Source organism: Pelodiscus sinensis, chromosome 6 (genome assembly GCF_052426305.1).
Source record: "Pelodiscus sinensis isolate ZL-2025 chromosome 6, ASM5242630v1, whole genome shotgun sequence".
Classification (NCBI taxonomy): domain Eukaryota; kingdom Metazoa; phylum Chordata; order Testudines; family Trionychidae; genus Pelodiscus; species Pelodiscus sinensis.
In genome coordinates, this window is record NC_143057.1 from 131,452,926 (window position 1) to 131,522,549 (window position 69,624).

The following is a 69,624-nucleotide window of genomic DNA, read 5'->3' on the forward strand; positions in this document are numbered from 1 at the left end:
TAAACAAAAATAAATCTGAGACTAGGGTTTTTGATTTCAAAAGGGCTAACTTTAATAAATTAAGGAAATTAGTTAGGGAAGTTGATTGGACTAAAGAAATTATGGATCTTGAGGTGGAGGAGGCCTGGAATTATAAGTTAAAGTTGCAGAAGCTGTCAGAAGCCTGTATCCCAAGAAAAGGGAAAAAATGTATAGGCAGGAGTGTTAGACCAAGCTGGATGAGCAAGCATCTCAGAGAGGAGATTAAGAAAAAGCAGAAAGCATATAAAGAGTGGAAAATGGGAGGGATCAGTAAAGAAAGCTACCTTATTGAGGTTAGAGCATGTAGGGACAAAGTGAGAAAGGCTAAAAGTCAGGTAGAGTTGGACCTTGCAAAGGGAATTGAAACCAATAGTAAAAGGTTTTATAGCCATATAAATAGGAAAAAAACAAAAAAAGAAGAAGTAGGACCGCTAATTACTAAGGATGGAGTGGAGGTTAAGGATAATCTAGGAATGGCCCAATATTTGAACAAATACTTTGCTTCAGTCTTTAATGAGGCTAATGAAGAGCTTAGGGATAATGGTAAATTAACAAATGGGACTGAGGATAAGGAGGTAGATATTACCATATCCAAGGTAAAAGCCAAACTTGAACAGCTTAATGGGAGTAAATCCGGGGGCCCAGATAATCTTCATCCAAGAATATTAAAGGAACTGGCACATGAACTTGCAAGTTCATTAGCAAAATTTTTTAATAAATCTCTAAACTTAGGGGTTGTACCATTTGACTGGAGAATAGCTAATATAGTTCCGATTTTTAAGAAAGGGGAAAAAAGCGACCCGGGTAACTATAGGCCTGTGTGACGTAGTGGGGGTACCTGGCTGGTTTCTATGCTGCTGGCTCTGGGGTAACCCCGACTGGCTGCCGTGGGTACCACGACCCAGCAAAACAGGATGAGTCACTATGCAAACCAGTGGCCAGACACCCCCCATGGAGAGGAACAAAGGAAGGGGAATGCTGCCCTGGCTGGGGGGCAGGGCTGGAAGAGGGTTAGTGAGTTGTTGGCTGGAAGCATGGAGGAGACAGCCTAGGGAAAGGGGCTGGAGTTTAGGGGCCCAGTCTCCCCCATCTCAAGGGGGCCTGAGGCATCCTAGCCCAGCTCTGTGACCAGATTACATCTGTGCTGTGCTGTATCCTGGAGAGGCAATAAACTTCCTCTATTCCACCGGCTGGTGCAGTCTGTTTGTGCCATTTCGGGGTGCAGGAGACGGGGAACCCCCAACGCGCCGTCACACTGGTGTCAGGGGTGGGATGCACTGCACCCCGTGGATGGAGCTTCCAGCGGCGAGCGACAAGGCGCTTTAGAATCAAGAGCCCTGGAGCCAGGCGTGCTGGAGACAGAGCGAAGCGGTTCCTGGGAATCGTGGGGCGCTGCAGCACTAGACTGGTGAGTCTGCACCGAGGGGCCCAGCGGGCAGATGGCCTACGCCCGACTCTTGAAGGCAGAGCTGGTGGGGCTGTGCAGAGAGAGGGGCTTGCCTGTGCGGAAAGCAACCAAGGCCCAGCTGATTACCCAGCTGGAAGAGAATGACCAGCCACAGGGCCAGGATCTTGTCCCCAGGGGAAGCAGCCAGACCCCCCCTGAGAGTGTGTCAGGCTCAGAGAGGGGGAGGAGCGCTGGAACCCACCGGAGAGATGAGACAGCGTCTCCCGGGAGGCCTGCAAGCCGTAGCCCATCTAGGGCAGGGGCCAGCCCAGCGGAGCTACGGCGGCTGGAGATCCAGCTGCGGATCAAGGAATTGGAAGTAGAGGACCGAGAGAGGGACCGCCAGGACCGAGAGAAGGAGCGCCAAGATCGAGAAAGGGACCGCCGGGACTGAGAGAGGCAGCGGCAGCATGAGCTGGCCATGGCAGAGCGGAGAATTGGCGGGGCCCCGGCTGCGCCAAGTGCGGATGGGCCCCAGGGTCCCGGGACTGCCAGACGCTTGGAGAGGCTCGTGGTGGCCCAATTGGAGGACATGGGTGACATAGACGGGTTCCTCAGCTCCTTTGAGAGGGCCTGTGGACTGCTACGGGTTCCCCCAGCTGACTGGCTGCAGGAGCTCGTCCCCGCACTGAACCAGGAGGCGGCCGGAGTACTCAGTCAGCTGGAGGACCTACAGCCAGGGGATTACAACCGAGTCAAGGAGGCCCTGCTGCACAAGTTTGGGCTGACCCCCGAGATGTACAGGAAGAAGTTCCGGGGGGTACAGAAAGGGCCACGGGAGACCTACGTGGATCTGGTCTCCCGCCTGTCACAATACGGCCGCAAGTGGGTGTCTTGAGTCGGAGCCCAGACTGCAGAGGAGCTGCTCAAGCTGGTCATGATGGAGCAGTTCTATGAAGCGTGCCCACCCAAACTGAGGCTGTGGCTCAAGGACCGGAGACCAGAGAACCCCCAGGAGGCCGGGAGACTGGCAGATGAGTTCACGGAGAGCCGGTCCGGGTGTGAACGGGAGTCCTGGAGAGAAAGGGAACCGCGCAGAGACCGGATCTCAGCTGAGCGACGGAGGGAGTCAACTACGGGGCGAGACCAAGGAACAGGTCGTCTGCGCCCCAGAGAACCAGCCAGGGCCTGGACAGAGACACCCCAAAGCCCAACTTGCCATCGCTGTGGGCAAAAAGGCCACAAGAGGGCTCAGTGCACCAGGTCCCAGGACCGGGGACTTTCCAGGGTTAACTGGCTGAGGCGGGAGGAAGGGCAGGCTGCCCCAGAGGCAGGGGCTGGCCGGCAAACCTCAGCTCAGAGAGAAGGGAAGGATGCTCAGTGCACCTCCCCTGGGAGGTCTGATTCTCAGGAGGCGGATTTCTCTGTGTACCGGGTGGGGGCAGGACGGCCCCTGCGGAGCGAGTGCCTCATACCCCTGGAGGTGGATGGTAGGAAGGTGATGGGTTTCTGGGACACGGGGGCGGAGGTGACTCTGGCCCGATCCGACATAGTGGCCCCAGAGCGGATACTACCCCACACCCAGCTGACCCTGAAGGGCATAAACGGGTCCCCGTTTAAGGTGCCTGTAGCCAGGGTGCATCTGAAATGGGGGGCGAAGGAAGGCCTCAAGGAAGTGGGGGTGCACCCGCACTTGCCCACCGAGGTGCTGATGGGGAATGACCTAGAGGAGTGGCCCCAGGAATCCCAGCGGGCTCTAGTCACTACCCGGAGCCAGAGCCAGCGGGGGGCTGACAACGTGGGTCCAGGGAAGGACTCCTGGCAGCGTCCTCAGGGTCCCATCCCAGCGGACACGGGGTCCAGCCAGGCTGGGACTCCGGACCTAGGCAGAGGTGGGGGACAGGTCCCGATCCCTGCCTCAGCAGCTGAATTCCAGGCTGAGGTGCAGGCAGACCCCTCCTTGCAGAGGCTGAGGGACCAGGCTGGCCTCCGTGCAGCTCGGCCCCGGGGGAGAGGTGGCCAGGAGAGATTCCTGCGGGAGCGTGGACTCCTGTTCCGGGAATGGCTTCCCCCCAGGAAGGTGAGGGCATGGGAGGTCCAGCGGCAGCTGGTCGTCCCCCGAAAGTATCGCCTCAAGCTGCTGTATTTGGCCCACGATGTCCCCGTTGGGGGCCACCGGGGGATCCGGAGCACCCGGCTGAGGCTGCTCCAGCACTTCTACTGGCCGGGAATCTTTACAGCCGTACAGCGGTACTGCCGGTCCTGCGACTCCTGCCAGAGGGGCGGGAAGGCCCAAGACAGTAGGAAAGCAGCTTGGGGGTCTCTACCCCAGATAGAGGACCCTTTGGGCTCGCTGAGAGAGCTATGGGAGGGGAAGACCCCCCTGGATGGAGCATCGGGTGTGGAAGCCGCCCTGGCTGTCCAGAGAAGGCTCGCTGGGCTCATGGCCCCGGCCCGAGAGACCCTGGCCAGAGATCAAGGCCAGCGGAAGGGTGGGTGTGACCCCCGAGGACAGGCCTGTGCCAGTCGCCCTGGAGTGGGGCGGCGAGTGGACAGAGGGAAGCCAGCTCATGTGGGGCCTCGCCGCGGCCGGCCCGAGTCAAGGGGAGCACCCATGTCCCCAGGGCGGGTTCCCACGCAGAGGACCCGAACTTCCCTAGGTCACGAGTGGAGTGACCCTGCTCAGTTCGCTCTCGGAGGGGGGAGAACTGTGACGTAGTGGGGGTACCTGGCTGGTTTCTATGCTGCTGGCTCTGGGGTAACCCCCACTGGCTGCCGTGGGTACCACAACCCAGCAAAACAGGATGAGTCACTATGCAAACCAGTGGTCGGACACCCCCCATGGAGAGGAACAAAGGAAGGGGGATGCTGCCCTGACTGGGGGGCAGGGCTGATGGAGGGTTAGTTAGTTCCTGGCTGGAAAGCAGGGAAGAAGGAGCTGGGGAGGGGGCTGGGACTCCCCTATCTCAAAGGGGGGGCACTGAGGCCTCTTAGCCCCAGTTCCTGTAACCAGATTACATCTGTGCTGTGCTGTGTCCTGGAGGAGCAATAAACCACCCTCAATTCCACTGGCTGGTGGAGTCTATTTGTGCCATTTCGGGGTGCAGGAGACGGGGGACCCCCAACGCGCTGTCACAGTTTTACAAAAGGTGGATCGTGCCGAACCAGCCTGATCTCCTTCTTTGAGACAGTAACAGATTGTTTAGATAAAGGAAATGCCGTGGAACTGATCTACCTTGACTTCAGGTGCCAAAATGTCGTGGGCCAGTCCTGCCCCAACCCCCAGCACCCGGCTCAATCCCTTCGCTTCACGATTTCCAGCCCAGTCTGCCCCTTCTCCAGACCCCAGAGCACTCCTCCCCCCGGCAGCTCCCCCTCTGTCAGACCCCTCCCCCCGGCAGCCCCCCCTCTGTCAGACCCTCCCCCTGGCAGCCCCCCCTTCTGTCAGACCCCTCCCCCCGGCAGCGCCCCCTTTGTCAGACCCCTCCCCCCTTACCCACAAATCACGCTGGGCCAATCCTTTAGCATCTAACATCTAAAGGTTTATTATCACAAGAAAGAAAAGCATGAGAGTGAGGTTGTTAAAGGATAGTACGTTACATGCACCGAATCTCCCAGTTCTCGATGCAGGCTCTAGCAGAGATGTTACAGCTGCTGGCTTAAAAGTCCTTGTTGCGCATCTTAGGATCAGGATGGGTTCACAGGTCTTTCCGGCTCTTCGATCCCTGCACTGCTGCCTCTGGGATGAAGTGCTGAGCTGAGAACCAAGATGGAGTTGACCACATGGCCTCTTTATCCCTCCTTCCCGGCCTCTTCTTGGCTGCAGCAGGTCACCTGGCCATCGGCCTATCCCTGTGTTCCCTGCTGGCAGCCCTCAGGTGTCCGCCCTCATGCTTTAGGTGTGTCCTTGGCCCATTGAGAGCCATTGTCCCACAGGGCCTCGCTAAGTAGCATGTCCACAGGCCCGGCTCTGCCCAATGCTCAACCACATGCAGGGAAATATTCAGTATCCACACAGATTACAGATTCCTAACTCCACACACAGACATTATACAAACACATGACCAGCGTCCATAGGATTAGCAGACAGTGAGCTTCTATTCAACACCTCACATGGCCCCTTTTATACCATTTTTGGGGCCAACATTCCCCCACGGGTGCAGCAGTGATCTGGCTGCTCTCCTCAAAATCCAGTAACGTGACAACGCGCTAGTTCAAATTAGCAAAACGCTAATTCGAATTAGTTTTTGGGTCTAGATGCGTTAGTTCGAATTACCTTATTTCGAATTAACTAATTTGAAATAAGCTAGTTCGAATTAGCGCTGTAGTGTAGCCATACCCTCACTGGTGGCTGTGTGGGCTGTGGGTGACCCCTACTGGCCCGTGTCTGTAGCACTGCCCAGCGGGGGGTCGCCCCTGAGCACCAGCACTAGCCAATGGCCAGCGGCTTCTCACCTGACCAGGGGAAGGGGTTTAAACAAGTCAAACACTGGAATAAATTGCCCAAGGAGGTTGTGGAATCCCCGTCTCTGGAGATATTGAAGAGCAGGTTGGATAAATGTCTCTCAGGGATGGTCTAGACAGTATTTGGTCCTGCCATGAGGGCAGGGGACTGGACTCGATGGCTCTCGAGGTCCCTTCCAGTCCTAATGTTCCGTGATTCTATGAAAGGAGGGGCCGCCTGGGGGAGGAGTGTTCTGGGGTCTGGGGAAGGGGCAGGCTGGGGTGGGCAAACATGAAGAGAAAGGACTAAATCGGGCACTGTGGGCTCAGGGGCCTGTGGACCCCACCCCAAGGGGCTGAGGCTGCCTGTCCCTCACTCTGCCGCCCACACAGCCCAGGCTGGGCTGTCTCTCTCAGAAGCAATAACCCCTCCCCATTCTACTGGCTGGTGGAGTCACATCTTGCTGCAGAGGAGTGCAGGGTCGGGGGGTTCCCGACATGCTGTCCCAGTGGTGTCAGCGGTGGGATGTGCTGCACCCCGTGGATGGAGCTCTCAGCAGCAAGTGCCGGGGCGCAGGAGGAGGAAGGGGCTTGCAAGAGCCAGGCGCTGGAGGCAGAGGGAAGCGATTCCTGGGAGTCGTGGGGCACTGTAGCATCGGTCGGTGAGTCTGCCCCCCGGGGATCGGCGGGGCGATGGCCTGTGCCCGACTCCTCAAGGCAGCCTTGTGGGGCTCTGCAGAGAGAGCAACCAAGGCCCAGCTGATTGTCTGGCTGGAAGAGACTGACCAGTCCAGGGCCCTGGGTCATGTCCCTGCAGGAAGCAGCTAGACACCCCCTGGGAGCATCTCAGACTCTCAGGCAAGAAGGAGGGCTGGAGTCGCCCAGACAGATGTGGTGCCCACCAGGCCACGCTCTGCCAGCTGTGGTTCGTCTAGGGCTGGGTCCCCCTGGGAAGAGCTGCGACGGCTGGAGGCTAATTAGATCAATGGTTCTCAACTTGTTTCAGTCCACGGACCACCAGGCCAATCAAAAAATGTTCGTGGACCACCTCCTTTTTGAGACATGATAAAAAAGAGCAGAAAACGAACATTTTGGTTTGAAATTTATTTCTGACTAACAGATTTGTGGTGCCTGCCCACGTTGTGTGACTGGACAATGTACCTGTGGACCACCAAAAAAGTCACCACGGACCCCCAGTGGAGAACCACAGAATTAGGGGATTGAGAGAAGGAATGCCAGGCCCGAGAGAGACAGCAGCAGCATGAGCTGGCCATGGTGGAGGGGCGAAGCCAAGAGGCCTGGCTGCGGTGAGTGGGGAGGGTCCCTGTGACGGACCGGGCCGTGTCTGGGCACAGCTGAGGGCGTTCGCTCAGGGCGAATTGCTCAACTTCGGGGCTCCTTACAGCCCCAGACTGGTGACCTCTCCAAACAGGCCACAAACCAGTCCCACAGAGCGCTTCAGCTGCCTGCCTGAAGCCTCACGAGCAAAACCCCTCCGACACCCCAGCAATATCCGTGCCCCAGATGGCCCCGGGCCTCATACACAGGTGGGGGGTCCTAGCACCCAATCCCACCTACCCCGAACAAGTTCTGTCCAGTTCCAAGAAACCAGCCACAGATCCCTGGTCAATTTACCCTCTGGACCTTACCCACAAATCACGCTGGGCCAATCCTTTAGCATCTAACATCTAAGGGTCTGTCTACACTAGCCCCCTAGTTCGAACTAGGGTTGTAATTAGGCAACCGGAGTTGCAAATGAAGCCCGGGATTTGAATTTCCCGGGCTTCATTTGCATAAAGCCGGGTGCCGCCATTTTTAAATGTCCGCTAGTGCGGACTCCGTGCTGCACGGCTACACACGGCACGGACTAGGTAGTTCGGACTAGGCTTCATAATCCAAACTACCGTTACTCCTCGTGAAACTAGGAAGCCTAATCCGAACTACCTAGTCCATGCCGCGTGTAGCCGCGTGGCACGGAGTCCGCACTAGCAGACATTTAAAAATGGCGGCGCCCAGCTTTATGCAAATGAAGCCCAGGAAGTTCAAATCCTGGGCTTCATTTGCAACTCCGGTTGCCTGCATTCCCACCCTAGTGCGAACTACGGTGTTAGTGTAGACAGACCCTAAGGGTTTATTATCACAAGAAAGAAAAGCCTGAGAGTGAGGTTGTTAAAGGATAGTACATTACATGCATCGAATCTCCCAGTCCTCGGTGCAGGCTCTAGCAGAGATGTTACAGCTGCTGGTTTAAAAGTCCTTGGTGCACATCCTATGGCAGGATGGGTCCACAGTTCTTCCCGGCTCGTGAATCCCTGCGAGGCCGCATCTGGGGTCAGGAGCTAATCTGGAGACCACATGGAGTCAGCCACACGGCCCATTTATACCTCCGTCCTGGTTTCTTCCAAGCTGGCTAGAGTCACATGGCCAGTGGCCAGGTGTGTCTTTGGCCTCCAGAGATCCATTGGTCCCTGGAGACTTGATCATTAGTGTGTCCATAGGCCAACATTCCTGGCCCATTACTCAACCAGGGTATGTCTACACTACAGCACTAATTCGAACTAACTTAATTTGAACTAGTGCATCTAGACCTAAAAACTAGTTCGAATTAGCATTTTGCTAATTGAAACTAGCATGTCCACATTGAGTGGACCCTGAACCGAGGTTAAGGCTGGCCGGAAGCAGTGCCGGCAGGGCATCAGAGAAGAACTTAGAGCGTGGAGCTGCTCTCTCAGGCTAGCCGAGGGCTGTGCTTAAAGGGACCCGACCCCCACCCCGGACAGACAATTCTCAGGGTTCCCCGCTCACTTGTCTGACTTGGTGAGGGACAGCAAAGCAGTCCTGGCTTGGAGTGCCCTGAGTGCCCACACTCGGCACATCACAGCACTCGCCCATCAGACCGGCTGCACTTGCCGCAGGCTGCCATTCGGGGGGCTGCAGGAAAGCTTACACCCTGAGGAGCCCGCAGAGCCACCCCAGTCCGCTCCATCAGGAGCTCGTACCCCATTCCTCCCTCACCTCCTTCCACTTACCCCTTCCTAGCCCCCCTCCTAATGTACAAAATAAAGGACACGTGTGTTCAAAAATAGAAACTCTCTTTATTGGACAAAGCTCGGGGAGACTGGAAAAAGGAGGTGGGGGAGGGGAAGAGAGAGGCTGGGAGAGAGGAGGGCAACTAAAATGATCAGGGGTTTGGAACAAGTCCCATATGAAAAGAGGCTAAAGAGACTGGGACTTTTCAGCTTAGAAAAGAGGAGACTGAGGGGGGATATGATAGAGGTCTCTAAAAGCATGAGTGGTGTGGAGAGGGTGCATACAGAAAAGTTCTCCATTAGTTCCCTTAATAGAAGGACTAGAGGACACCAAAGGAAAGGAATGGGTAGCAGGCTTCAAACTAATAACAGAAATTTCTTCTTCACAAAGCAAATAGTCAACCTGTGGAACTCCTTGCTGCAGGAGGCTGTGAAGGCGAGAACTAGAACAGAGTTTAAAGAGAAGTTAGATAAATTCACAGAGGCTTGGGCAATGGAGTGCTATTAGCCAGGGGATAGAAATGGTGACCCTGGCCTCAGTGGAAGGCTGGAGATGGACGGCACAAAACAAATGGTTTGGTCATTGTCTTCCATCCATCCCCTCCAGGGTCCCTAGTGTTGGCCGCTGTCGGCAGACAGGCTACTGGGCTAGATGGACCTTTGGTCTGACCCAGTACGGCCATTGTAAGCTCAGGGCTCAGGGTCGGGGGTCTCAGTGGACCACCTTGATTTTCATGCAAACCTGCTCTTGGGTGGCCAGGCTGGCAGCTCTCCTGCCCTAGAAGGTGTGACGTAGTGGGGGTACTTGCTGGGCTGTGGTGACCCCTGCTGTCTGGAGCAAGACCCAGCAGGGAAAGCCTCACTAGGCCAAGGTAATGCCAAACTTGCTGAACCAGTGGCCAGACACCCCCCATGGAGAGGAACAAAGGGAGGTGGATGCTGCCCTGGCTGGGGGGCAGGGCTGGAAGAGTGTTAGTTAGTTCCTGGCTGGAAGGCAGGGAATAAGGAGCTGGGGAGAGGGCTGGGATTCCCCTATCTCAAGGGCGGGCACTGAGGCCTCTTAGCCCCAGTTCCTGTAACCAGATTACATCTGTGTTGCGCTGTGCTGGAGGAGCAATAAACAACCCCCATTCTACTGACTGGTGCAGTCTGTCTGTGCCATTTCGGGGTGCAGGAGACGGGGAACCTCCAACGCGCCATCACACTGGTGTCAGAAGTGGGATCCACTGCACCCCGTGGATGAAGCTCCCAGCGGCAAGCGACAAGGCGCCGTACAAGCAAGAGCCCTGGAGCCAGGCATGCTTGAGGCAGAGCGAAGCGGTTCCTGGGAATCGTGGGGCGCTGCAGCACTAGACTGGTGAGTCTGCACCGAGCGGCCCAGCGGGCAGATGGCCTACGCCCGACTCTTGAAGGCAGAGCTGGTGGGGCTGTGCAGAGAGAGGGGCTTGCCTGTGCAGAAAGCAACCAAGGCCCAGCTGATTTCCCGGCTGGAAGAGAATGACCAGCCACAGGGCCAGGATCTTGTCCCCAGGGGAAGCAGCCAGACCCCCCCTGAGAGTGTGTCAGGCTCAGAGAGGGGGAGGAGCGCTGGAACCCACCGGAGAGATGAGACAGCGTCTCCCGGGAGGCCTGCAAGCCGTAGCCCATCTAGGGCAGGGGCCAGCCCAGCGGAGCTGCGGCGGCTGGAGATCCAGCTGCGGATCAGGGAATTGGAAGTACAGGACCGAGAGAGGGAGCGCCAAGACCGAGAGAGGGACCACCAGGATCGAGAGAGGCAGCGACAGCATGAGCTGGCCATGGCAGAGCGGAGAACCTGCGGGGCCCCGGCTGCGCCAAGAGTGGATGGGCCCCAGGGTCCCGGGGCTGCCAGGCGCTTGGAGAGGCTCACGGTGGCCCAATTGAAGGACGTGGGTGACATAGACGGGTTCCTCAGCTCCTTTGAGAGGGCCTGTGGACTGCAACGGGTCCCCCCAGCTGACTGGCTGCAGGAGCTCGTCCCCGCACTGAGCCAGGAGGCGGCCGGAGTGCTCAGTCAGCTGGAGGACCTACAGCCAGGGGATTACAACCGAGTCAAGGAGGCCCTGCTGCACAAGTTCGGGCTGACCCCCGAGATGTACAGGAAGAAGTTCCGGGGGGTACAGAAAGGGCCACGGGAGACCTATGTGGATCTGGCCTCCCGCCTGGCGCAATACTGCCGCAAGTGGGTGTCTGGAGTCGGAGCCCAGACCGCAGAGGAGCTGCTCAAGCTGGTCATGATGGAGCAGTTCTATGAGGCGTGCCCACCCAAACTGAGGCTGTGGCTCAAGGACTGGAGACCAGAGAACCCCCAGGAGGCCGGGAGACTGGCGGATGAGTTCACAGAGAGCTGGTCCGGGTGTGAACGGGAGTCCCGGAGAGAAAGAGAATCGCGCAGAGACCGGATCTCGGCGGAGCAACGGAGAGAGACACCTCCGAGGCGAGCCCCAGGGACCAGGACCAGTCATTGATACCCCAGAAAACCAGCCAGGGCCCGGGCAGAGCCGATCCGAATGGGCCCACAGAACCTAACTTGCCATCGCTGTGGGCAACGAGGCCACAAGAGGGCTCAATGCACCAGGCGCAAGAACAGGTCCCATGACCTGGGACTTTCCAGGGTTAACTGGCTGGGGTGGGAGGAAGGGCAGGCTGCCCCAGTGGCAGGGGCTGGCCGGCAAACCTCAGCTCGGAGGGGGGGGGGGGGAGGATGCTCAGTGCACCTCCCCTGGGAGGTCTGACCCTCGGGAGACAGATTTATCCGTGCACCGGGTGGGGGCGGGGCGGCCCCTACGGAGGGACTGCCTCGTACCCCTGGAGGTGGATGGTAGGAAGGTGACGGGTTTCTGGGACACGGGGGTGGAGGTGACTCTGGCCCGGCCCGACATAGTGGCCCCAGACCGTATGCTACCCGACACCCAGCTGACACTGAGGGGCATAGGCGGCACCCCATTTAAGGTACCCGTAGCCAGAGTGCATCTGAAGTGGGAGGCCAAGGAAGGCCCCAAGGAAGTGGGGGTGCACCCGCACTTGCCCACCGACGTGCTAATGGGGAGTGACCTAGAGGAGTGGCCAGACGGACCCCACAGGACGCTGGTCACCACCCGTAGCCAGAGCAAGCGAGGGGCTGGCGGCCCGGAACTCAAGGAGGTTCCCCAACAGGGGGCCCAGGGCCCCGTCCCAGCAGACCTAGAGTTGGACCTAGGCAGTGGGGGGAACCACAGCCCTGTCCCTGCCGCTCAACCCCTAGGAGGAGATTGCCAGGAGAAGTTCCGGTGGGAGAGGGGATTTCTGTACCGGGAATGGCTTTCCCCCGGGACGGTAGGCAAGTGGGGGCTCCAGCGGCAGCTGGTGGTCCCCCAAAGGTATCGCCGCAAGCTGCTACACCTGGCCCATGACATCCCGTTCTCGGGACACCAGGGGATCCGGCGCACGCGGCTGAGGCTGCTCCAAAACTTCTACTGGCCGGGGATGTTTGCAGCTGTCCAGCGGTACTGCCGGTCCTGCGACTCCTGCCAACGAGTGGGGAAGGCCCAAGACAGGAAGAAAGCTGCATTGAGACCCCTGCCCATCATAGAGGAGCCTTTCCAGAAGGTGGCGATGGATATTGTGGGGCCCTTCAACAGAGCGACCCGGACAGGGAAGAAATACATCCTGGTGGTGGTGGACTTCGCCACCCGCTACCCCGAGGCCGTGGCCCTGCCCTCCATCGAGGCAGACACGGTGGCAGACGCACTGCTGACCATTTTCAGCAGGGTGGGGTTTCCCCAGGAGGTTCTCACGGACCAGGGATCCAACGTCATGTCATCCCTGCTCCGGTGCTTGTGGGAGAAGAGTGGGGTGCAACACACCTGGGCCTCGGCGTATCACCCCCAGACCAACGGGTTGGTGGAGAGGTTCAATGGGACTCTGAAGCAGATGCTACGGACCTTTATGCACAAACACCCGCAGGACTGGGACAAGTACCTACCCCACCTGCTGTTTGCGTACAGGGAAGTGCCCCAGGAGTCCACGGGGTTCTCGCCGTTCGAGCTGTTATATGGGAGGCGAGTGAGGGGCCCCCTAGACTTATTGAAAGACGAGTGGGAGGGGAAGGTCGCCCCAGAGGGTGAGCCGGTCGTGGAATACGTCCTGACATTCCGGGAAAGACTTGCCGAGCTCATGGGCCTGGCCAGAGAGAACCTGAGCAGGGCCCAGAGGAAGCAGAAGGTCTGGTACGACCGCAATGCACGGGCCCGCGCCTACGCTACCGGGGACCAGGTGATGGTCCTGATCCCCGTGCGGAAGAACAAGCTGCAAGCCGCCTGGGACGGCCCCTTCAAGGTGGTTAAGCAGCTGAACGAGGTGAACTACGTGGTGGAGCTGACGGGCCGGACGCGCGGCCAGCGGGTATATCATGTTAACATGATGAAGCCGTACTGGGACAGGGAGAACTTGGTGCTGGCCGTGTGTAAGCCCTGGGAGGAGCAGGGGGAGGATCCCCTGGTGGGCCTGTTCCCTGGGACCGGAGAGGACTCTTCGCTGGAGTCAATTTCCCTCTCGGACCAGCTCACCCCGGCCCAGCAGGCCGAGATCCGGGAGGTGCTGCGCTCCCACCAGCAGCTGTTCTCCAACAAGCCGGGTCTCACCAACCTGGCTGTCCACCGGGTGCAGACGGGCACTCACCCCCCGGTGCGCTGCTCCCCATTCAGGGTCACAGGGAAAACAGCCCAGGACCTGGAGAGAGAGGTCCAGGACATGTTGGCCCTGGGGGTGATCCAGCCATCCTCCAGCCCCTGGGCCTCTCCCGGGGTGCTGGTTCCCAAGAAGGACGGGTCGATCCGGTTCTGCGTGGGCTACCGGAAGCTCAACGCCATCACGGTGTCCGACACCTACCCAATGCCAAGGCCCGACGAGCTCCTGGACAAGCTGGGGGGAGCTCGCTATCTCACCACCCTGGACCTCACCAAGGGCTACTGGCAGGTGCCGCTAGACCAGGAGGCCAGACTGAAATCAGCTTTCATCACGCCACTGGGGCTCTATGAGTTCCTGGTCCTGCCCTTTGGCCTCAAAGGGGCGCCGGCCACGTTCCAGCGCCTGGTGGACCAGCTGCTGCGGGGAATGGAGAACTGTGCCCTAGCGTACATCGATGACATCTGCGTCTTCAGCCAGTCCTGGGAGGACCACGTGGCCCAGGTCAGCCAGGTACTGGATCGGCTGAGGGAGGCTGGGCTGACCGTAAAGGCTGGGAAGTGCAAGGTTGGAATGGCCGAAGTGTCCTACCTGGGCCATAAGGTGGGGAGCGGCTGCTTGAAGCCAGAGCCGGCCAAAGTGGAGGCCATCCGGGACTGGCCTGTGCCCCAGACCAAGAAGCAGGTCCAGGCTTTCATTGGGATGGCGGGGTACTACCGGAGGTTTGTGCCCAACTTCAGCTCCATCGCTGCCCCGATCACAGAGCTGTGCAGGAAGGGGAGGCCCGACAGGGTGGTCTGGACGGAGCAGTGCCAGAGGGCTCTCTGTGCACTGAAGGGAGCCCTGGCCAAGGCCCCAGTGTTGGTAAACCCAGACTTCGACAAGCCCTTTATCGTGTTTACTGACGCCTCGGACACTGGGCTGGGGGCGGTGCTGATGCAGGCGGACGAGAAAGGGGAACGTCACCCCATCGTGTACCTGAGCAGGAAGCTGCTGCCCCGGGAGCGGAGCTACGCGACCGTAGAGACGGACGCCTGGCCATGGTGTGGGCCCTGCAAAAGCTGCAGCCGTACCTGTTTGGCTGGCGTTTCACGGTGTTCACCGACCACTGCCCCCTGACCTGGCTGCACCAGATGAAAGGGACGAACGCCAAGCTGCTACGGTGGAGCCTGCTCCTGCAGGACTACGACATGGAAGTGATCCACGTCAAGGGGAGCGCCAACATCATCGCCGACGCGCTGTCCCGTAGCGAGGGGCCCGAACTTCCCCAGGTCACGAGCGGAGTGACCCTGCTCAGTTCGCTCTCGGAGGGGGGAGAACTGTGACGTAGTGGGGGTACTTGCTGGGCTGTGGTGACCCCTGCTGTCTGGAGCAAGACCCAGCAGGGAAAGCCTCACTAGGCCAAGGTAATGCCAAACTTGTTGAACCAGTGGCCAGACACCCCCCATGGAGAGGAACAAAGGAAGGTGGATGCTGCCCTGGCTGGGGGGCAGGGCTGGAGGAAGGTTAGTTAGTTCCTGGCTGGAAGGCAGGGAATAAGGAGCTGGGGAGGGGGCTGGGACTCCCCTATCTCAAGGAGGGGCACTGAGGCCTCTTAGCCCCAGTTCCTGTAACCAGATTACATCTGTGCTGCGCTGTGCTGGAGGAGCAATAAGCCACCCTCAATTCCACCGGCTGGTGCAGTCTGTTTGTGCCATTTCGGGGTGCAGGAGACGGGGAACCCCCAACGCGCCGTCACAGAAGGCCACTTTCCTGTGCCTAGTGCGGAGGTCATGGATAAGGTCCACGATGTCCGCACTAGACCAGGTGGGTGCCCGCCTCTTGTGGCCCCGGGCAGGCTCCTGGGAGCCGCCAGCCTGGTCCCGGGAAGAGGGGGAGGGCTGGGGGGCAGCGGGTGGGTGGCTCTAGCCGTGCCAGGTGCAGGGTCTGCTGGCTGGGTGCTGGCAGGCTTGCACCTGGCATGGCACCGTAGCCAGCCCGTTCCCCTTTAAGGGCTCCGGGGACAGGAGGGGGGCAATAGAGTTTCCCTGGTGGTGCCCAGACTGGCCACGAGGGCAAGCTGGGGAGGGCTAGCCTCCCACTAATTCGAACTAGGCGTTAGTCCTCGTGGAATGAGGGTTACCTAGTTCGAATTAAGCGCTCCGCTAGTTCCAATTAAGTTCGAACTAGCGGTTTGCATGTGTAGCGCTGTAAACAGGTCTCTCGTCGACCGCGGGGAGAGGGGGGGTCTGGGCCCGCCCCCTCTCACGGACCCCAGCCCAGAGCCCTAAGGACACGGACGCTTCTGCTGTCCGGTCCGGCTGGCGGGGCAATCCGCCGTAACTCGCCAGCCCACTGGCTCCCTTTGCCTGCCCTGGGCTACTTCCTCTCTCCGCGGTCAAATCCCCTTGCCTCCAGGCTCACCTCTTCGTCTTGGGTTCCATCTGCTATCAGGCCTCGGCGAGAGGTCACGTCCGCATCCCTCCTTCCCTCTGCGGCATCTCCGGGGGTTTAAATCCCCGCGCCGACTCCTGGACCGTGGGGTCCCGCCCCTTCCGGCGTGGTCCTGCTTCCGGTCTGGCGTTGCTCCTCCCCGCGTCGGCGCCCAGCCGGCCGGCGGTGCATGGGTGTTCGGCCGGTGCAGCCGCATGGGAACAGTTGTCGCATAGCCTGTAGGCCAGTCCCTGTGTCAGTCGGCCCGCGCCACGTGGTGCGCCCGACGCCGCTAGCAGCCGCCGGCGGGACTGGAGTGCGGGGCGCCTCCGCCCCGTCACAAGCGCCTATCAAAGTTAATTCAAACTAACGTCCGTTAGTTCGAACTAACTTTGTAGTGTAGACATACCCAGAGAAACTTCCAGTCTCCATACAGAGTCTATATTCCTAACTCCACCCCCAGACATTATACAGATCTATGAAGAGCAGATACAGAATCAGAAGACAGTAAGCTTTTGTTTGACACCCCACATGGCCCCTTTGTACCAACTTTTGGGGCGAACCCCCCCCATGGATGCAGCAGTGACCCGGCTGCTCCCCTCACAATCCAACAACGTGACATTGGGGCAATATTCTGCACATGGCTGGAAATGACGAAAGTCCCCAGCATCACCAGCCACACGCCCTTTCCCTTCCCTTTCTCTTTCCCTTTCAATTTCAATTTCCCCTCACGCTGCTGGTTTCTGAGAAATTGGCTCTGATGGGGAAGCAGCAGACGGGGGATGGAACGCCCTGTCCCATAGCTCAGCTTTGGCTCTGGTACAAAGCTCACGGAATTCCCCTCAGCTGTTGGGCTGGGAGCTATAAAAGCCGCTTGACGCAGACAGAGACTCGTCTGACACCTGGTGTTCCCTTCTGCCACGGAGATGATGAGGAAAATCAGCTTCCCGCTGGCTCTTGGGCTGGCATCCCTGGGGGCTTTCTCAGGGCAGAAGGTTTGTCTCAGGGGCCTGGGCCAAGGGGGCTGGGTGCTGACTCTGGGGCAGGCGAGGGCCTGAGGGGGCTGGGCGCTGGCTCTGGGGCAGGGCGAGGGACCGAGGGGGCTGGGCGCTGGCTCTGGGGCAGGGCGAGGAACCGAGGGGGCCGGGCACAGGCTCTGGGGCAGGCGAGGGATGAGGGGGCCGGGCGCCGGCTCTGGGGCAGGCGAGGGATGAGGGGGCCGGGCGCCGGCTCTGGGGCAGGCGAGGGATGAGGGGGCCGGGCGCCGGCTCTGGGGCAGGCAAAGGATGAGGGGGCCGGGTGCCGGCTCTGGAGCAGGGTGAGGGATGAGGGGGCCGGACGCCGGCTCTGGGGCAGAGTGAGGGATGAGGGGGCTGGGTGCCGGCTCTGGGGCAGGGCGAGGGACCGAGGGGGCTGGGCGCTGGCTCTGGGGCAGGCGAGGGATGAGGGGGCTGGGTGCTGGCTCTGGGGCAGGCGAGGGATGAGGGGGCTGGGTGCTGGCTCTGGGGCAGGCGAGGGATGAGGGGGCTGGGTGCTGGCTCTGGGGCAGGGAGGGATGAGGGGGCCGGGCGCTGGCTCTGGGGCAGGGAGGGAGGGGTAAGTCCCTCCTGGCCCTAGATTGCATGGGCTGAGCTGGGGGAGCGGCCGGGGTCCGGGCACAGCCGGCCGTGTTTGCAGCGGTTCCTCTCTGCTCCGGCAGCTGCTTTGCCAGAAAGGGGAGAACACCGCGGAGCAGCGAGCCGCGCAGGAAGCCGAGCCCCGGCCAGGCAAGAGCCCCCGGACACAGAGGCGAGTGGCAAGCAGCAAGGTAAGGCCCCTCCTCTGCACCCACGAGCCCAGCCCCGGCACGTCCCCGCCCGCCCCAGGATGCCCTGTTGGGGGGTCAGTCGGGGCGGTGAGGGGCTGTGACGGTGGGGAGCCTGGCTGGCCTTTCCCATGCAGCCAGGCCCAGCGAGGCTGCCTGTCCTGTGGGTCGCGAAGGCCGTTCTCTCTGGCAGCAGCTCTGCCGAGGGGCACAGCCCGGGCCCTGCCTGGGCCAGCAGTGACACCGAGGGAGGCCAGGGCTGGCAACGGGGCACCAGCCTGGGGCCAATAGACGAAGGAGCTTGATTTCCTCCTGGCGGGGAACGGGGCAGCCCTGGGCTGTGGGTACATGTTTGCAGGCATGTCACCCTGGTCAGTCTCTAGGGCTCCTCTCCGCCACCCAACACAGACCTGGCTCCAGCCCACCCTGGAACCTGGGAAATCCGCACGCTAGCCAGGCGGCTGTGATTCCGGCAGCGCGCTAGTTGGGCCGTCTGTGATTCCGGCAGAGCGCGCTAGTTGGGCAGGCCGTGATTCCGGCAGCGCGCTAGTTGGGCCAGCTGTGATTCCGGCAGAGCGCGCTAGTTGGGCAGGCCGTGATTCTGGCAGAGCGCGCTAGTTGGGCCGGCCGTGATTCCGGCAGAGCGCGCTAGTTGGGCCGGCTGTGATTCCGGCAGAGCGCGCTAGCCAGGCGGCCGTGATTCCGGCAGAGCGCGCGCTAGCCAGGCGGCCGTGATTCCGGCAGAGCGCGCTAGTTGGGCAGGCCGTGATTCCAGCAGTGCGCGCTAGTTGGGCCGGCCGTGATTCCGGCAGCGCGCGCTAGTTGGGCCGGCCGTGATTCCGGCAGAGCGCGCTAGTTGGGCCGGCCGTGATTCCGGCAGAGCGCGCTAGTTGGGCAGGCCGTGATTCCAGCAGTGCGCGCTAGCCAGGCGGCCGTGATTCCGGCAGCGCGCTAGTTGGGCCGGCTGTGATTCCGGCAGAGCGCGCTAGTTGGGCAGGCCGTGATTCTGGCAGAGCGCGCTAGTTGGGCCGGCCGTGATTCCGGCAGAGCGCGCTAGTTGGGCCGGCTGTGATTCCGGCAGAGCGCGCTAGCCAGGCGGCCGTGATTCCGGCAGAGCGCGCGCTAGCCAGGCGGCCGTGATTCCGGCAGAGCGCGCTAGTTGGGCAGGCCGTGATTCCAGCAGTGCGCGCTAGTTGGGCCGGCCGTGATTCCGGCAGCGCGCGCTAGTTGGGCCGGCCGTGATTCCGGCAGAGCGCGCTAGTTGGGCCGGCCGTGATTCCGGCAGAGCGCGCTAGTTGGGCCGGCCGTGATTCCGGCAGAGCGCGCTACTTGGGCCGGCCGTGATTCCGGCAGAGCGCGCTACTTGGGCCGGCCGTGATTCCGGCAGAGCGCGCTAGTTGGGCAGGCCGTGATTCCGGCAGCGCGCGCTAGTTGGGCCGGCTGTGATTCCGGCAGTGCGCGCTAGTTGGGCCGGCTCTGATTCCGGCAGTGCGCGCTAGTTGGGCCGGCTGTGATTCCGGCAGAGCGCGCTAGTTGGGCCGGCCGTGATTCCGGCAGAGCGCGCTATTTTGGCCGGCCGTGATTCCGGCAGAGCGCGCTAGTTGGGCCGGCCGTGATTCCGGCAGTGCGCGCTAGTTGGGCCGGCCGTGATTCCGGCAGAGCGCGCTAGTTGGGCCGGCCGTGATTCCGGCAGAGCGCGCTAGTTGGGCCGGCCGTGATTCCGGCAGCGCGCGCTAGTTGGGCCGGCCGTGATTCCGGCAGCACGCGCTCACCGGGCCGGCCGTGATTCCGGCAGCACGCGCTCACCGGGCCGGCCGTGATTCCGGCAGCACGCGCTCACAGGGCCGGCCGTGATTCCGGCAGAGCGCGCTAGTTGGGCTGGCCGTGATTCCTGCAGCGCGCCCTAGTTGGGCCGGCCGTGATTCCGGCAGAGCGCGCTAGTTGGGCCGGCCGTGATTCCGGCAGAGCGCGCTAGTTGGGCCGGCCGTGATTCCGGCAGCGCGCGCTAGTTGGGCCGGCCGTGATTCCAGCAGCACGCGCTCACCGGGCCGGCCGTGATTCCGGCAGCACGCGCTCACCGGGCCGGCCGTGATTCCGGCAGAGCGCGCTAGTTGGGCCGGCTGTGATTCCGGCAGAGCGCGCTAGTTGGGCTGGCCATGATTCCGGCAGAGCGCGCTAGTTGGGCCGGCCGTGATTCCGGCAGTGCGCGGTCGTTGGGCCGGCCGTGATTCCGGCAGCGCGCGCTAGTTGGGCCGGCCGTGATTCCGGCAGCACGCGCTCACCGGGCCGGCCGTGATTCTGGCAGAGCGTGCTAGTTGGGCCGGCCGTGATTCCGGCAGTGCACGCTAGTTGGGCCGGCCGTGATTCCGGCAGAGCGCGGTAGTTGGGCCGGCCGTGATTCCGGCAGAGCGCGGTAGTTGGGCCGGCCGTGATTCCGGCAGTGCGCGCTAGTTGGGCCGGCTGTGATTCCGGCAGCGCACGCTCACAGGGCCGGCTGTGATTCCGGCAGAGCGCGCTAGTTGGGCCGGCTGTGATTCCGGCAGAGCGCGCTAGCCAGGCGGCCGTGATTCCGGCAGAGCACGCTAGCCAGGTGGCCGTGATTCCGGCAGAGCGCGCTAGTTGGGCCGGCCGTAATTCCGGCAGAGCGCGCTCACTGGGCCGGCCGTGATTCCGGCAGTGCGCGCTAGTTGGGCCGGCTGTGATTCCGGCAGTGCGCGCTAGTTGGGCCGGCTGTGATTCCGGCAGTGCGCGCTAGTTGGGCCGGCCGTGATTCCGGCAGTGCGCGCTAGTTGGGCCGGCTGTGATTCCGGCAGCGCACGCTCAGCGGGCCGGCCGTGATTCCGGCAGCCCGCGCTAGTTGGGCCGGCCGTGATTCCGACAGAGCGCGGTAGTTGGGCCGGCCGTGATTCCGGCAGCGCGCGCTAGTTGGGCCGGCCGTGATTCCGGCAGCACGCGCTCACCGGGCCAGTCGTGATTCCGGCAGCACACGCTCACCGGGCCGGCCGTGATTCCGGCAGAGCGCGCTAGTTGGGCCGGCCGTGATTCCGGCAGAGCGCGCTAGCTGGGCCGGCCGCGATTCCGGCAGTGCGCGCTAGTTGGGCCGGCCGCGATTCCGGCAGTGCGCGCTAGTTGGGCCGGCTGTGATTCCGGCAGCGCACGCTCACCGGGCCGGCCGTGATTCCGGCAGTGCGCGCTAGTTGGGCCGGCTGTGATTCCGGCAGAGCGCGCTAGTTGGGCCGGCTGTGATTCCGGCAGTGCGCGCTAGTTGGGCTGGCCGTGATTCCGGCAGAGCGCGCTAGTTGGGCCGGCCGTGATTCCGGCAGTGCGCGCTAGTTGGGCCGGCTGTGATTCCGGCAGTGCGCGCTAGTTGGGCCGGCTGTGATTCCGGCAGAGCGCGCTAGTTGGGCCAGCTGTGATTCCGGCAGTGCGCGCTAGTTGGGCCGGCTGTGATTCCGGCAGTGCGCGCTAGTTGGGCCGGCCGTGATTCCGGCAGAGCGCGCTAGTTGGGCCGGCCGTGATTCCGGCAGTGCGCGCTAGTTGGGCCGGCTGTGATTCCGGCAGCGCACGCTCACCGGGCCGGCTGTGATTCCGGCAGCGCGCGCTCACCGGGCCGGCCGTGATTCCGGCAGCGCGCGCTCGTTGGGCCGGCCGTGATTCCGGCAGTGTGCGCTAGTTGGGCCGGCCGTGATTCCGGCAGTGCGCGCTAGTTGGGCCGGCTGAGATTCCAGCAGTGCGCGCTAGTTGGGCCGGCTGTGATTCCAGCAGTGCGCGCTAGTTGGGCCGGCTGTGATTCCAGCAGTGCGCGCTAGTTGGGCCGGCCGTGATTCCGGCAGAGCGCGCTAGTTGGGCCGGCTGTGATTCCGGCAGTGCGCGCTAGTTGGGCCGGCCGTGATTCCGGCAGCGCGCGCTAGTTGGGCCGGCCGTGATTCCGGCAGCGCGTGCTAGTTGGGCCGGCCGTGATTCCGGCAGCGCGCGCTAGTTGGGCCGGCCGTGATTCTGGCAGAGCGCGCGCTAGTTGGGCCGGCTGTGATTCCGGCAGAGCGCGCTCACCTGGCCGGCTGTGATTCCGGCAGCGCGCGCTAGTTGGGCCGGCCGTGATTCCGGCAGCGCGCGCTAGTTGGGCCGGCTGAGATTCCGGCAGTGCGCGCTAGTTGGGCCGGCTGTGATTCCAGCAGTGCGCGCTAGTTATGCCGGCTGTGATTCCAGCAGTGCGCGCTAGTTGGGCCGGCCGTGATTCCGGCAGAGCGCGCTAGTTGGGCCGGCTGTGATTCCGGCAGTGCGCGCTAGTTGGGCCGGCCGTGATTCCGGCAGCGCGCGCTAGTTGGGCCGGCCGTGATTCCGGCAGCGCGCGCTAGTTGGGCCGGCCGTGATTCCGGCAGAGCGCGCGCTAGTTGGGCCGGCTGTGATTCCGGCAGAGCGCGCTCACCTGGCCGGCTGTGATTCCGGCAGCGCGCGCTCACCGGGCTGGCCGTTATTCCGGCAGCGCGCTAGTTGGGCCGGCCGTGATTCCGGCAGCGCGCGCTCACCGGGCCGGCCGTGATTCCGGCAGCGCGCGCTCACCGGGCCGGCCGTGATTCCGGCAGCGCGCGCTCACCGGGCCGGCCGTGATTCCGGCAGCGCGCGCTCACCGGGCCGGCCGTGATTCCGGCAGCGCGCGCTCACCGGGCTGGCCGTTATTCCGGCAGCGCGCTAGTTGGGCCGGCCGTGATTCCGGCAGCGCGGGCTCACCGGGCCGGCCGTGATTCCGGCAGCGCGCGCTAGTTGGGCCGGCCGTGATTCCGGCAGCGCGCGCTCACCGGGCCGGCCGTTATTCCGGCAGCGCGCCAGTTGGGCCGGCCGTGATTCCGGCAGCGCGCGCTCACCGGGCCGGCCGTGATTCCGGCAGCGCGCGCTCACCGGGCCGGCCGTGATTCTGGCAGCGCGCGCTCACCGGGCCGGCCTTGATTCCGGCAGCGCGCGCTCACCGGGCCGGCCGTGATTCTGGCAGCGCGCGCGCTAGTTGGGCCGGCTGTGATTCCGGCAGAGCGCGCTCACCTGGCCGGCTGTGATTCCGGCAGCGCGCGCTCACCGGGCTGGCCGTTATTCCGGCAGCGCGCTAGTTGGGCCGGCCGTGATTCCGGCAGCGCGCGCTCACCGGGCTGGCCGTGATTCCGGCAGCGTGCGCTAGTTGGGCCGGCCGTGATTCCGGCAGCGCGCGCTCACCGGGCCGGCCGTGATTCCGGCAGCGCGCGCTCACCGGGCCGGCCGTGATTCCGGCAGCGCGCGCTCACCGGGCCGGCCGTGATTCTGGCAGCGCGCGCTCACCGTGCCGGCCGTGATTCCGGCAGCGCGCGCTCACCGGGCTGGCCGTTATTCCGGCAGCGCGCTAGTTGGGCCGGCCGTGATTCCGGCAGCGCGCGCTAGTTGGGCCGGCCGTGATTCCGGCAGCGCGCGCTCACCGGGCCGGCCGTTATTCCGGCAGCGCGCTAGTTGGGCCGGCCGTGATTCCGGCAGCGCGCGCTCACCGGGCCGGTCGTGATTCCGGCAGCGCGCGCTCACCGGGCCGGCCGTGATTCTGGCAGCGCGCGCTCACCGGGCCGGCCGTGATTCCGGCAGCGCGCGCTCACCGGGCCGGCCGTGATTCTGGCAGCGCGCGCTCACCGGGCCGGCCGTTATTCCGGCAGCGCGCTAGTTGGGCCGGCCGTGATTCCGGCAGTGCGTGCTAGTTGGGCCGGCCGTGATTCCGGCAGCGCGCTAGTTGGGCCGGCCGTGATTCCGGCAGCGCGCGCTAGTTGGGCCGGCCGTGATTCCGGCAGCGCGCTAGTTGGGCCGGCCGTGATTCCGGCAGAGCGCGCTAGTTGGGCCGGCCGTGATTCCGGCAGCGCGCGCTAGTTGGGCCGGCCGTGATTCCGGCAGTGCGCGCTCACCGGGCCGGCCGTGATTCCGGCAGCGCGTGCTCACCGGGCCGGCCGTGATTCCAGCAGCGCGCGCTAGTTGGGCCAGCCGTGATTCCGGCAGCGCGCGCTAGTTGGGCCGGCCGTGATTCCGGCAGCGCGTGCTCACCGGGCCGGCCGTGATTCCGGCAGCGCGCGCTAGTTGGGCCAGCCGTGATTCCGGCAGCGCGTGCTAGTTGGGCCGGCCGTGATTCCGGCAGCACGCGCTCACCGGGCCGGCCGTGATTCCGGCAGCGCGCGCTCACCGGGTGTGGAACAGCGAAGGCCGTGATTCAGATGACACTGGGTGAGCACGGCAGCGGGAGCAGGGAAGTCGGCAGCAATCACTTTACATTGGAATGTCTCAGAGGAGCCGCCCGGTTCGCCTGCACCGTTAAAGATAAGGAGCCTGCGGCACCTAGAGCCCCCATCCGTCTGGTGTCCTGAGCGGGGGGGCGCCTCCCCGCAGGGCTGTGCCCACAAGGCTCACGACTGTGTCTGCCGGTCGGTCTCCGGGGCACCAGGCCACCTGCTGTTTCCACGCTAGAGGTGCAGGAGGGCGTGAGCGGGGCTAGCGGCATTGGGGAATGGTCCGTGTCTGGCAGGACTGGCGCTAGCAGGGACTTAGTTGAGTCCAGACCAGATCTGGGGCCGGGGTTCGCGGCATCCCCCGTACCAGGTGTTCAGCCGTCACGAGGCCCGAACCCCTGAGGCTGAGTCCCTTGTGAGACTTGGAGCTACCCAGGAACCCCACCTCGGTCTGGCGCTCGCGGCTCTCAGGCGCGTGGCCGTGTGCTGCGGGGTGCCGCCTCCTCTCGTCCCACTGGGCACCTCCTCCCTTCCAGTGCTGCCTGACCGGGTGCTGGCTGAACGACCTGGGCTCCAAGATGTGGATCGGGAACGTGGAGGCGGACGGCAGCTTCTCTGGCGAGTACCAAACGGCCGTGTCCAGCACAGAGAAACCCATCGAACTTGCCCGGCTCAACGGCTCCCAGAACAAAGCCAGCGCAGAGCAGGCGACCTTCGGCTTCACCGTCAACTGGGACAGCTTCTCAGGTACGAAGCCTCATGGGCCCCAAAGCCAGGGAAGGGGGGGACTCGGCTTCCTCCTAGCTCCTCCTGGGGCCGGGTCTAGCCCTGCCGCTCACTGCTCCCCCAGCCTCTCCTGCCTCTACCCCTGTCTTGTGCTGCCCCTTTGCCGGGCACCATCTCCTGCTCCTACGTGCCCCACGGCCTCCCTCCCGACCCCTTCTCCTACGCGCCCGGCGGCAACCTCCTGGCCCCTGCTCCTATGCGCCCGGCGGCTCCCTCCCGGCCCCCTTCTCCTACGCACCCGGCGGCTCCCTCCCGGCCCCCTTCTCCTACGCACCCGGCGGCAACCTCCTGGCCCCTGCTCCTATGCGCCCGGCGGCTCCCTCCCAGCCCCCTGCTCCTACGCGCCCGGCGGCTCCCTCTTGGCCCCCTGCTCCTACGCGCCCGGCGGCTCCCTCTTGGCCCCTGCTCCTATGCGCCCGGCGGCTCCCTCCCAGCCCCCTGCTCCTACGCGCCCGGCGGCTCCCTCTCGGCCCCCTGCTCCTACGCGCCCGGCGGCTCCCTTCCGGCCCCTGCTCCTCCGCGCCCGGCGGCTCCCTTCCGGCCCCTGCTCCTACGCGCCCGGCGGCTCCCTCTTGGCCCCTGCTCCTACGCGCCCGGCGGCTCCCTCCCGGCCCCCTTCTCCTACGCGCCCGGCGGCTCCCTCTTGGCCCCTGCTCCTACACGCCCGGCGGCTCCCTCCCGGCCCCCTTCTCCTACACACCCGGCGGCTCCCTCCCGGCCCCCTTCTCCTACGCGCCCGGCGGCTCCCTCTTGGCCCCTGCTCCTACACGCCCGGCGGCTCCCTCCCGGCCCCTGCTCCTACGCGCCTGGCGGCTCCCTTCCAGCTCCTGCTCCTACGCGCCCAGCGGCTCCCTCCTGGCCCCTGCTCCTACGTGCCCGGTGGCTCCCTCCTGGACCCTGCTCCTACGCGCCCGGCGGCTCCCTTCCGGTCCCTGCTCCTACGTGCCCGGCGGCTCCCTCTTGGCCCCTGCTCCTACGCGCCCGGCGGCTCCCTCCCGGCCCCCTTCTCCTACACACCCAGCGGCTCCCTCCTGGCCCCCTTCTCCTACGCGCCCGGCGGCTCCCTCTTGGCCCCTGCTCCTACACGCCCGGCGGCTCCCTCCCGGCCCCTGCTCCTACGCGCCTGGTGGCTCCCTTCCAGCTCCTGCTCCTACGCGCCCGGCGGCTCCCTCCTGGCCCCTGCTCCTACGCGTCCGGCGGCTCCCTCCTGGACCCTGCTCCTACGCGCCCGGCGGCTCCCTCCTGGCCCCTGCTCCTACGTGCCCCACGGCCTCCCTCCCGGCCCCCTTCTCCTACGCACCCAGCGGCTCCCTCCCGGCCCCTGCTCCTATGCAGCCAGCGGCTCCCACCCGGCCCCTGCTCCTACGTGCCCCACGGCCTCCCTCCCGGCCCCCTTCTCCTACGCACCCGGCGGCTCCCTCCCGGCCCCTGCTCCTACGCAGCCGGCGGCTCCCTCCCAGCTCCTCCTCCTACGCGCCCCATGACCTCCTTCTGAGCCCCCTTCTCCTACGCGCCCAGCGGCTCCCTCCTGGCCCCTGCTCCTACGCGCCCAGCGGCTCCCTCCTGGCCCCTGCTCCTACGCGCCCAGCGGCTCCCTCCTGGCCCCTGCTCCTACGCGCCCAGCGGCTCCCTCCTGGCCCCTGCTCCTACGCGCCCAGCGGCTCCCTCCTGGCCCCTGCTCCTACGCGCCCAGCGGCTCCCTCCTGGCCCCTGCTCCTACGCGCCCAGCGGCTCCCTCCTGGCCCCTGCTCCTACGCGCCCGGCGGCTCCCTCCTGGCCCCTGCTCCTACGCGCCCAGCGGCTCCCTCCTGGCCCCTGCTCCTACGCGCCCGGCGGCTCCTTCCCGGCTCCCTGCTCCGACGCGCCCGGCGGCTCCTGGTCCTCTTGGGGCTCTTGGTGCCCCCCCCAGCCTGGGCTGAGCAGTGGCAGTGAGGCTGCTGGGAACTCATATCACCTGCCTGACCACAATGAGCCACCTGCCCCCCCAGCGCCCTGCACCAGGGCTGAGCTGCAGCTTGGTCGCTGTGCGGTGGGAGGGTGGGAATCTCCCCCCCAGCCTCTGGTGCTGGAGCCAGGCTGGCGAATCCCCCGGCCAGGGCAGCGGCCCCAGCCAGGTCCCTTTGCCAGCCCCGGGGGTGTTGCTGGGCCCAGGTGACTCGCTGTGTGCGGGACACGGCCCCTTCCCCGGGCCAGCCCAGGCTGTGGGAACGTTCCCGACACTAGGGACCAGCACTGAGCTTCCCGAGCGCTCCCAGGCCAGGCCCGTGCCTGGGACCCGCCGTCTCCAGCAGAAACACAGAGCGACAAGGAAGCTTTACGCCAAGCCCCTCCCCGAGAGCAGCAGAACAGCTGGGCTGCGTCGGGCCAAAGGTCCCTCTGGCCGGTCTCCTGCCCACAGCACGAGGGGCCCAGTGGGGGCAGCAGCCAGCCCTGCTCCCGGTGGGTCTGGGGCATGGGGAGGTGAAACCCTGGGGCCAGGGTGCCCCAGGGCGCGTCTCCGGAGACGCTCTGTGTAGCCCACATGGGTGAGGCCAGAGCTGGGGCCCATCCTGGCCTTGGCTGGTCACTTCCCTTCTGGGCGGGCCCCCTGGCCAGACCCCCCTCCCGGCCGGGCTGGTGAGAGGAGCAGCAGAGTGACGCTCGCGGCAGCGTCCGGACCCGGGGGTAGGAGAATTCACGCCGTGTCGCTGCCCTGGGCTTGACTCTGGCATGTTTCCGGCAGACTCCACGACCGTCTTCACGGGCCAGTGCTTCATGGATGAGGACAAGCAGGAATCCCTGCAGACCATGTGGCTGCTGCGCGAGAAGGCTGAGTTCGCAGCGGACAACTGGAAAGCGACCACGTGAGTGGCGGGGACCCGGGGGCAGTGTGGGCCGCAGGCCGGGCTCCCCACCCGCGCATGGAGAGACTCGGGCGCTGGGCGGGGAAGGGGCCGTGGCGAGGACACAGGCAGCAGCCCGGCGTCCCCTGCAGCGAGCGCGGCCTGCCCGGGAGACGCCAGCCAAGTCCCCCCAGTCCTGGGCTCCTGTGAGCGCTTGGAGCACGAGGCAGTGGGTCTGGCACAGGACGCGCTGACACGGGGCCAGGCCTCTGCCCGGGGCGGCTGCCGCTGCGACAGTCCCCGGGCCAGGCTGAGAGACTGGGGCTGGAAGGGACCTCGAGACGCCACCTGCTCCGTCCCGCCAGGCGGCCGGGGAGCCCCACACGAGCTGAGAGTGGCCAGCTGGGGAGCCCTGGCAGCACGGAGCTACCCAAGCCCTAGAGACCTGTTCCCGGCTCCTGGCAAACGCCCCTTGCTGCAGTTTGAGCCTCATGAGGCTTGTCCCAGCTCCAGTGGCCGTGGAGAATGGCCCCCTCACGGCCCCTGCCCCCTTCACGGCCCCCTCACAGCCCCTGCCCCCCTCACGGCCCCCTCACAGCCCCCTCACGGCCCCCTCACAGCCCCTGCCCCCCTTGCAGCTCCGGCCCCCTCACGGCCCCTGCCCCCCTCATGGCCCCCTCACAGCCCCTGCCCCCCTCGCAGCTCCAGCCCCCTCACGGCCCCTGCCCCCCTCACGGCCCCCTCACGGCCCCTGCCCCCTCACGGCCCCCTCACGGCCCCTGCCCCCCTCACGGCCCCTGCCCCCTCACGGCCCCCTCACGGCCCCCTCACAGCCCCTGCCCCCCTTGCAGCTCCGGCCCCCTCACGGCCCCTGCCCCCTCATGGCCCCCTCACAGCCCCTGCCCCCCTCACGGCCCCCTCACGGCCCCTGCCCCCTCACGGCCCCCTCACGGCCCCTGCCCCCCTCACGGCCCCTGCCCCCTCACGGCCCCCTCACGGCCCCTGCCCCCTCACGGCCCCCTCACAGCCCCTGCCCCCCTTGCAGCTCCGGCCCCCTCACGGCCCCTGCCCCCTCACAGCCCCTGCCCCCCTCGCAGCTCCAGCCCCCTCACGGCCCCTGCCCCCCTCACGGCCCCCTCACAGCCTCTGCCCCCCTCGCAGCTCCGGCCCCCGCACGGCCCTTCCCAGCCCTGCAAGTGCCCATCAGGCCCCCTCGCGCTTCTCGGCTCCAGGCAGAACAGGCCTGGCTCTTCCCCCTTCCTCCGGCTGGGCTCTCTGAGCCTCTGAGCGGCTTGGCTGCTCCCCTCTGCCCCCTCCAACGTCTCCACCATGTCCCCGAAAGGCAGCCCCACCACTGGCCCCAAGGCCCAGCCGAGGCCTTCCCAGCCTGAGGCGAGCGAGACCCCCCCCCGAGCCGCACACGGCCCCAGTTCACGCCGCCCTGCACCGTGCGGCCTTTCCCCGGCCGCCTCACACTGTGGGCACGTGCTCAGTGTGTGCCCCGTGCACCCAGCTGGCTCCAGCCCCCCCAGTGTGGCCCCGGCGTGGCCGGGCCTGGGACTTTCCGCTCCCAGCTGCAGGGCTTTGCGCTTGGCTCCGAATCCCGTGGCGGTGAACTCAGCCCGGGCGTCGTGTGGCCCGGTGGCTCTGGGTTCCCGCCCTGCCTCCCACGTGCTCCCGAACCAAACGCTCTGCGCCTCTGCCCCAGCCATCAATGGGGACGCCGACTCGCGCCAGCTGAGCCCAGGCTGGGCAGGGGCCTGCTGCAAGCCAGCTCCTCCCTGGGCAGCCAGCATGTGCCCAGCCCTCCTGCCACCCCGGCTGGCACCCAGTGTGTGAGCAGCCAGGACGGGTGCAGGGAGGCTGCCTGGTTTGCCCCCCGCACCCTCCTCTGGGCACCAAGGCAGCTGTGAGCGGGTGGCTGTGGGCAGCTCGGTGCCCCCCGCGCCCAGCTGAGCACCAGGGGATGTGCAGCCTGTGGAGCCCCTGCCTGGCCCCAGGCGCTGGTGGGTCTCTCACAGGGCCAATGCAGGTGCCCGGAGCCAGGCTGCCTCCCTGGGCTGTAGCTGGGCCCCCCGAGGCAGCGCCTGCCAGGCCCTGCCTGCCCTGCGTGGCCGTGCCAGGGCCCTGCGAGGTGGAGTCTGGGGGGGCGTTGCCCAGACAGTGGGGTCAGCAGCAGCCCGGGGGCCTGAGGGATGGGATGTTGCATCAGGCTTCAGGCTCATGCCCCTTGTACGCCCTCCCCCTCCCCCTCCCCTGTCAGGGCAGCCCCGGGCGCAGGCCCTGCACGCACTAACCCAGGCGCTGCGCTTCCCCGCAGGGTCGGCACCAACGTTTTCACCCGGGTCAAATGATGGAGCGGGGGCGAATCCGCGAGGAGCGACGGCGCCCGGTGACCCCGCAGCCCCAGGACCACGCTCTGCAGCCCCGGCTCCGGCCCCGCCCTGCCGGGATTGTCTGGGCCCCCAGGCAGCAGGGCCATTTGCCAGGGCTGCAGCCAGGGGAACCGGTTCCGATTTTACTCCTGGGGGGGACTTTAACCACCCGTCCAGGGCTAATCAGACACGTGAACACCCGCGTCTCCTGGCAGGCGATTCAGCAGGGAGCTGGCGGCGCCCCGCGTGCAAGAAAGACAAACGTTCGCCCCACTCGGCTCTGACACGGACGTGTTCTGACGTCTTGGGGCAAGTCCCCAAGGCCCGTCAGGGTTACACGGCAATGGACAGTCTTGCTTGGCTACGTCTGCGCTGCACAGTAACGCCAGAAGAAGCTAGTCCAGAATAGTTACTCCGAAATAGCACGTCTCCACTGCAGGGAAGCCTCCAAATTAGCCCGAGGCAGGTTACCCTAGTGTAGACGTGCTACCTCGCTTTACAGCCCAAGGAGGAATCACTTAGAATGGCCCCGGCGAGGGGCTATTTCGAAATCGCAGCAGTGGAGCGTCTGCTCACGCCTCAGTTGGAAATAGCTGTTTCGGAAGAGACGTTGTTCTTCGTAGAATGAGGGTTGCAGAAGCAGGACTAAGTCGAAAGAACGGAATTGCTGTAGGCGCTTGCATAGTTATTTCGCAATAACAGCCACGATTAACTTTACATGCACAAATTTAATTCAAAATAGCGGAGCCCTTATTTCGAATTTGGTGAACCTCATTCTACGAGGAGTAACACCAAATATGAAATAGCTATTTGGAATTAAGCGCTGTGTAGACACTTCATTCGAAATAGGGGGCCCCCAGCCCTTCCCAGGGAGCCCTGGTGGCCACTCTGGGCACAACCAGGAAAACTTCCTCTCCTCTCCCCAGCCCCAGAGCCATTAAAGGGGTAGACCCAGGCCACAGTGCCTGTGCCAGCTCCAAGCCTGCCAGCCCAGAGCCAGCAGTGGCCACCGGGGCCCCGACCCAGTGGCCCCAAAACATGAGCCAGCCAGCCACTGGCAGCCAGCCCTCCACCGCCCCCCAGGAGCAGTCTGCCAGCTCCCAGGAGCCACACAGGGGCTGGAAAAGGCGGGCGCCTGCCTGGTCCAGGGTGGAGATCATGGACCTTATTCAGGTTTGGGGGGGATTCCCCCAATGTCCACAATCTCCGCACTAGACGGAGGAACGCGGCCGTCTGTGGCAGGATAGCTGCCAGCCTGGCCACCAAAGGCCACATACGAACCCAGGAGCAGATTAGCATGAAAGTCAGGTTGGTCCGGTGAGACCCCCGACCCTGAGCTTCCCCTCCCCCTTCTTCCCCTGGCTTCCCCCTCCCAGCTCCCTCCTCCCAGGTTTCCCCCTCCCCTCTCCCACCTCCGTTTCCCAGTCTCCCCAGAGGTTCAACCCCCCAGTTTTGTTCAATAAACCCAGTTTCTATTTTTGAACATACGTGTCTTTTATTTGACATCAGGAAGGGGGGCGAGGGAGGGGTAAGTGGAAGGACGTGAGGGAGGAATGGGGCACGAGCCCCCAGTGGGGAGGACCGGGGAGGCTCTGAGGGCTCCCCAGGGTGGATGCTCTCCCGCAGGGCCTCCTGGATCCTGACAGCCCCCTGATAGACCCCCCCGGATGGCAGCCTGCAGCAAGTACAGCCGGGCTGATGGCAACGACCCCAGGAGACACTTGGGGAAAGGCTGCTGAGTTGTTTTACAAAGCGCCTTGCGAGAGTTAGCTCATGCTACCAGCCACATTGGGAAAGCTCTTTGAGCGGGCCCGAGACTCCCAGCAATTGCCAAGTGGTCTGTAAAAAGGACGTTAGACTCCCCAGCCAATCCAGGCACCTCACTTTGAAGAAACAAGAATGAAAACTTGGGGCAGGAGGGGGCGGGGAAGGGAGAATGTTCTTTGTCTTGTCCCAAGGTGGGACCCCAAACGAAACACCTCCTGATAGTCAAGCCCAGACCCTTTGGTGCGTGGTCCGGCGGTCGTGGTACCCAGGGCAGCACACCCATCTCTTAGGGCCGCTGCAGGCGGGCGGGCAGCAGAACAGGCTTGGCATGAGTGTGCCATGCCCCCGCTAGGCGCGTGAGAAGCGAAACAGACGGAGCAGGGACATTACACGAGGCCTTTGTGTGCACACGGTCTGTATTCGTTACTGCTCAGCGCTGCCCATCCGTGCTAGAGGCTACCCTCTCCTCTGGGCTACCCACAGGGCTCAGCTTTGGGGCAGGGACAGGAGCACCTGGCTTCTCTGTGCCGCTGGTTGCAGTGCTCTGTGACACGCCCAGAGCTGACCAAGAGCCTGGAGTCAACCTGAGGGTACCCGGGTACCAAGCCTCCTGGAGCCAGGACTTAGTGTCTGACCCAGGCACCCAGCCAGGCCTCAGCTGGGATGCAGTGTCGCCGGCCCACACTCTGCCTGGCCCCATTTGTGGTCACTAAGTCATTTCATTTCTTTCTCAGTTGCTTGGGGGGTTCACGCTGTTTGCTGATCTTCTCTCGGGCTGCAGAGGGCGGCTTTGGGCCTTCCAGTAAGGCTGCAGAACCCCCCTTGTCACACTCCCCTGCTTACTGAGGCCTTTGCTAAAGCCGTTAGGACTGTCCCAGGGGTGCAATACTCAGAGCTGCTGGGCTTGGCCTGCCCCCGGGTTGACTTTGCAGGCAGCTTCCTGTCCCCTGCCAATAGCTCTCTTCATCCAGCAACCAAAGTGACTAGACGCGCTGCTGCAGCCCGCTGGATTCCAGTGACCACGCAGTGACGTGGGCCTTTCCACACAGCACGCCTGTGGCAGAGGGCGACCGGCTGCGTGCCTTCCCGCCTCTGCGACAGGCGCTAGGACCGAGTGATGTCTGCAGCCTCATGTTGCACGCCAGCCAATCGGCTGTAAGGGTGAGTGTCACGTGGGACGGATTCGGTTTTCTTAGCCGCCTCATTGCTATGCCCAGGTTACGGGCGTCACCTTGGGATACAACCGGGGTTTAAACTCCAAGTCGTTCGCCCTCCATACAGGCCCGTAGTGCTCACATTCACAACCCTGCATCTTCGGTATCTTGCAACAACATCCATTCACGGGCTGAGTCATGAAATACAGGCTCTTATCTCCTCCTGCGGCCGGGCTAAGACTTCTCCCACAGCCACCGCCCCCTGCACACGCAGCAGTTGGCTTTTGCGCAGTGAATGGAGCAAACCTACATCTTTGGGGGTCCTTTGCCTTTCACATGGAAACGTCCGTCTCCTGCTGGGACATGGCGGTCCTCACTCACGCGGCTCCCCCACATTTGCATGGGCCTCCACTCAATAGTGGGAAGGGGGTAGTTTTTAGAAGGTAAAATAAAAAAGAACGAGTCAAAAATTACCTAGAAAAGTTAGATGCCTGCAAGTCACCAGGGCCTGATGAAATGTATCCTAGAATACTCAAGGAGCTGATAGAGGAGAGATCTGAGCCTCTAGCTAGCATCTTTGGAAAATCATGGGAGACTGGAGAGATTCCAGAGGACTGGAAAAGGGCAAATCTAGTGCCCATTTATAAAAAGGGAAATAAGAACAACCCAGGAAACCACAGACCAGTCAGTTTAACTTCTGTGCCAGGGAAGGTAATGGAGCAAGTAATTAAGGAAACCATCTGTAAACACTTGGAAAGTGGCAAGGTGATAGGGAACAGCCAGCATGGATTTGTAAAGAACAAATCATGTCAAACTAATCTGATAGCTTTCTTTGATAGGGTAACGAGCCTTGTGGCTAAGGGAGAAGCGGTGGATGTCATATACCTAGACTTTAGTAAGGCGTTTGATACGGTCTCGCATGATATTCTTATCAATAAACTAGATAAATACAACTCAGATGGGGCTACTATAAGGTGGGTGCATAACTGGCTGGATAACCGTACTCAGAGAGTAGTTATTAATGGTTCACAATCCTGCTGGAAAGGCAGAACAAGTGGGGTTCCGCAGGGGTCTGTTTTGGGTCCGGCTCTGTTCAATATCTTCATCAACAATTTAGATATTGGCATAGAGAGGACGCTTATTAAGTTTGCAGATGATCCCAAGCTGGGAGGGGTTGCAACTGCTCTGGAGGATGGGTCATAATTCAAAATGACCTGGACAAATTGGAGAAATGGTCTGAGATAAATAGGATGAAGTTTAATAAGGACAAATGCAAAGTGCTCCACTTAGGAAGGAACAATCAGTTTCACACATACAGATGGGAAGCGACTGTCTGGGAAGGGGTACGGCAGAAAGGGATCTAGGGGTCATAGTGGACCACAAGCTGAATATGAGTTAGCAGAGTGATGCTGTTGCAAAAAAAGCAAACATGATTCTGGGCTGCATTAGCAAGACACGAGAAGTCATTCTTCCGCTCTACTCTGCGCTGGTTAGGCCCCAATTGGAGTATTGTGTCCAGTTCTGGGCACTGCATTTCAAGAAAGATGTGGAGAAATTGGAGAGGGTCCAGAGAAGAGCAACAAGAATGATTAAAGGTCTAGAGAACGTGGCCTATGAAGGAAGGCTGAAGGAATTGGGTTTGTTTAGTTTAGAAAAGAGAAGATTAAGGGGGGACATGAGAGCCGTTTTCAGGTATCTAAAAGGGTGTCATACGGAGGAGGGAGAAAACTTGTTCATCTTGGCCTCTGTGATAGAACAAGAAGCAATGGGCTTAAACTGCAGCAGGGGAGGTTGGACATTAGGAAAAAGTTCCTAACAGTCAGGGTGGTTAAACACTGGAATAAATTGCCCAGGGAGGTTGTGGAATCCCCATCACTGGAGATATTTAAGAGCAGGTTAGATAAATGTCTCTCAGGGATGGTCTAGACAGTATTTGGTCCTGCCATGGGGCAGGGGACTGGACTCGTTGACTCTTGAGGTCCCTGCCAGTCCTAGTGTTCTGTGATTCAACCGGGTCAGTGCTTTTCCATTGCTGGTTTCCTTGGTCTGCCCAGGAATGACGGTCAGTGGAACACACTGCGCAGTCACTGCCCTGGGTTTCTTTCATCCCGTCGGGGGGGTCCAGTTCTCTGATGCCCTGGAGACCCCCTTGCTCTGGTGGATTAGTGCAGTTTCCTGATACTTGCAATTGTTGCCCAAGGGAGTAGTCAGTGTGCCAGGTCCCCTCCTGCTGCCAGGGAACCCCACAACCTGCAGCACCCCATGTTTGGGAGAGGATTCCGGGCCCCTAAGCAGACCGACGGCTTGTTTCAGTGGGCGCTGAAGGCAGGCACTGCTAGGTATGGGGGCTTTTGGTCCTCTACAATTTCCCATCCTAGGGTTGGAGTCTCCAGCCCCTAATGGCAGCTTAGTTGGGACGGGGTTCTGGGGACAACCCACCAGTGGTTATGTGACCGCAGCAGGCGAATCCCCTTTCCCAGTACAAGCAACAGCTGGTGTCATCTGCTCTTGCGTCGACCAGCTTGGGGCCATGGCCCGGAGACTCTCTTTCCACACACTGACTGCAGGGATGTCGACAGGCCAGAGATCAGAGCCAGCTATTAGATAAACAACATGTAACATAAAACACACAGACACACCCAGTTGTGACAGCAGCTTCTTCAGAATGGTGCCCGGGTCACTTGTGTTCTTCTGCCGGCACCAGCCTTTCCTTGGAACGCTGAAAGGCAAAACGGACACTTGCCTAAACCCCCCGCCACCCGGGTGGGGCCAGTTGGAGGTTCCTGCCTGAAACCCCCTTTCCACGGTCTGAGCTGTGAAGAACGGAACCTTTTTCTCCCCACTCTGCTCATTTGAGGAAGTGGGGTTTGCCAGTGTAGACTCTCTCTTGCGCAAGAAATTCATGTTTCCTGTCTACACTGGCCTCTTGCGCAAGAGGACTTATCCCTGAGAGGGAGCGTCAGAGTATTTGTGCAAGAAGCCCTGATTTTGTACATTACAACGTCAGTGTTCTTGCGCAAGTACTCGTGGCCAGTGTAGCCAGGCAGCCAGATTTTGCGCAAAAGCACCTGCTTTTGAGCAAAATCTTGGCAATGTAGATACAGCCTAGGAGTCTAGTTGCAAGCTGCTGAGCTGACTTCACTGTGGGCCAATGGAGCGCTAGCGCTGAGGCTCCTCTGTTGTGAGCTGAACTTGCTGAAGAGCTGAAATCACTGGTGCTGTGGGGAGCCAGGTGCTATACTACTGAGGTATTAGCAGAGCAGCTTGCGGGGACAACCGACAAGTGCAGGCGGCCAGCAGAGCAGCTTGCGGGGACAACCGACAAGTGCAGGCGGCCAGCAGAGCGGCTTGCGGGGACAACCGACAAGTGCAGGCAGACAGCAGAGCCATTTGCGGGGACAACCGACAAGTGCAGGCGGACAGCAGAGCGGTTTGCGGGGACAACCGGCAAGCGCAGGCGGACAGCAGAGCGGTTTGCGGGGACAACCGACAAGCGCAGGCGGACAGCAGAGCGGTTTGCGGGGACAACCGGCAAGCGCAGGCGGACAGCAGAGCGGTTTGCGGGGACAACCGACAAGTGCAGGCAGCCAGCAGAGCGGTTTGCGGGGACAACCGACAAGTGCAGGCAGCCAGCAGAGCGGTTTGCGGGGACAACCGGCAAGTGCAGGCGGCCAGCAGAGTGGTTTGCGGGGACAACCGGCAAGTGCAGGCAGACAGCAGAGCGGTTTGCGGGGACAACCGGCAAGTGCAGGCGGACAGCAGAGCAGCTTGTGGGGACAACCAGCAAGTGCAGGCGGCCAGCAGAGCGGTTTGCGGGGACAACCGGCAAGTGCAGGCGGACAGCAGAGCAGCTTGTGGGGACAACCGGCAAGTGCAGGCGGCCAGCAGAGTGGTTTGCGGGGACAACCGGAAAGCGCAGGCAGATAGCAGAGCGGTTTGCGGGGACAACCGACAAGTGCAGGCGGCCAGCAGAGTGGTTTGCGGGGACAACCGACAAGTGCAGGCGGCCAGCAGAGTGGTTTGCGGGGACAACCGACAAGTGCAGGCGGCCAGCAGAGCGGTTTGCGGGGACAACCGGCAAGCGCAGGCGGCCAGCAGAGCGGTTTGCGGGGACACCCGACAAGTGCATGCAGACAGCAGAGCGGTTTGCGGGGACAACCGACAAGTGCAGGCAGACAGCAGAGCGGTTTGCGGGGACAACCGGCGAGCGCAGGCAGACAGCAGAGCGGTTTGCGGGGACAACCGGCGAGCGCAGGCGGACAGCAGAGCGGTTTGCAGGGACACCCGACAAGTGCATGCAGACAGCAGAGCGGTTTGCGGGGACAACCGACAAGTTCAGGCAGACAGCAGAGCGGTTTGCGGGGACAACCGGCGAGCGCAGGCGGACAGCAGAGCGGTTTGCAGGGACAACCGGCAAGTGCAGGCAGACAGCAGAGCAGTTTGCGGGGACAACCGGCGAGCACAGGCGGACAGCAGAGCAGTTTGCAGGGACAACCGGCAAGTGCAGGCGGCCAGCAGAGTGGTTTGCGGGGACAACCGGCAAGTGCAGGCGGCCAGCAGAGCGGTTTACGGGGACAACCGACAAGTGCAGGCAGACAGCAGAGCGGTTTACGGGGACAACCGGCAAGTGCAGGCGGCCAGCAGAGCGGTTTGCGGGGACAACCGACAAGTGCATGCAGACAGCAGAGCGGTTTGCGGGGACAACCGGCGAGCGCAGGCAGACAGCAGAGCGGTTTGCAGGGACAACCGGCGAGCGCAGGCGGACAGCAGAGCAGTTTGCAGGGACAACCGGCAAGTGCAGGCAGACAGCAGAGCAGTTTGCGGGGACAACCGGCGAGCACAGGCGGACAGCAGAGCAGTTTGCAGGGACAACCGGCAAGTGCAGGCGGACAGCAGAGCGGTTTGCGGGGACAACCGGCAAGTGCAGGCAGACAGCAGAGCGGTTTGCGGGGACAACCGGCGAGTGCAGGCGGCCAGCAGAGCAGTTTGCAGGGACAACCGGCGAGCGCAGGTGGCCAGCAGAGCGGCTGGTGGGGACAACCGGCGAGCGCAGGCGGACAGCAGAGCGGCTGGTGGGGACAACCGGCGAGCGCAGGCGGACAGCAGAGCAGTTTGCAGGAACAACCGGCGAGCGCAGGTGGCCAGCAGAGCGGCTGGTGGGGACAAGCTGCGGGCGGCCGGTAGGAGCATCAGCAGGTAGCCAGTGGAACAGCTGCAGGAGCAACCAGCTGGCGGCCAGGAGCATGGACCAAGACGGCTGGCGGAGCAGGGCAGGTCGTGGGATGGCTGAGGCGGCTCACGGGACAGCAGGTGGAGTGCGGCGCAGTGACTCTCTTGACGGCAGCAGCAGAACCCTACGGAGAGGCGGAGCCATTGGCGGACCACATAAGGTGTATCAACCCCCGGTCCCCTTCAGGTTGGGATGGTAAAACCCTGCCGGGTGAACTTTTGAACCCTGGGGCGGCACTGACCCGGGGCAGAGACTTTTGGGGTGTCAGACTTTGGGACTTTGGGTGATTTTTGGGTTGCTGGACTCAAGAGACTCTTGGGGTGTTGGACTTTTGGGGATTCGCGGCTGGGGGGTGGGTCTTTGCTCACGTTTGGTCTATGAATCCAAGTTGTGGTGTTTTCCCAATGTAATGCTGAGGTCGGTTACCTCATGTTATTGAAGATTTGCTGCTATACTGAGGCTCTGTGCTTGCGAGAGGGGAAGAATTGTCTCTTTGAGGCACCCAGGGGTGTGTGTAAGATTTCCCAGGTCACTGGGTGGGGGCTCGAGCCGGTGTTGTATTACCTTGTTGGGAGGAGACCCCTAGATACTGAACCCAGCTCTTGCTGCTATTTACTCGGCCTGGCGGAAGGGTTACATAAGCCACCAGCTTTATTCAGAAATGCATTCCAGGGCAAAACTCTCCAGGATACTCAGGAAAAGTTTCACAACTTCTCAAACAAGGCAAGTCTCTTGTACCATCTTCCATGGTAATCACCCCTTTCCCACTGACCACTTACACGTGCATGCGTATACAGGTCATGCCCTTGCACCAAATCCCCTCCAGTCATTACCACACAGGCATGGCCCCCTCCAGTCATTGCCGACCCCCTCACATTCCCATCTCAGGCCTTACAACTGGTTCAAACCAGTAAAACAGGTCTAGACCAGTTTCACCGATCCCCTCCTGGTTGTATACCTGTGTCCAAGCACGTCCCTCTTTACAAAGACCAGACTGAACATCCAGGTCATACAGGGGTCATACTGACAACAGTTAAGTTTATCCTTCATTCCCCCCTTTGATCCACTTGTGGATCACAATTCATCTTAAGCATCCCTTCCCATTCATCCTCAAACTGCAAGTGTCTTTGTAGCCTTTCTCAGGAGGGTTCTGTACGTTTAGCAGAAGCATCTGTTGTACCGTGCTTTCTGCTACATTCTCTAGCTTTTGTAAGCACCTTTTAATCCAGCATCAGGCTAGCTGGATCGTTATGTACATAGAGCAGATTAAGACAAGGAACATCAATATTCCTCCCACCACCTTCTTCATGAGTTCTCTTAACTCTATTCCCAACCAATTCAAAGGATTCCAGTCTTGCAACTGCTCTAAATGTTTTTGTCTGGAAGTAGGAATAAGAGATCCTCCGGAAAAGGGCTTTATTCCGGAGGATCGCGCCAATCTAGACGCTTTTTTCCGGCTTTTCCCCAAACCGGGAAAAAAGCGGCAGCCATGTTTATTTAAATCCTGCAGGGGATATTTAAATTCCCCGCGGATTTCCCTATTCCCAAGTTCAAAATTAGCATGCCCCTTCTGAAGAAGGGGCCAGTGTAGACGTAGCCACAATGTTTGGATTTCCTTTATCCTTGCGGTTAGGTTTGAACTCACATCAGAAACTTTAACACAACAAACACTCTGGGCCTATTAATCCACATATCCCTCCTTGAGCTGCTAGTAGATAGTCAAGAGCCAGTCTGTTTTGCTGGGTAAAGATTCGCAATTCATTTAAATTTTCCTGTACCACACCTAATGCCCCCTCTGTGGTATTCATGAATTTCTCCATAAGCAGGGACATTGTTTTTAAATCATGATTGGTCTTTGCCTGCCCTACCCATGGAATGGTAGTTTCAGCTACTGCAAGGGCAGTTTGTTCTATCCAGTCCATGCTTTCTCCCAAGACCCATCCCGCTTGTTCCTGATACGCCCTGGTGGCAAAGTGTCAACAATCCTCATAGCTGGTGTCACGAGACCGAGGTAACAAAACCCTGAGGCATTCTGCGGAAGCCTTTTATAGGCAAATTTACCGCACATCCACCAATAATTATACATGTTCCACGAGTCAGACTGATATATCATCATGGCTCGGTTCCCAAAGGTGGTGTTACCTTCCTTGCAAAGGTCTGTACTAGTGGGCCCTCCCCACATGGTTGTTATTTCTGGTTTGAATAGGGTGCACCAGAGGTTTGTGGTAGACATAGTGGAACCATTATGCCATACATGTGTCCCATCCACCTTTGTTATAATGCGTGTGCAGCTTGATTTCCCACAAAGGTGGTACCTGTAAGGTTCCTACCTACGGGGCTTGTACCACTGAATGAGAATTGGATGCACCCAGTCTGGTTGAACCACACAGTTTGGTCATTTTGTTCTAGTAGTGCATCACTTACTAGTCCAGTTTTGTTTAACGGAAGGGCACCTATTGGGTATCCACTATGCGCTTTGTGGTGCCCAGGCACACACCCAACAGTTAGTTTTGTTTGCGGCTCGTGCCATACCTTCTGCCAGCTGCAGAAAGGTGTTAGTCCCAATACCATCCCCCTTGGAGCCAAATAAGGCCTATACAAAGGAGGAACAAGAGTTTAGCCATTGCGCAGGGATTGTAATCCTTTCAGCGCTTGCGCAGACGGAGGTTATAAGTAAATCTAGAGGAAGGAAAACAGCTTTCAGAAAACCCACCATCCTCTGACAAAATGCCAGTAGGGTCAATGGCAAGGTCGGGTGCAGATTGTTGTGGAATGTCAGCGTGACTAGTAGGACCAGCAGGGATCTGGCCTGTAGTGAGAGCGTAGTGAACGAGGTCCTGGTCTCTGATTTCCGATGATGTATATCCCTCGTTCTGGAGAAGTGATTCAATTTCTTTCTCAGAAAGTGGTAGAAAGTCGTTCTCTTCTGGCTCTGGGCTGACAGGTTCAGTAGGAGGCGATATGTCGGGAGAGGCAAATTCACACAACTTCTGAGGGTCAACGGTGCGGCGCACGTGGCTTGTGTGTATCCAAGAATCTCGCTCGGCTACCTTCACAGCCGTGTTGGTAGTCAGCAGGACCTGGAAGGGACCATTCCACCTTGAAGATAGGCAGTCTTTCCTCGAATTCTTTTATCAAGACCCAGTTTCCTGGTTGCACGTCATGGCAAGGCACATCAGTTGGGACAGGTAAGGCTTCTGCAACCTGAGAAGAGAGACTAAAAGTAATTTTAGACAGATGTATACAGTATTGAAGTAGTTCGTCATAACATTCAGACAAGTGGGAAGGGTTAATTTTTCCAGGCGGCTCAAATCCAAGTACAATCGGTCTCCCAAATACAGCTTCATGAGGGGTGAGACCATGTTTGCGGTTCGGGGTATTTCGGATATGCATGAGGGAAGAGGCAATGCCTGCGGCCAGTTGAGTCCAGTATCAGAGAGAATCTTGCTTAATTTCCGTTTCCTATTGAGGTTTTTTCTTTCAACATGCCCTGAACTTTGGGGATGATATGGGGGATGGAATCGTTGTTCTATGTGGAGGGCTCCACACAGATCTTGCAGGATTTTGGCCGTGAAATGGGTTCCTTTATCCGAGTCAATTTTTAAAGGGATTCCAAATCTGGGAACCACCTCAGTAGCTAATTTCTTCACCACAGTAGTGGCGTCCGCTCGGCGGCAAGGGAAAGCTTCCACCCAACCCCTGAACACACACACAATAACCAGACAATACTTGAACCCCCAGGAAAGGGTTAACTCTATAGAATCAATCTGCAAATATTGGAAGGGTCCCTAGGCCCAAGTATGAGCACTCAGAGTCGTCTTTTCTCCACCCTGGGTAGAGAACTTTTGGCAAGTAGCGCAATTGCTGGTGATTTTAGCAGCAGCTTGGTGAATCCCGGGCGCATACCAATGCTTCAGAATCTGGTTTGCTACCCCCCTTTTGTTCATATGTCCTAATCCCTGGGTAATGGGAGCCAAGTGGGACACCAACGTAGAAGGAGCCACAGGTCGTCCATGTGGTGAAAGCCAAATGTTAGTATCTTGAATACGACACCCAGCTTTGTACCAATTGTGTTGTTCCTTCTCAGGTGCCCTAGATTGCAACAGGGATAAATCATTTAGAGTCAGGGGAACAGAAACAGCGACCAGGATTTGAAAGGAGCTGGAGGTCCCCAGGCAGCTGAATTCCTGGCTGCAGAATCTGCCCGTCTGTTTCCTACTGATACAGTATGTCTGTGTCTACACTGGCAAGATTTTGCGCAACATCTTGCCACCTGTCTACACTGGCCGCGAATATTTGCGCAAGAACACTGATGTTCTAATGTAGGAAATCAGGGCTTCTTGCGCAAATACTCTGATGCGCCTGCTCAGGGATAAGCCCTCCTGCGCAAGTGTTCTTGCCCAAGAGGCCAGTGTAGACAGGCAATGTTAATTTCTTGCGCAAGAAAGCCCGATGGCTAAAATGGCCATTGGAGCTTTCTTGCACAAGAGGGCGTCTGCGCTGGCATGGGTGCTTTTGTACATAAGCACCATAGATGCTCTCTTGCGCAAATACTTTATCACAAAAACTTTTGCATTAAAAGTATTTTTCGCAAAATCATGCCAGTGTAGACATAGCCTATCAATCAGTTTTATCAGTATGAGCACTGCAATGCATAACAGAAATAGCAAAAGGTAATTGACTAGCAAGCAAGAGGTCATTAACAAGGGATCCATTAGAAACGGCACTTCCTGAGGACGTTAAGACTCCCCGATGTTTCCAAATGTGACCTACAGAATGACAGATATTAAAAGCAAACATTGAGTCAGTATAAATATTAATGGATTGATCAGTAGCTAAAATACAGGCACGAGTGAGAGCAATTAGTTCAGCGGCTTGTGCACTTTTTATCCCTGGAAGAGAATGAGCTTCAATTATTGCAGGATCAGAAACAACAGCATACCCGCTTAGAAGGTTTCCCCTATCATCCCTTTTACATGGCCCATCAGTGTAATACACTAAATCAGGGTTTGGCAGAGGAACGTCCCTTAGATCGGATCGCGGGGTACAAGTGCGGTCCACCAATGCCAAACAATCGTGGGGTTCCAGCTCATGGGGCTCTCCATCGGTAGGGGTAGGAAAAAGGGTGGCAGGATTTAAAGTAGAACAGCGTACTAGAGAGACATTCTGGGCTCCTAAAAGGGCTTTCTCATAGTTAGTCAGCCTTTGCATTGACAAAGCTTGCACTGCATGGGGCACAGCAAGTGTTGTGTTGTGACTTAATACCAGACATGGACTTTTTTCTAATAGCACAGCAGCTGCTGCAACAGCTCTAAGACACGGGGGGAAACCCTTTGCTACTGGGTCAAGCTGAGCGCTAGAATAAGCTACAGGACGAAGGCGATTTCCAAATGGCTGACATAATACTCCTGAAGAGACCTGGTCCTGTCCATGGCAAAAAAGAGTAAAGGGTTTAGCGTGATCAGGGAGCCCAAGAGAGGGTCTGTCTACACTAGCCCCCTAGTTCGAACTAGGGTGGTAATGTAGGCAACCGGAGTTGCAAATGAAGCCCGGGATTTGAATTTCCCAGGCTTCATTTGCATCTCGCCGGGTGCCGCCATTTTTAAATGTCCGCTAGTTCGGACTCTGTGCCACGCAGCTACACGCGGCACGAACTAGGTAGTTCGGACTAGGCTTCCTAGTCCGAGGTTTCCTAGTCCGAGGAAGCCTCCTCGTGAAACGAGGAGTCACGGTAGTTCGGAATAGGAAACCTAGTCCGAACTACCTAGTCCGTGCCGCGTGTAGCCACGGGCACGGAGTCTGCACTAGCGGACATTTAAAAATGGCGGCACCCGGCGAGATGCAAATGAAGCCCGGGAAATTCAAATCCCGGGCTTCATTTGCAACTCCGGTTGCCTACATTAACCACCCTAGTTCGAACTCGGCTGGTAGTATAGACAGACCCAGAGAGTGGAGAGGCCAAAGCAGCCTTCACTTTCTGATAGGATTCTTCTTCCTCCTTTGACTACGGGACGGGATCCTTCACCTTGTCACATGTTAGAGATACAAGGGGTTTTACAAGACCAGAGAAATTAGGAATCCATTGTCTGCAATAGCCAGCAGCACCTAAGAGAGACCGAACCTGTTTCTTAGTTACTGGGCGAGGGAGAGAAAGAACAGAGGTTATGCGTTTATCAGTAAGCTTTTGCCCTTCTTGGGATATGAGGTGACCCAAATATTCAACCTCTGCTTTACAGAACTGGAGCTTTGCCTTGGAGGCTTTGTGACGCCTCTTTGCTAATTCACAAGGCAAATGAACAGTATCTGTTTTACATGCTTCATGATTAGGTGAGGCTATCAATAAATTATCAACATACTGAACAAGGGTAGACTCTTTTGGCAGAGAAATTGAATCAAGGTCCCTTTTTAACAATTGTGAGAAAAGGGTGGGACTTTCAGTATACCCTTGAGGAAGTCTGATCCAGGTCTGCTGCTCCCCTTTATAGGAAAAAGCAAACAAAAACTGTGAATCCTTCTCAATGGGAATGGAGAAGAAGGCTGAACATAAATCTATGACAGAGAAACATTTAGCACCTGCAGGGATAGAGGACAATATTGTTGCTGGATTAGGAACCACAGGAAATGTGGGGATAACAAACTGATTTACAGCTCTTAGGTCCTGCACAAATCTATAGATCTGTCTCCCTTGATCATCAAATTTCTCCTCCTTTTTGACCGGAAGTATTGGGGTATTACACACAGACTGCGTTCTTATGAGCACTCCTTGTTCCAATAGGGAGGAGGTTACAGGCGCTATGCCCTCCTCCGCTTCCTGGGACAAGGGGTACTGAGACACTCGAGGGTAGGGCCGGCCGTGTTTATACCTGATCCGTACAGGCTCTGCTGTTAACAGTTTCCCAACTTCATTGGAGTGAGAAGCCCACAAAGATGTTGGTACCTGGTCCAGCTCAACACTCTCCAGTTTGGAGCCTGGGTCTATACCTTGTCCGTCTGTTGTAAATATCATGAGGAAATTTGGCGCCTGATTATGGGGTATATCAACAAAGACCCCTTAAGGGAAACATAAATTGTAGCATTCAATTTACACAGCAGATCTCTACCCATCGGCTGTGTCTAGACTGGCAAGGTTTTCCACTAAAGCAGCTGCTTTTGCGGAAAAACTTGCCAGCTGTCTACACTGGCCGCTTGAATTTCCGCAAGAACACTGGCTTCCTACTGTCTGAAATCGGTGCTTCTTGCGGAAATACTATGCTGCTCCGGTTCTGGCAAAAGTCCCTTTTGCACAAAGTTTTTGCGCAAAAGGGCCAGTGTAGACAGCTCAGATTTGTTTTGCGCAAAAAAGCCCCAATTGCAAAAATGGTGATCGGGGCTTTTTTGCGCAAAACCGCGTCTAGATTGGCACGGAAGCTTTTCCGCAAAAAGTGCGTTTGTGCAAAAGCGCCCTGCCAATCTAGACGCTCTTTTCCGCAAATGCTTTTAACGGAAAACTTTTTCGTTACAAGCATTTAGACGTAGACATAAAGTTTACAGGAGTACTGGGGGATAACAGAAAGGCATGTTCCTCTGTCAAAGGCCCAATGGTTAAGGAACATGGTTCACTCATTGCATGGGGGATAGTTACTGCCCCCACCCCCACAGCATTTACTATTTCTCCAGTTCTGGCCAGACTGGGAACTTCATCCTCTGTCCTCTTAAAACAAGGGATAAGGGATCTTTCGGAAAAGGCTTTATTTTCCAAAAGATCCCCGTCTAGACTGGCACTTTTTTCCGGCAAAGCTCCGAGCCGGAAAAAAGTGGCAGCCATGTTTATGCAAATGAAGTGGGGGGGATTTAAATCCCCACTTCATTTGCAATTGCGATGTGTCTAATTTGCATCCCTTTTCCGTAAAAGGGATGCGGTCATGCCAGGATATAAAATATATCGGAAGGACAGAACAGGTTGTGCGGGTGGGGGAGGGGCACTGTGTGTGAAAGATAACGTAGAATCAAATGAAGTAAATATCGTAAATGACTCAGCGTGTTCCACAGAAGCGCTCTGGACAGTAATTCCATGATGTAATAAGAATCTACAGCAGGGAGGGTACAGGGGAGTGTTGGGCTCTGGGAGGGGTCTGGGATGGTGGGAAGGATTCAGCCACAGTCGGCATTGCCCTGGGACACGCTCTTCCCTTCGGTTTTGCAGCCTAGAACAATTGGTGAGCCTGCAGCTGCGCTACCGTGCTGTGTCTTTGGCTTCTCCTCACTGGAGCCGTGTCAATATTTCAGGGTCACTTTCCTTGTCATCTCTGTAACCTGCTGAGCTGGGAAGTTTGTAGCACAGAAAAGCGATGATTTAATTAGCAATTCTGTAAATAGTCCTTAGGGGTGGGTAGAATGACACGCTTCACCTTAAAACCAGCCAATAGTCTAGTAGCACCTTAAAGACTAACAAAGCATGTTGATTGGGGTCACCAGCCAGTGGATCAGGCTCTACCGGTAGATCTTGGAGCCTCGGACAGGTGACCCTGACAAGTCTGGCCGGGAGGCTGTCAAATACTGGCACTTTCTCTGCCTGTCTCAGCACAGCTTTGCTGCTCCTGCCCTCTGCCTTAGAGAGACCCTTCGGCCCCTCCCTGGCACCGAAAGAAGAGGAGGGGGTGTTGATGTCAGGGTGCTCCTCCCCCCACACTCTAACCCATCCCCACGGAGCGGAGGTGGGGGATCAGGGAAGGAGAGAGTTTGCTGGCTGCTTTTGGGACTGGTGCAGGGCCAGAATAGGGGTGACCCTGCCTTAGCCCCCTGCACCACCACCCAGAAGCCACCTGTGCCCAGCTGGAGCCCACATTCCAAACCCCAGACCAGACCTGAACCCTCCAGCACCCCAAACCCCTGCCCTATCCCTGAGTCCTTCTGCACCCAAACACCCTCCCAGAGCCTGAACCTGCGCCTCGACTCCTGCCCCAGACTCAGCTCAGAACCCCTCCCAGTCCACATCCCTCACCTCCACACCCCAGCCTGATAAAAGTGAGTGAGGATGAGGGAAGGAGGATGGCATGAGCGGGGGCAGGGTCTCTGGGAAGGAGGCGGGGCCAAGGGTGTTTGAATTTGAGGTAGATCCTGGGTTGCACTTAAATTCAAAAAGTGATCTTGTGCTTGAAAAGGTTGGAGACCCCTGATGTCGATGGGATCGTGGGCTTTCGTGGGCACAACCCACTTCTTCAGAGGACCGGAGTGTAATGAGTCCGGATCCAACAATAAATGGCGTTGTTCAAGGTAAGCCATAAAGACGTTGGCAGATTGTGGTGCCATCTGGGTGCCCATGGCTGTGCCGCTGACTTGAAGATACAAATTGTTTCTGATTTGTATATTGGCCAAATTGGACACAATTAATGGGCACAAATCAGATCTCAGAAAAGGCAACCCACAAAAACCAGTTGGAGACACTTTAATCTTCCTGGACACTCATTAATGGGTGGTCGAGTCGCCATTTTGTTTCAGACCAATTCCACAAGCTAAATGCACAGAGAAGGGTTGGAACTTAACTTCATTGACAAGTTTCATTCTTATGCAAATGGTCTGAACCAGGATATCGGCTGGCTCCCACGCTATCTTCCACCTTTTAATGACTCAACCAACCAGCCAACCAATGGAGCAGCCTCTTGTAACTATTTGAACCATCTACTCACTGTCTATCTTTTTCTTCCTCCCCTTCCCTCCCCTTTTTCCTTCTCCGCCCGCCCCCGAAGAAGCGGGTTGTGCCCACGAAAGCTCATGCTATCATTTACAGGCAGTCCCCGACTTACGCGGATCCGACTTACGTCGGATCCGCACTTATGAACGGGGCTTTCTCGCCCCGGAGGTCGAGGTGGCGGATTGCTACCTGCGAGCTCCGGGGCGAGAAAGCCCCGTTCGTAAGCTGCTCCGGTGCCCCTGGTCTGCTGGAGACCGTCTCCAGCAGACCAGGGGCACCGGGCAGGTTCCCGCGCTTCTGAGGCTTTGCCAGAGGAAAGCCTCAGAAGCGCGGGAACCCGCCGCTGCTGCCGCTTCAGTCGCGGTGCCTGTGGTCTGCTGGGGATGGTCCCCAGCAGACCACAGGCACCGCAACTGAAGCAGCAGCAGCGGGCGGGTTCCCCCGCTTCTGAGGCTTTGCCAGAGCAAAGCCTCAGAGGCGCGGCACCCCGCTGCCGCTGCGGCTCTGCTCCCGTATCCCTGGTCTTCTGGTGTGCCCCCCCCCCCCCCAGCAGACCAGGCTTTTGTTTTGGACCCTGGAGCAGAGCAGCTGGGGCGCTGCAGATTGGTCCTGCAGCACCGCTCTGGGCACTACTGGACCAACCTGGCAGCACCCCAGCTGCTCTGCCCCAGGTCCTGATTCAGCCGCTGCTGGTCAGTTTCAGCAGCGGCTGAATCAGGACGTCTGGGGCAGAGCAGATGGGGTGCTGCTGGGTTGGTCCAGTAGCACCAAGGAGCGGTGCTACTGGAGCAACCCAGCAGCACCCCAGCTGCTCTGCCCCAGGCGTCCCCAAGTCAGCCACTGCTGAAACTGACCAGCGCTGACTACAGGAAGCCCCAGGCAGAGTTGCTCTGCCCCGGGCTTCCTGGAATCAGCTGCTGATCAGTTTCAGCAGCAGCTGACTTGGGGAAGCTTGGGGTTCTTAAATTGAATCTGTATGTAAGTCAGAACTGGCGGTCAGTTTCAGCAGCGGCTGAATCTGGACGCCAGTTCCGACTTACATACAGATTCAACTTAAGAACAAACCTACAGTCCCTATCTTGTACGTAACCCGGGGACTGCCTGTACTTGTTTGGTTAGTCTTTAAAGTGCTACTAGACTATTTGTTGTTTTTAAGTTTTTCCTCACCATTAAGGTAAAAGTAATATTAACAAAATGTTAATTTCTTGTTTTGATTTGTGTAAACTTGTTTATACTTTTAAATATAGTTATAAAATGGAATAGCAAAATGCATAAAAATGGCAATTTGTGGATAAAGCTAAAGAAACAATTTAAAAAGGTTTTGACCTTGGAGTCCCACATATAATGAAGCATCTATGGGCTTTTAGTAGCTTCAAAGGCATTGCATAGGCCTGTATTTAAAATGTAGTTTTGTTTCACTGTATACTTGGTTTAACTTTATACCCTTTGTTATGGTATGTTAAAGGAAAATAGTAGTTGCTAATGTTTGTGCTTCTTGACGATATGATGGAGGTCTATAAAATCATGAGTGGCGTGGAGAGGGCAAATAAAGAAAAGTTATTCATTAGTTCCCATAATAGAAGAACTAGAGGACACCAAATGAAGTTAATGGGGAGCAGGTTTAAAACTAATAAGCGAAAGTTCTTCTTCACACAGCGTGTAGTCAACCTGTGGAACTCCTTGCCAGAGGAGGCTGTGAAGGCTAGGACTAGAACAGAGTTTAAAGAGAAGCTAGATAAATTCTTGGAGGTTAGGTCCATAAAAGGCTATTAGCCAGGGGATAGAAATGGTGTCCTTGGCCTGTCTGTCAGAGGCTGGAGAGGGATGGCAGGAGACAAATCGCTTGATCATTGTCTTCGGTCCACCCTCTCTGGGGCACCTGGTGCTGGCCACTGTCGGCAGACAGGATACTGGGCTAGATGGACCTTTGGTCTGACCCAGTACGGCCGTTCTTGTGTTCTTATGTAGACAGTTAACAAAAGTGGAATTGGGATCACAAGCAAATTCCCTCTCAAAAGCTTGATAAAAATGATGGTCCTAACTCTTGCTCAAGCAGAGTGCTCAGCGTGGGAAAGCAGCACACCGCCTCCGGAAAGCAGTTTTACCATTTAAACATCACATTTCGTCTCCCAAATGAATAATGCACCACAAGTGAAAGTGAATGTTACACAGCAGCAGCAAAAGGCCAGCTTGTGTATAGAAGACTTGCTCCCTATTGTGTTGTAAACAAACTCAGTTAATCTGTATTGAATTTGGGTTGTGGAAAACAAGAGATGCAAAGCAAACCAACAAACCAGTTATTACGCTACCTAACACACTCTTGAAGGTTGCATCCCCCAGAGCCAAGACCCCAGAAGATAAGTGCACAGTGAAGAAATGCCCAAGCATGAAGTGCCGGATAAATAGGAGACTGCTCAGCCAGACCTCGACGACAGTCCGTGAAGCTGGCAGTCACTGTCAGGCCATTTCAACGTGGCCACTCCGTAGCGCCGCGGTAGCCCTGCTGCGTTGCTGTCTGGTTGCTGTATGCCACTTGCAATGGGCACGACACTGCTAACCTGTCATAGAATCATAGAATAATAGGACTGGAAGGGACCTCAAGAGGTCATCGAGTCCAGCCCCCCACCCTCAAGACAGGACCAACCTCCGTCTACACCATCCCTGACAGATGTCTATCTAACCTGTTCTTAAATATCTCCAGAGAGGGAGATTCCACCACCTCCCTTGGCAATTTATTCCAATATTTGACCACCCTGACAGTTAGGAATTTTTTCCTAATGTCCAATCTAAACCTCCCCTGCTGCACTTTAAGCCCATTACTCCTTGTCCTGTCCTCAGAAACCAAGAGGAGCAAATTTTCTCCTTCCTCCTTGTGACACCCTCTTAGATATTTGAAAACCGCTCTCATGTCCCCCCTTAATCTTCTTTTTTCCAAACTAAACAAGCCCAGTTCATGAAGCCTGGCTTCATAGGTCATGTTCCCTAGACCTTTAATCATTCTTGTCGCTCTTCTCTGTACCCTTTCCAATTTCTCCACATCTTTCTTGAAATGTGGCGCCCAGAACTGGACACAGTACTCCAGCTGAGGCCTAACTAGTGCAGAGTAGAGCGGCAGAATGACTTCACGAGTTTTGCTTACAACACACCTGTTGATACAACCTAGAATCATATTTGCTTTTTTTGCAACAGCATCACACCGTTGACTCATATTCAACTTGTGGTCCACTATGACCCCTAGATCCCTTTCTGCCATGCTCCTTCCTAGACAGTCGCTTCCCATCTTGTATGTATGGAACTGATTGGTCCTTCCTAAGTGGAGCACTTTGCATTTCTCTTTATTAAACCTCATCCTGTTTACCTCTGACCATTTCTCTAACTTGCTAAGGTCATTTTGAATTATGTCCCTATCCTCCAAAGAAGTTGCAACCACACCCAGTTTGGTATCATCTGCAAACTTAATAAGCGTACTCTCTATCCCAATATCTACATCATTGATGAAGATATTGAACAGTACGGGTCCCAAAACAGACCCTTGCGGAACTCCACTTGTTATCCCTTTCCAGCAGGATTTCGCACCGTTAACAACAACTCTCTGAGCTGTCGAACCCACTCCTGAGCAGTGAAGCTTGGAGTCACAGTCCGTCCCAGGCAGCGAGGGTGTCGCGCCAGGCTGCCCCGAAGGCGTCTCCATCCGAGCGGGGCCCGGTGTCACCCGGCAAAGGGACAGATCCCGAGATGGGCTCAGAGACTCAGCCTGACAGCTAGGAGCCTGGCAAGGTCCCGCTCCCCTTCTCTTTCTCTGCACTGCCTCTGTCTCCTGGGTCACTCCTGTTCCTGGGTGTGACCCGGCGGAGGCGGGGCTAGAATTGCTTAGCTGACCTTGTTACAATATGTCGGGGGTGGCTAGTTGAATGTCAGTAGGACGATCGGTTAAGGTGCCGGAAAACACCAGTATGGACACTGGGGACACACGCGGGGGCGGGGGAATAACCCAAGGAAAACAAGACCAGGAAAAGGATGAAAGGAACAGAAAGGAGGGAAGACCTGGGGGCAGATCTCACCTCCACGACCCAGGACTCGTCTGCGCGGCCGTGAGAGCAGCCCCGCGGGATCCAGACCACACTGACCTTGCCTGGCCAAAGGGGAAGTTCACCTGCCTGATCGGGAGGGGTGAGCAGGGCCCTGTGTGCTTAGCGTGTGTTTTCCGTGTGCCTGGCGACTGTTAAGAAACAGAGCAGGGTCGGCAGCGTAGGGCACATGTGCCATAAGTGGCACGTAAGCCAATTCTGAGTGGCATGAGGCAGGAGCTCAGCCCTCCCCCCATGCAGCGGGGCCGCCCAGGACCGTGTGGTTGCAGCGGCAACTCCTCCTGTGGCTGGACCCACCACGCAGGACAGCTGGGAAGTCACCACATGGTCGTGGCCTCACTGCTCCTGGGGCAGGCTGCGGGCCGGCTGCTGCGGCTGGGGCTGGGGCTGCGGCGTGGCCTGGGCGTGCCAGGCAGCTGCTGCGGGGAGGTGGATCAGGCTGCCGTTCTGCCACCATCACTGGCGGAGGGCGCTGGAGACGGGGGCTTGGGTGCTGCCGCGAGTATCAAGCGCCGAGCTCGAGACAGGAGAGCCCAGCCAGGGAGAGCCAGGCCTAGGAGCACCCTGCACGGTGAGATCCACGTCCTAGCGCATTTCTTAACGAGGCTGCTAAGCGTAAGTGTGACGGTTCCCCCGACACTGCACCAAGAAACGCTCCGCCGGCCGGTAGAACAGGGGGGTTATTGCTGCTCCAGGGTACCGCCCAGCACAGACATGGGGTGATTACAGGGTTCGAGGCCAGGCTGGTTCAGACCCCTTGGGTTAGGGCCCTCCGCCCCAGCAACCTCAGTCTGTCTCCCTCATGGTTCCAGCCCCAGACTGCCCCTCCCCTGAACACTCACTCCCCGAGGTCCCTCGCTGCCCCCACTCCTCTGACTGGTCGGGTCTTTGTCTACCTGACTTAGGCAGCCCCCCGCTGGGCCGTGCTCACAGGCAGAGGCCAGTAGGGGTCAGTCACAGCCCAAGTGACCAGCAAGGTGCTGACACCGCATCACACCGTGTGGGGGAGTCAGTGGGAATGGCCCCTCGCCGCGCAGGGGACCCCGGTCACAGAGCAGACAGCCCCCCCCCCACGGCACAGTAAGTAGGGCTGTTATTGACTTAAAAAGTATCGCCGGCCCGCAGCCCCGCCAGTGGGTCCTCTGAAGACGTGGCTGTGCCCACGAAAGCTCACGGCCCTATCGACACGTTTTGTGAGTCTACACTGTGCTACCAGGCCATTGGCTGGGTTTTTAAATCTCCGCACGCCACTCCCGAGAGGTCGCCGACCCTGAACTAGAGAGTGAGGGAATTGCTGCGCGAGGCTCCTTCATGGGAAAAGATCTTTAAACCCACAGGAAGTTACACCCTGACCACTAAGCACCAGGAAAAGGGGGATTTAAATTCCCAGGGTTCCCCCTTGAGCCCACGGCTCTCGTGCAGGTGCATGTCCCTAGCGTGTGGCAGGGGCAGGGAATCTGGGCAGGTAACAACATCGTGTGTTAAGCGGAGGCAAAACCAGCATGCACCTGCCTGGGACCTTTCACCCAGACAGCAAGGGGGTGGGGGCGGACTCCCTGTATAGACAGGGGACCCAATGTGGACAAGTTCGACCTGAGCTCCGGGCGTCGAGCAGGCCCTGGACACTGTGGCTATGTCCTGTAACCTCTTAGTGGACTTGGCCGTCAACTGCTGGGGGGCCCAGGCCGGTGATGGGAGGACAAGTAAAGAGCAGGTGGTAACTCAGCGCGACAGAGTCCAGCCTGCGACGGGTAACAGCTGAGCCTCTGAAACTGATGAACCCATCAGAGTCTGTGCTGATGCACATTACCCGCCTGCGGGTGGAAGGGCTTGCTTGGGCTTGTGAGCAGAGAGCACCCAGCCAGCCCGTCAGCCCATGGAGTCAGTTCAGCGAGAGGTCAGGCATTGAGCCCCTAGGACACGGAGGACAGGAAGAGCTGGGTTTTGTGAAGGGAAGTGCCAGGTTAGCCCTGAAGTGCAGGATTCCGGTGCAGGTGTCACCTTACTGGATTGTGAGGGGACAGCCAGATCACAGCTGTGCCCATGGGAGGGGGGTTGCCCCTAAAGTGGGCACAAAGGGGGCCATGTGAGGTGTCAAACAAAAGCTTACTGTCTACTGAGTCTGAATCTGCTCTTCATATCGCTGTGTAATGTCTGTGTGTGGAGTTATGAATATGGACTCTGTATGGAGACTGGAAGTTTCTCTGTATATGGTTGAGCAATGGGATCAGCCTAGGACAATAGGTCTCTTAAGTACCAGAGACCCATCTATGAAGGAATCTAGGTGCCTGGCCACTGGCCATGTGACTGTCTCCAGCTTGGAAGAAGCCAGGAGGGATATAAATATGCCATGTGGCCAACTCCATCTTGGTGCTCAGCCCAGCCCTTCATCCCAAATGTGGCCTTGCAGGGATTCACGAGCCGGGAAGAACTGAGGACCCATCCGGACATAGGATGTGCACCAGAGACTTTTAAGCCAGCAGCTGTAACATCTCTGCTAGAGCCTGCATCGAGAACTGGGAGATTCGGTGCATGTAACGTACTGTACTTTAATAACCTCACTCTCAGGCTTTTCTTTCCTTTAGTAATAGACCTTTAGATTGTAGATTCTAGAGGATTGGCTCCAGAGTGTAAATTGACCAGGGATCTGTGGCTGGTTTCTTGGGACTGGAAGAACCCGTTTGGGGTAGGTGAGATTGTGTTCTAAAACCCCTCACCTGTGTCTTAGGCCCGGGACTGATAGTGGCAAGGAGGGAGCTGGGATGTCCGAGGGGTTTTGCTCGTGAGGCTTCTGGCTGGCCAGGCTGTCAGCTGGAGCGCTCGGTGTGACTGGTGTGTGGCCTGTTTGGGAAGGTCTCCAGTCTGGGGCTGTACGGAGCCCTGAGTTTGAGCAATTTGCCCTGAGCGGACGCTCTCAGCTGTGCCCAGACCCGGCCCGGTCCCTCACAGGGGGGAGCCAAAGGCGGGGCCTGTCAGTGTGCACGTGTCATGGATTTGTGGTTAAAGCCAAGGCTGCCTTTGTAACCAGTGAGTGGCTGCTGCCACACACCGTGAAATGTCCAACGTGCAGGCTCTTTGGGAACAACCCTTGAACACGGAGACAGTGATATGTAAGAGCACACTGTGGGGTAACAGACCTGTGGTACTGACAGTTCCCAGTTAGTGCCTGCAACTAGCCTTGGACCTTCTCACAGGAGAAAGGAAATTCCAGTCTAATGTGCTGTAAGGGGAAAAGGGAAACTGAGGCAGGCCTCCATATTGCTTTCATGGCTAAATGCCAAGATACCTACACAATGGAGAACATGAACGTTGTTAGAAAAGCACAGGAGCACCCGGAGGAGGGTGGAGGAGACGGGCTCCTCTACTGCAGATGCTTGTTCCGCCTCGGACCCCCACGCCCTGTCTGAGCAAGCAACCAATTTACCACAGGCACCCTCTTTCATTGCGTTAGTGTGTAAATACACTTACCTAGGACAACTCCCTTTAGCAGCCATGTACTGCATAGCAATAGCCCTGTGACTCTGGCTTTATCTCTGCCCTGCAGACTGTTTACAGCTCTTGGAGCTGAAGCATGCAGCTCTCACATCGCACACCCCTGATCAGCAGCTCCGCGGGGGCTGTGAGCCTGACTGTATTGCAAAGCGAATGCGCACGGGAGATAAGAGCGGCTCACACGCCGGGCTCTGGACGGGAATTTACATTCCGGTGAAGCCGGGCGCTTATCTCTGCCAGGCAAGCAGGAAGGGGGCGAGGGCAATAAACTGCCTGTGACTCAATAGGGACTGTGACTAGGTGTGCCGTGCCCCTGTGGCCCCGTAGCGATCACCCTGGCCCCTTACTTAACCCTGCGTCCCCCAGCAGATGTTGGCATTGACTTGGGGATCGCTGGGCTGCAGACTGAGGGCGCGTTGGGGACCCCCGACCCTGCACCCCCGTCCGCAGCCAGATGTGACTCTGCCGGCCAGTAGAGCAGAAGGTTTTACTGCTTCTCGGAGACACAGCGCAGCGCAGGAGCGATGTGGGCGCAGAGCCTAGTCCTCTTGGGGGGAGGGGCTTCACCCCCTTCCTTAGTCTAAAAACATCCCCCCTTCCCCCAGCCCAGCCGAGACCGACCCAGCTCCCAGCAACTGGTCCCTCAGCCACACCCCTGGTTTTGTTCAGGCACCTCCACCTAGCCCAGGTGTCAGGCGGCTGGGCCAGGCCTACGTGCCCCCCCTCAGGGCCCATGCCCCGCTGGGCACCGCACACACACACACACACACACACACAGAGTCTCTGCAGACCAGCACAAGCCAGTAGGGGTCACCCACAGCCCAACACAGCAACAAAACGGGAGTGGGTCCATGATCACAGGAGTGGACAGCCCCCCCCCCCCCACATCCCATCTCTCCCCCCGTCGAGAGCGGCAGGGCTGGGAGTGAGGAGGGGCTGTGGACCAGCGGAAGGATGGGTCCAGTGGGGGGGAGGGGTTGGGGGGACGTGGCCCAGGGAAAGGCTGGAGCTCTGGGGGTGGAGGGATCAGCCCTGCTGCCGCTGCCATGAGGATCCCTGGGCTGGGGCCTGGGTCCCCCCCCAGCTCCCTGCACCACCCCTGGAGCGGGAGCTTGGGAGCGGAGAGGGGCTCAGCCCGTCCCGTCTGGCCTGTGAGGAGGCTGGCTCCGCAGGCTGTGAGCCTGGCCCATAGGGAAGGGCGAGGGGCTGTGTGGAGCGTCACAGCGTGTCTCAGGCAAACTCCCTCCGCCTAGAAGCGCAGGCCCCGGGGGCAAGGCCAGGTGTTCCCACAGGTGTGATGTGACTGAAACGTGGCAACCACCATCCTAGGTGTGCACCCGGCTGGGCCCAGTGAGGCGCTTGCGGCAGGCGGGTGGGTGCGGTTCCGTCTGGACCACTCGTAGCCAGGGCGCGTGTGAGTGCGACATTGCGGGGCTGGCTCCGTGCTGGCGTTTCAAGTGTCTGCGCCTGGGCCCTGACCGGAGGCCTGGCCAGTCCGTTGGGAAGAGACCACAAGGTCGAGTAGAGCTCCTGGGCTGGCAACGGGCCGTGGCAGGTGCCGACCCACATCAGAGGAGCTTCGCTGTGAGCGTTCAGACCAGGGCTGTGATGGCACAGGACCGAGTCCTGCGTGGACAGGGGACCCCTCCATCGTGGGTGGGGCTGTGCTTTCCCTCAGCAAGAGCAAGGAGATTCTGTCCACAGGCGGGAAGATGCGTCAGGCCCTGGGAACGCCTCCACGTTCCTTGAGCCTGTCTCAGGGCTCCCCAGCAAACCGCCCCGATTGGCTCCCTGCGAGCCTCTCTGCCGGGAAGAGAGTGAGCGGGGTCCCTCCGGCCGGCCTTTAACCCCTCCCTCGCCGGAGAGGGGCAGCCACCCCGCCCCAGCGTCAGCCCTGTCCCCGCCCGGCTCTGCCTGCCTGGGTCTCCGGCCAGCTTGGCCTGACCCTACCAAAGCCTTGGCCACGTTCATCCAGGCCTCGCACCGGCCTGGGGCACGTTGGGCCTTGTTCTTCCCGCAGCTGTGGGGCAGGGATCCCATGCGGCTCGTCCGGGCTTGGGATGGTCCGAGAGCCATGGGAGGACCAGGATGTGCAGAGCGGGTGCTGCGGGAGCAGGGCTGCAGCTGGCTGGAAGGCCCCAGCAGGGACAGGACCAGGGGCGGGGCCCTTAGGGTGCGGCTGAGACGTGACGCTGCCGGACTCGGGGTAACTGATCAACTCCCAGCCGGGAAGCCGGGTGACGGACTCTCTCCTCTCGCTGGGGACTTTCTGCAGGTGAGTCAGGGTCTCGGAGCGGGGGCGGGGCCCTTTGATACCAGGGTTAGAGACCGGATTGATAAACAATGGAGCAATCTCACTGCATCAGAGCAAAGGTCCATCTAAATAAATAAATGACTGGAGATGCCTATCTCCTAGAACTGGAAGGGACCTTGAAAGGTCATCGACTCCAGTCCCCCGCCTTCCCAGCAGGACCAAGCACCACCCCCGACAAATTTTTGCCCCAAATCCCTAAATGACCTCTGCAAGGATTGAACTCACAACCCTGAGTTTAGCAGGCCAACAGTGGCCCCGGGGCCCCTGACCCAGTGGCCCCAAAACATGAGCCAGCAAGCCCCTGGCACCCAGCCCTCCACCGCTCCCCAGGAGCAGTCTGCCAGCTCCCAGGAGCCTGACGGGGCTGGAGAAGGCAGGTGCCTTCCTGGTCCAGGGTGGAGATCATGGACTTTATTCAGGTTTGGGGGGATGCCCCCAACGTCCATGATCCCCGCACTAGACGGAGGAACGCAGCCGTCTGTGGCAGGATAGCTGCCAGCCTGGCCATCAAAGGCCACATGAGAAACCCAGGAGCAGGTTAGCATGAAAGTCAGGTTTGTCCAGCGAGACCCCCAATCCTGAGCCCTGAGCTTAGAACTTAAGAACATAAGAACGTCCGCACTGGGTCAGACCAAATGTCCATCTAGCCCAGTAGCCTGACTGCTGACAGTGGCCAGCGCCAGGTGCCCAGAAGGTGGTGGACCCAAGACAATGACCAAGCGATTTGTCTCCTGCCATCCTTATTCAGCCTCTGACAAACAGAGGCCAGGGACACCATTTTATCCCCTGGCTAATGGCACTCCATGGCCCCAAACTCCATGAATTTATCTAACTTCTCTTTAAACTCCTCAAAAAATGAGGAGTAATGTTAATTTGGACTAAGGGCTTTAGTCCAAACTAACGCGTCCCGGTGCACACTTCCTGGTTTGAATCATCTGTGATTCGAACTAGCGTACTGGCGAGATCATGTTAATGAAGCGCGGGATATTTAAATCCCCGCTTCATTAACTACTTCGGTCATCTCTATTTGCATCCCTAGTCTGAACTAGGGATGCAGTGTAGACGTACCTTTATAGTTCTAGCCTTCACAGCCTCCTCTGGCAAGGAGTTCCACAGGTTGACTATGCCCTGTGTGAAGAACTTTCGCTTATTAGTTTTAAACCTGCTACCCATTAATTTCATTTGGTGTCCTCTAGTCCTTCTATTATGGGAACTAATGAATAACTTTTCTTTATCGGCCCTCTCCACACCACTCATGATTTTATATACCTCTATCATATCCCCCCTCAGTCTCCTCTTTTCTAAACTGAAAAGTCCCAGTCGCTTTAACCTCTCCTCATATGGGACCCGTTCCAAACCCCTAATCATTTTAGTTGCCCTTTTCTGAACCCTTTTCAAAACCAAAATATCTTTTTTGAGGTGAGGAGACCACATCTGTACACAGTATTCAAGATGTGGGCGTACCATAGTTTTATACAGGGGCAGTAAGATATTCTGGGTCTTATTTTCTATCCCTTTCTTAATAATTCCTAGCATCCTATTTGCCTTTTTGACCGCCGCTGCACTCTGTGTGGAAGTTTTCAGAGAACTGTCCACGATAACTCCAAGATCTCTTTCCTGATTTGTCGTAGCCAAATTAGCCCCCATCATACTGTACGTATAGTTGGGGTTACTTTTCCTGATGTGAATTACTTTACACTTATCTACATTAAATTTCATTTGCCATTTTGTTGCCCAATCACTGAGTTTGATGAGATCATCTTGGAGTCCCTCACAGTCTGCTTCTCTCTTGACTATCCTAAACAGTTTGGTATCATCCGCAAACTTTACCACCTCACTGCTTACCCCTTTCTCCAGATCATTTATGAATAAGTTGAAAAGGATTGGTCCTAGGACTGACCCCTGGGGGACACCACTAGTTACCCCTCTCCAATCTGAAAATTTACCATTTATTCCTACCCTTTGTTTCCTGTCTTTTAGCCAGTTCGCAATCCAAGAAAGGACCTTCCCTTTTATCCCATGGCCATGTAATTTACACAAGAGCCTTTGGTGAGGGACCTTGTCAAAGGCTTTCTGAAAATCCAAGTATACTATATCTACTGGATCCCCCTTGTCTGCATGTTTGTTAACCCCTTCAAAGAACTCTAAGGGTATGTCTACACTACCCCGCTAGTTCGAACTAGGAGGGTAATGTAGGCATACCGCACTTGCAAATGAAGCCCGGGATTTGAATTTCCCGGGCTTCATTTGCATAAGCGGGGTGCCGCCATTTTTAAAACCCCGCTCGTTCAAACCCCGTGAAGCCTAGTTCGTGCCCCGTGTAGCCGCGCTGCACGGGGTTCGAATGAGCGGGGTTTTAAAAATGGCGGCGCCCCGCTTATGCAAATGAAGCCCGGGAAATTCAAATCCCGGGCTTCATTTGCAAGTGCGGTATGCCTACATTACCCTCCTAGTTCGAACTAGGAGGATAGTGTAGACATACCCTAATAGATTAGTAAGACGTAATTTCCCTTTACAGAACCATGTTGACTTTTGTCCAACAAATGATGTTCTTTTACATGCATGACAATTTTATTCTTTACTATTGTTTTGACTAATTTGCCCGGTACTGAAGTTAGACTTACTGGTCTGTAATTGCCAGGATCGCCTCTAGAGCCCTTTTTAAATATTGGTGTCATGTTGGCTACCTTCCAGTCATTAGGTACGGAAGCCGATTTAAAGGATAGGTTCCAAACCACAGATAATAGCTCAGCAATTTCCCATTTGAGTTCTTTTAGAACCCTTGGATGAATGCCATCCGGTCCCGGAGATTTGTTAACATTAAGTTTTTCTATTTGTTCCAAAACCTCCTCTAATGACACTTCAATCCGGGACAGTTCCTCAGATTCCTCACCCACAAAGGACGGTGCAGATTTGGGAATCTCCCTAATGTCCTCAGCCATTTTAAACCAACTGAGAAAAGAATAAATTAAAACACAGAGAATTTCATCCCTGGGATGTGGCTAAAAATTACCACAAATGGGTTGGGGCCCATGGACTTAGAACAGGGACATTTAACCAAACAACAAAACAAAGAAAATAAGCTGATTGCATCTAACTAGACTTTCCCTCTCTACTCACAGATCTGTGCATCGTGTTCCCGTCCATTCCCTTACCCAGCATTCCTTGCAGCCAGGGGAGTTCTGCCTGGTTCAATTCATCTTGTGCCCCCAGCTCCTGGCTTAAGCTCAGCCAAAGGAAAAAGGCAGGCAGGGTTCCTTTCAATTCAGACCTCATCATCTTCCCCCATTGGCTCTCCTGGCTCCCTGCCGACATCCCCAGCAGCCTGAGTTTAACCCTTCGGTCACTGAATGCTGGGAGGTTCGGAAAAGGCCAGCACCCCTCGTTGCCATGGCAGCGGCAGGGCTGTCGGGGAAAGGCCGGATGGGAGTTTGATCGGTGTGGTCAATGCACCTCTCTGAGCCACGGGATGCTGGGAGTGCAGCAGCCATGGCCTACGAGAGAGACACTTCCACGGCCAGCGGGGTTCAGCGCCAGGGCTTGTCCATCTAGACACTTAGCCAGTGCTCCCAGCTGTGGCTCTGCTGCCCCCCACAAAATGACCCCAGTGCGTGCTAATCTGCTCCCATCTGTGTGTGTGTGGGGGGCTCATAGCGCACTGGGACATGTCAGGGTGTCACAGCTGGGCCACGCGGACAGTGAACGGCTGGCGCCCCAGTGCAGGGACACCCCCGAAGGGCTGCTGGCAGCAGGCCGTGTGACGTAGTGGGGGGGCCTTGCTAGGGCTGTGACGACCTCTGCTGTCTGTAGCAGGACCCAGCAGGGAAGGGGGGAGTCATTATGCAAAGGGGGCTCCAAACCGGTCTGACCCGCCACCCCCCATGGGCAGAAACAAAGGAAGGTGGATGCTGCCCTGGCTGGGGGGCAGGGCTGGAAGAGAGAGAGTTAGTTCTTGTCTGGAAAGCAGGGGAGAAGGAGCTGGGGAGGGGGCTGAGACTCCCCCATCTCAAGGGGGGCACTGAGGCCTCTTAGCCCCAGTTCCTGTAACCAGATTACATCTGTGCTGTGCTATATCCCGGAGAAGCAATAAACCACCCTCAATTCCACTGGCTGGTGCAGTCGGTTTGTGCCATTTCGGGGTGCAGGAGACGGGGAACCCCCAACGCGCCGTCACACTGGTGTCAGGGGTGGGATGCACTGCACCCCGTGGTTGGAGCTTCCAGCGGCAAGCGACAAGGCGCCGTAGAAGCAAGAGCCCTGGAGCCAGGCGTGCTGGAGACAGAGCGAAGCGGTTCCTGGGAATCGTGGGGCGCTGCAGCACTAGACTGGTGAGTCTGCACCGAGGGGCCCAGCGGGCAGATGGCCTACGCCCGACTCTTGAAGGCAGAGCTGGTGGGGCTGTGCAGAGAGAGGGGCTTGCCTGTGCGGAAAGCAGCCAAGGCCCAGCTGATTTCCCGGCTGGAAGATAATGACCAGCCACAGGGCCAGGATCTTGTCCCCAGGGGAAGCAGCCAGACCCCCCCTGAGAGTGTGTCAGGCTCAGAGAGGGGGAGGAGCGCTGGAACCCAACGGAGAGATGACACAGTGTCTCCCGGGAGGCCTGCAAGCCGTAGCCCATCTAGGGCAGAGACCAGCCCAGCAGAACCAAAAGGGCCTGCAGAACCTAACTTGCCATCTCTGTGGGCAACGAGGCCACAAGAGGGCTCAATGCACCAGGCGCAAGAACAGGTCCTGTGACGTGGGACTTTCCAGGGTTAACTGGCTGGGGCAGGAGGAAGGGCAGGCTGCCCCAGAGGCAGGGGCTGGCAGGCAAACCTCAGCTCAGGGGGGGGGGAAGGATGCTCAGTGCACCTCCCCTAGGAGGTCTGACCCTCGGGAGGCGGATTTCTCCATGTACCGGGTGGGGGCAGGACGGCCCCTGCAGAGCGAGTGCCTCATACCCCTGGAGGTGGATGGTAGGAAGGTGACGGGCTTCTGGGACACGGGGGTGGAGGTGACTCTGGCCCGACCCGACATAGTGGCCCCAGAGCGGATACTACCCGACACTCAGCTGACACTGAGGGGCATAGATGGCACCCCATTTAAGGTACCCGTATCCAGGGTGCATCTGAAGTGGGAGGCCAAGGAAGGCCCCAAGGAAGTGGGGGTGCACCCGCACTTGCCCACCGAGGTGCTGATGGGGAGTGACCTAGAGGAGTGGCCAGATGGACCCCACAGGATGCTGGTCACCACCCGTAGCCAGAGCAAGCGAGGGGCTGGCGGCCCGGAACTCGAGGAGGTTCCCCAACAGGGGGCCCAGGGCCCCGTCCCAGCAGACCTAGAGTTGGACCTAGGCAGTGGGGGGAACCACGGCCCTGTCCCAGCCCCAGCCGCTGAATTCCAGGCGGAGGTGCGAGCGGATCCCTCCTTGCAGGCCCTGAGGGACCGGGCTGACCTGGGTGCCGCTCAACCCCTAGGAGGAGATTGCCAGGAGAAGTTCCGGTGGGAGAGGGGATTTCTGTACCGGGAATGGCTTTCCCCCGGGACGGTAGGCAAGTGGGGGCTCCAGCGGCAGCTGGTGGTTCCCCAAAGGTATCGCCGCAAGCTGCTACACCTGGCCCATGACATCCCGTTCTCGGGACACCAGGGGATCCGGCGCACGCGGCTGAGGCTGCTCCAAAACTTCTACTGGCCAGGGATGTTTGCAGCTGTCCAGCGGTACTGCCGGTCCTGCGACTCCTGCCAACGAGTGGGGAAGGCCCAAGACAGGAAGAAAGCTGCATTGAGACCCCTGCCCATCATAGAGGAGCCTTTCCAGAAGGTGGCGATGGATATTGTGGGGCCCTTCAGCAGAGCGACCCGGACAGGGAAGAAATACATCCTGGTGGTGGTGGACTTCGCCACCCGCTACCCCGAGGCCGTGGCCCTGCCCTCTATCAAGGCAGACACGGTGGCAGACGCACTGCTGACCATTTTCAGCAGGGTGGGGTTTCCCCAGGAGGTTCTCACGGACCAGGGATCCAACTTCATGTCGGCCCTGCTCCGGTGCTTGTGGGAGAAGAGTGGGGTGCAACACACCTGGGCCTCGGCGTATCACCCCCAGACCAACGGGTTGGTGGAGAGGTTCAATGGGACTCTGAAGCAGATGCTACGGACCTTTATGCACAAACACCCGCAGGACTGGGACAAGTACCTACCCCACCTGCTGTTTGCGTACAGGGAAGTGCCCCAGGAGTCCACGGGATTCTCGCCATTCGAGCTGTTATATGGGAGGTGAGTGAGGGGCCCCCTGGACTTACTGAAAGACGAGTGGGAGGGGAAGGTCTCCCCGGAGGGTGAGCCGGTCGTGGAATACGTCCTGACGTTCCGGGAAAGACTTGCCAAGCTCATGGGCCTGGCCAGAGAGAACCTGAGCAGGGCCCAGAGGAAGCAGAAGGTCTGGTATGACCGCAATGCACGGGCCCGCGCCTACGCTACCGGGGACCAGGTGATGGTCCTGATCCCTGTGCGGAAGAACAAGCTGCAAGCCGCCTGGGACGGCCCCTTCAAGGTGGTTAAGCAGCTGAACGAGGTGAACTACGTGGTGGAGCTGACGGGCCGGACGCGCGGCCAGCGGGTATATCATGTTAACACGATGAAGCCGTACTGGGACAGGGAGAACTTGGTGCTGGCCGTGTGTAAGCCCTGGGAGGAGCAGGGGGAGGATCCCCTGGTGGGCCTGTACCCTGGGACTGGAGAGGACTCCTTGCTGGAGTCAATTTCCCTCTCGGACCAGCTCACCCCGGCCCAGCAGGCCGAGATCCGAGAGGTGCTGCGCTCCCACCAGCAGCTGTTCTCCGACAAGCTTCGTCTCACCAACCTGGCTGCCCACCGGGTGCAGACGGGCACTCACCCCCCGGTGCGCTGCTCCCCATTCAGAGTCACGGGGAAGACAGCCCAGGACCTGGAGAGAGAGGTCCAGGACATGTTGGCCCTGGGGGTGATCCAGCCGTCCTCCAGCCCCTGGGCCTCTCCCGTGGTGCTGGTCCCCAAGAAGGACGGGTCGATCCGGTTCTGCGTGGACTACCGGAAGCTCAACGCCGTCACGGTGTCCGACGCCTACCCGATGCCAAGGCCCGACGAGCTCCTGGACAAGCTGGGGGGAGCTCGCTACCTCACCACCCTGGACCTCACCAAGGGCTACTGGCAGGTGCCGCTAGACCAGGAAGCCAGACTGAAGTCGGCTTTCATCACGCCACTGGGGCTCTATGAGTTCCTGGTCCTGCCCTTTGGCCTCAAAGGGGCGCCGGCCACCTTCCAGCGCCTGGTGGACCAGCTGCTGAGGGGAATGGAGAACTGTGCCCTAGCGTACATCGATGACATCTGCGTCTTCAGCCAGTCCTGGGAGGACCACGTGGCCCAGGTCAGCCAGGTACTGGATCGGCTGAGGGAGGCCGGGCTGACCGTAAAGGCTGGGAAGTGCAAGGTTGGAATGGCCGAAGTGTCCTACCTGGGCCATAAGGTGGGGAGCGGCTGCTTGAAGCCAGAGCCGGCCAAAGTGGAGGCCATCCGGGACTGGCCTGTGCCCCAGACCAAGAAGCAGGTCCAGGCTTTCATTGGGATGGCGGGGTACTACCGGAGGTTTGTGCCCAACTTCAGCTCCATCGCTGCCCCGATCACAGAGCTGTGCAGGAAGGGGAGGCCCGACAGGGTGGTCTGGACGGAGCAGTGCCAGAGGGCTCTCTGTGCACTGAAGGGAGCCCTGGCCAAGGCCCCAGTGCTGGTAAACCCAGACTTCGACAAGCCCTTTATCGTGTTTACGGACGCCTCGGACACTGGGCTGGGGGCGGTGCTGATGCAGGCGGACGAGAAAGGGGAACGTCACCCCATCGTGTACCTGAGCAGGAAGCTGCTGCCCCGGGAGCGGAGCTACGCGACCGTAGAGAGGGAATGCCTGGCCATGGTGTGGGCCCTGCACAAGCTGCAGCCGTACCTGTTTGGCCGGCGTTTCACGGTGTTCACCGACCACTGCCCCCTGACCTGGCTGCACCAGATGAAAGGGACGAACGCCAAGCTGCTGCGGTGGAGCCTGCTCCTGCAGGACTACGACATGGAAGTGATCCACGTCAAGGGGAGCGCCAACATCATCGCCGACGCGCTGTCCCGTAGCGAGGGGCCCGAACTTCCCCAGGTCACGAGCGGAGTGACCCTGCTCAGTTCGCTCTCGGAGGGGGGAGAACTGTGACGTAGTGGGGGTACTTGCTGGGCTGTGGCGACCTCTGCTGTCTGTAGCAGGACCCAGCAGGGAAGGGGGAGTCATTATGAAAAGGTGGCTCCAAACCGGTCTGACCAGCCACCCCCCATGGAGAGGAACAAAGGAAGGTGGATGCTGCCCTGGCTGGGGGGCAGGGCTGGAAGAGGGGGAGTTAGTTCCTGTCTGGAAGGCAGGGGAGAAGGAGCTGGGGAGGGGGCTGGGACTCCCCTATCTCAAGGGGGGCACTGAGGCCGCTTAGCCCCAGTTCCTGTAACCAGATTACATCTGTGCTGTGCTGTATCCTGGAGAAGCAATAAACAACCTCAATTCTACTGGCTGGTGGAGTCTGTTCGTGCCATTTCGGGGTGCAGGAGACGGGGGACCCCAACGCGCCGTCACAGGCCGTGTGGAAGGAGCCCACAAGATTCCGTGACTACCCAGAGAGCCAGGAGCAGGGATTCTCCGTTTGCCCCTGTATGGGCTGGTCCACACTACAGATAGTTCAGCCGCACAGAGGCCCATGGAAGCTTTAGGATTACCCAGCGAGCCACAGCCTGGTCTTCCATTCCGCAGGCAATTGGCCATCACTGCTCGGGTCACGGGGCCCTTCTCTCTTTCTGAGAAATTAAACATAAAGAAACAAACAAAAACACCCGGTTACTTACCATTGGTAACTGCTGTTCTTAGAATTCTAGACCCCTGGAACTGGAGGGGACCTCGAGGCACAGTCCCCTGACCTCATGGCAGGGCCAAGCACCATCTAGACCATTCCTGACAGGTGTGTCTGACCTGCTCTTCAATATCTCCAGGGATGGAGATTTCACAACCTTCCTAGGCAACTTATTCTGGTGTTTCACCTCCCTGACAGTGAGGAAGTTTTTCCTAATGTCCAACCTAAACCTCCCTTGCTGTAGTTTAAGCCCATTGCTACTTGTTCTATCCTCAGAGGCCTAGGAGAACTATTTTTCTCCCTCCTCCTTGTGACACCCTTTTAGATACTTGAAAACTGCTATTGTGTCCTCTCTCTGGGTACGTCTACACTACAACGTTAATTCGAACTAACTTAGTTCGAATTAGTTAATTCAAACTAAGCTAATTCGAACTAACGCATCTAGAACTAAAAACTAGTTCGAATTAGCATTTTGCTAATTTGAACTAGCAAGTCCACATTAAGTGGACCCTGAACAGGGCTTAAGGATGGCCGGAAGCAGTGCCGGCAGGGCATCAGAGGAGGACTTAGAGCGTGGAGATGCTGTCTCAGGCTAGCCGAGGGCTGTGCTTAAAGGGTCCCGACCCCCACCCCGGACAGACAGTTCTCAGGGGTGCCACGCTTGCAAAGCAGTCCTGGCTTGGAGTGCCCGGAGTACCCACACTGGGCACATCACAGCACTCGGCCATCAGCCCGGCTGCACTTGCCGCAGGCTGCCATCTGGGGAGAGGGGGCAATCGGGGGGCTGCAGGAGAGCTTCCACCCCCAGAAGCCCGCAGAGCCAGCCCAGTCCTCCCCATCGGGGGCTCGTGCCCCATTCCTCCCTCACCTCCTTCCACTTACCCTTCCCTAGCCCCCCTTCTTATTGATGTACAAAATAAAGATAACGTTTCTTCCAACATTGACTCTGTCTTTATTGAACAAAACTGGGGGAGACTGGGAAAAGGAGGTGGGAGAGGGGAAGAGAAAAGCTGGGAGAGGGGAGGGCAACTAAAATGATCAGGGGTTGGGAACAGGTCCCAGATGAAGAGAGGCTACAGAGACTGGGACTGTTCAGCTTAGAAAAGAGGAGACGGAGGGGGGACAGGATAGAGGTCTCTAAAAGCAGGGGTTGGGTGGAGAGGGTGCATTCAGAAAAGTTCTTCCTGAGTTCCCATAAAGAAGGACTAGAGGACACCAAAGGAAAGGACTGGGTAGCAGGCTTCAAACTAGTAAGAGAAAGTTGTTGTTCTTGACAAAGCAAATAGTTAACCTGTGGAACTCCTTGCTGCAGGAGGCTGTGAAGGCTACAACTAGAACAGAGTTTAAAGGGAAGTGAGATCAAGTCATGGAGGTTGGGTCCATGGAGTAGTCTTAGCCAGGGGGTAGGAGTGGTGTCCCTGCCCAAAGTTTGTGGAAGGCTGGAGAGGGATGGCACGAGACAAATGGCTTGGTCACTGTCTTCGGTCCATCCCCTCCAGGGTCCGTAGGGTTGGCCGCTGTCGGCAGACAGGCTACTGGGCTAGATGGACCTTTGGTCTGACCCAGGACGGCCATTGTAAGCTCAGGGCCCAGGGTCGGGGGTCTCAGTGGACCCCCTTGATTTTCATGCACACCTGCTCCTGGGTGGCCAGGCTGGCAGCTCTCCTGCCCAAGCCGGCCACTTTCCTGTGCCTAGTGTGGAGGTCGTGGATGAGGTCCACGATGTCCGCACTAGACCAGGCGGGTGCCCGCCTCTTGCGGTCCAGGGCAAGCTCCCGGGAGCCGCCAGCCTGGTCCCGGGAAGAGGGGGTGGGCTGGGGGGCATCGGGTGGGTGGCTCTGTGCCGTGCCAGGTGCAGGGTCTGCTGGCTGGGTGCTGGCAGGCTTGCACCTGGCACGGGCACCGTAGCCAGCCCATGCCCCTTTAAGGGGTCCGGGGCCGGGAGGGGGGCATAGAGTTTCCCTGGTGTTGGCCAGAGTGGCCACCAGGGAAAGCTGCGGAGGGCTAGCCTCCCACTAGTTCGAATTAAGGGGCTACACACCCCTTAATTCGAACTAGCTAGTTCGAACTAGGCTTAATCCTCGTAGAATGTGTTTTACCTAGTTCGAACTAAGCGCTCCGCTAGTTGGATTCAAATTCGAACTAACGGAGCACTAGTGTAGCGCCTATGAATGTTAGTTCGAGCTAACTTTGTAGTGTAGACAGACCCTCAGTTTTCTTCTTTCCAAACTAAACAAGCCCAATTCTTTCAGTCTTCCCTCATAGCCCATCTTCTCTCGACCTTTCATCATTCTTGTTGCCCTTCTCTGGACCTTCTCCAATTCCGCTACATCATTCTTGAAATGTGGCGCCCAGAACTGGACACAAGACTCCAACTGAGGCCTAACCAGCGCAGAGTAGAGCGGAAGAATGACTCCTCGTGTCTTGCTCACAACACTCCTGTTAACGCAGCCCAGAATCATGTTTGCTTTTTTTTTTTTTTCAACAGTGTCACACTGTTTACTCAGATTTAGCTTGTGGTCCACTATGACCCCTAAATCTAGTACACAGACAATCCAGGAAGTTTTTGGAGAATGTTGGGGATAACTTCTTGACACAGGTGCTGAAGGATCCGACCAGGGGCCGTGCACAGCTTGACCTTCTGCTCACAAACAGGGAGGAACTAATAGGGGAAGTGGAGGTGGGTGACAACCTGGGAAGCAGTGATCATGAGATGGTCAATTTCAGGATCCTGACCAAAGGAAGGAAAGAGAGTAGTAAAATACACACCTTGGACTTCAAAAAAGCAGATTTTGACTCCCTCTGAGATCTGATGGGCAGAATCCCCTGGGATGCTAACATGAAGGGGAAAGGAGTCCAGGACAGCTGGCAGAATTTTAAAGAAGCCTTATTGAAGGCACAGAAAGAAACCATCCCGACACGTAGCAAGAGAGGCAAACATGGTAGGAGACCGGACTGGCTTACAGGGGAAATCCTTGGTGAACTTAAGCACAAAAAGGAAGCTTACAAAGAGTGGAAACTTGGACAGATGACCAGGGAGGAGT

At 58.7% G+C, this 69,624-nt stretch overlaps 1 protein-coding gene across 1 annotated transcript; it reads left to right on the forward strand.

Annotated features, from left to right (window-relative positions):
* The first annotated feature begins 16,739 nt into the window (after positions 1-16,739).
* Positions 16,740-30,093, forward strand: LOC106732072 (avidin-like). Its single transcript, XM_075917091.2, has 5 exons — positions 16,740-16,970; positions 17,675-17,782; positions 24,537-24,747; positions 27,509-27,629; positions 29,929-30,093. The coding sequence occupies exons 1-5, from the start codon at positions 16,902-16,904 to the stop codon at positions 29,960-29,962; spliced, it is 543 nt and encodes a 180-aa protein (XP_075773206.2). The 5' UTR covers positions 16,740-16,901; the 3' UTR covers positions 29,963-30,093.
* Positions 30,094-69,624: the final 39,531 nt, after the last annotated feature.

What these genes read in the sequence shown, in the direction of transcription:
- LOC106732072 (XM_075917091.2), top strand. Translation starts at nt 16,902, where the DNA reads ATGATGAGGAAAATCAGCTTCCCGCTGGCTCTTGGGCTGGCATCCCTG. An exon ending in GGCGAGTGGCAAGCAGCAAG is followed by an intron (nt 17,783 to 24,536) that starts GTAAGGCCCCTC and finishes CCTCCCTTCCAG; the next exon opens with TGCTGCCTGACCGGGTGCTG. An exon ending in CAACTGGGACAGCTTCTCAG is followed by an intron (nt 24,748 to 27,508) that starts GTACGAAGCCTC and finishes TGTTTCCGGCAG; the next exon opens with ACTCCACGACCGTCTTCACG.